The 72,089-nt window shown below is 36.0% G+C and overlaps 1 protein-coding gene across 1 annotated transcript; it reads left to right on the top strand.

Annotated features, from left to right (window-relative positions):
- The first annotated feature begins 15,394 nt into the window (after nucleotides 1-15,394).
- Nucleotides 15,395-55,251, top strand: LOC149535240 (uncharacterized). Its single transcript, XM_089807474.1, has 3 exons — nucleotides 15,395-15,558; nucleotides 26,996-27,353; nucleotides 54,746-55,251. The coding sequence occupies exons 1-3, from the start codon at nucleotides 15,401-15,403 to the stop codon at nucleotides 54,809-54,811; spliced, it is 582 nt and encodes a 193-aa protein (XP_089663600.1). The 5' UTR covers nucleotides 15,395-15,400; the 3' UTR covers nucleotides 54,812-55,251.
- The last annotated feature ends 16,838 nt before the right edge of the window (nucleotides 55,252-72,089 follow it).

Here is a 72,089-nt window from a genome sequence, read left to right as displayed (position 1 = left end):
ACTTCACATTGTGTTGTAACTCTGGCATAGGTGTTTGATCATCGATAACTTTCATTTCAACATTCAAGTTTTTAAGATTGGTCAACACCCTCTCTTGCAAACCTCTCATGTCAAGCACTTTTTGTACTTTTTCAACACCATGTTCTTGCTTCTGAGCTAAGAGTTCTTCAGGTGCATTTTCTTGTAAAGCATTAATTTTGTTGGACAATTGTAGACTCTTAGCAAGTGCATTATTGTTTTCATGTATGTATGTATGTATGTAAATATGTATGTGTGTGTGTGTGTGTGTATGTATGTATGTATGTATACAGAGAGATCTTGTGGATTGTGGATTATGGATTATAAACAAAAAAAGAAAGAAAATATGACATTAATCATTCCCCATTTGTTTTGATTGATTGTGGAGAGTTGCATGCGAAAGAGGGTGGAGAGCTCTGAACATTGGTGGAGATCAATGGTGATCTAGGATTTCATTGTCGTTCCCTTGTGATTGTTGCATTTCATTTTTGTGCCATGCCCTTGCTCTGTGATTTTCTTCAAGGGGAGAATAGGTACATATGTAAATGTTTTTTTCCCCCTTCTAAACATGTATCTCTTGTTCATATATAATAGCTTTGGTCAGATTCAAGGATAACTGATTATGATGATTGTATGCATATGTGCATGTATGTATGTATATCAATTCACTATATGAACTACTTTACATGCATACTTGTGCTAAATTAAATTAATCATTCATATCTTGAATTAACACAAGCAATTATCCTTGCATTCAATCAAAACTATTCATACCAAACTGAGTATGCAAAAATTTGTACTTACAGATTATATTATCTTTTGGTGATTCAGTAAAGATCTCGTGCATAATATCCTCTAGGTAATGATCAAATGCATTCACATTTAGTCATAATAGGATCAAATAGATGATCCATTTATGTTACTTCATACTTGTTTTATTGAACATTTTGTTTAACATAATCAATAATACTAGAATTATACAACTACAACTAGTACTCTTGTTTATTTTATTTAATCATATACATTTAAGACTATTATTTTTCTTAAAATTAGACTATATATTATTTTATTTAATCACGGTATGAGCTTTCTATATGAGTGTAATTTATTGTTTGGATAAATCTTTGGAACTATAATGCAATTTGATAAAATGATAATGATGGTAGAGTGTGGTAATTGAAAGGTCATATTTGGATTACCTGATTGCTCAATTTCTTGAGTTCATCTCTAACATAATTTTGATTATGTATAAGAGGAACATATGTTTCTTAATTGTTGCCAGTACCTACGTTCATTCTAAATATGTACTCTTGCTTGTTTTTAACACATTCTTTGACAATAATTTACCTTTAGACTGTTCTTAGGGCCTAAGATTCGGAATCAATGTAAGTTAATTTGCATGGTAGTATAATTTCTTGAATTTATCGACACAGTGCTAAGTGGAATAAAAAATAATTGCATTTCAATTCTCCATTGGGGATGTAATTGTATTTTATTCCTTAATTTTGGATGTAGTAATGAGGGTTTTAGCTTAGGCCATGGGAGAGCATTTGAGTTGTGAACATAAAATTGGGAACATTTGAGCTTGAAACAACATCTGATCTTTTGTAAGTCTCTCTCCTCTAAAGACCTAATACATGGAGCTACTATCATCATGAGTAGACTAACTTTCCTCAGAAAATTTCAATTGAAACTATTCATGCCAAACTAAGTATGCAAAAATATGTACTTATAGACTATATTATCTCTTGGTGATTGAGTAAAGATCAAATATAGTTTTCCAAGGCGATAAAATTGCATATGCAGATGTATGTATGTGTGTATATATGTATCTTTGCATCTCTACATTTCATTGCCATGCCCTTGTGATCTATGTGTGTGTGTGTGTGTGTGTGTGTGTGTGTGTGTGTATGTGTATATGTATATGTATATGTATATGTATATGTATATGTATATGTATATATATATATATATGTATATATATATATATATATATGTATATATATATATATATATATATATATATATATATATATATATATATATATATATATATATATACATACATATGTATATATATATATATATATATGTATGTATATGTATATGTATATGTGTGTGTGTGTGTGTGTGTGTGTACGTACACACATGTGTGTCTATGTATGTATGTATATAAACAGAGAGATCTATATATATATATATATATATATATATATATATATATATATATATATATATATATATATATATATATATATATATATATATATATATATATATATATATATATATATATATATATATATATATATACATACATAGACACACACACACATATGTGTGTATGTATATCTATACATACATATACATAAAGAGGATCTTCTCTAATCACCTGCTGGGGGAAATATAAAGAGATACAAGTTTAGAAGGAAAAGAAAAGAACATTTACATAGGTACGTCTTCTCCCCTTGAAGAAAATCATAGAGAAAGGGCACAAAGATCACAAGGGCATGACACGACAATAAAATAATAGAGCAAGGTTACGTAGATCACAAGGGCACGACAACAAAATACAGAGATCACAAAGGTGTGACAATGAAATGTAGTGATCATAAGGCCACAACAACGAAATCCTAGATCTCCATTGATCTCCACTAAGGGAACAACAATGAAATGCATAGATCATAAGAGAAAACCAACAAAATATGTTGATCACAAGGGAATGACAATGAAGTCTCTACTAGTGTTCAAAGTTCTCCACCAATGTTGGGAGCTCTCCACCCTCTTTCTCGCGCAACTTTCCACAATAAAAACAAATGGAGAATGATTTATATTGTGTTTTTCTTTTCTTTTCTTGTTTATATCTAAAATTAACTTCATATTATGTTGTGATTCTGGCATAGGTGTTTGATCCTCAATAGCTTTCATTTCAGCATTTCAGCATTCAAGTTTCCTCTTTATTTTATGTTTGGCTTATCAATGATTTCCTCCAGTTCGATTACAGTGCATCTCAACTAGCTGCTCCAATGATGCAATCACCCATGTATCTCCAAATTATGCAAGCACTTGTTATTTTACAAAATCCAGATATATACTAAGAGTTCCAAAACCATAAACCTAAAGACTATCATGTGTGCATCCCACTTTCTAGAAAAATTGGATCTCATGTTCTTGTGCATATATTTCAATCACTTCCTTCATACTCAACTAAGGTGCACCCATGAAATTATTTAGGTGAATTTCACTGCCCATGGAAGTTGAGGCTTGTTGTTGAGCATATGTTATTACTGCTTGTTTGTTGCCGAAGTGCCTCAAATTGGCACTACTCCATCACCCTAAGATAGCTTACATTCTCTCTAGCCCCAGGTTGTTCCACAGTCACACCCTCTACAACTTGTTTTATCATTTCAAGGGCTACATTTAGCTAACTTCTTATCCTCTCATTAGCAAGAAGCTTGAGGTGAAATAGTCCTTTCCACCCTAAAAACCACTCTGTTACTTCATTAAAATCAAGACTTGAACAAAGCCATACAAAACATGCTATCACTTTGGAAAAAATGTTGTCTCCAACATTGCAACCACATGATAAATGGGAATAGCACGCGCTTGAGCCATAACCTAGTTAAATTGGTCTAGTTGTTGATTAGCTAGGTTGATTATGATTCTTGTAGAACTATCATCAAATTAGGTACGATAAAATGAACAATCAATTGTTCCTAGCTAGCTTGATCAAATATAGTTTTCCAAGGTGATAAAATTTCATATACAGATGCATCACTTGCATGCCAAGCATGAAGCACATTCCCCAATTTATAAAGAATGGTTGGATATAAAGGCTCGATATGCTGGCCCAACAATGGAAGCCAATGATGTAACCATTCATGTATGGGCTGAGTCTACGTGTGAGGATCCCAAGTATCTATTGTTGCAATTAATTTGGGCATCACTATATTATCTAGAATGTTATGAAGTACTAAAGTTGGTATTAACTTCTCTCATGTCTCTAGAAACCATAGCATAGGCTTAGGGTCCCTTGGCTCCCAAGAATTTGTAGCATAGTTTTAGGGTAGTAACTCCTTACACTCAAATCTTCACTTAAGTTATTCTCACTGCCACAATGACATTACCTCTAAACCATGCAAAGGATGTTGATGTGGTTTCCAACCTTAAAACACTCTTATAAGCAATGACAAAGAAAATGTAGATGAAATACATATATTACTATTATTTTTATATATGCATGTATGTATATTATATATATACATACATACACACACATATGTGTGTGCCTATGTATATATACATACAAAGAGATCTTGGCACAACAACAAAAATTGATCCAACTACATACATATTCCAAAATCCAAATAATGAAACAATAAAACTCACTTAACCCGTGCTAAGTGACTTACCTCAAGATCTTGGACAAAAATAATGTATATTAGGAAAAATGGACAGAGTTCACTAGAAATTTTACAAAAACATGTCATAGTAGGAACAATCAGTTGTTCCTAGCTAGCATGATCAAATACAGTTTTCCAAGGTGATAAAATTGTATATGCAAATGTATGTATGTATGTATGTGTATATGTATGTATGTATGTATGTATGTATGCATGTATGTATGTATGTATATATTTGTGCATGTATGTATATGTATGTATATGTGTATGTGTTTGTATACATGCACACACATATGTGTGTGATTATGTATGTATATATGTATATATACAGAGAGATCATGTGGATTGTGGAAATTAGTGGAGATCTAGGATTTTGTTGTCGTGCCCTTGTGATCTCTATATATGTATGTATGTATATACAAATATATAAATATGTAAATGTATATATGTGTATATATACATACATATACACACACATGTGTGTGTCCATGTATATATGGATGTATATAAATAGAGAGATCTTGGCACAATAGAAAAACAATAAAACTCACTCAACACGTAGCATGGCCACATATGCGATGGCAATGCCTATTGGTAAGTAGATTCCTCTTTTTCTCTCTCATTTTTCATTTGTTTATTTCACTTGAACTATTATTTCTTAGGGGGCATTTTGTAATATTGGATTCATTTTATGCAGGACGTGACGAGGACATTCCTAGATGTACCCCTGTTAGATGTATGGGAATCACTAAAAAATTGTGATGAATTTCTCGTGAGTAATGAAGATGGACTTTTCCTAAGAGTAGCAAGAGACAATGAGGACATTCCAAGTACTTTAAAGATTGATCCTTTCTTAAATATTTTAGATGTTAATGGGGAATATAGATGTTGTTGGGGGGGGGGGGGGGGAGGTGGAGTAAATGAGCTTTCACTTTCACGTGGCTGGTCTTAATTAGTAGAGAATATTAAACTATTCTTGAAACCAAGTGAATCTTAACATTAACCTATGATTGCATGACAACTAGCTATGTGAATCTCTTGGCTTCAGGCAATGTAGAAGGACACCATAGTTCAATATGCAATCTCAATTAATATGCATACAACATCAGGTAGAGTTGAAAAAACTCACAAGTTTGCATTTTTGTTAGAGGTTTGTATAGACCTATTAAATAAATGTAAACGTGGTGGGTTTTTTTAGCTCCCTCTATTGTCTATGCATAAAGAATGTAGTTGCATGTGCATTCCCAATTTAAAGTGTCATTCACAAATTTATCAAATCAATGATATGATGTTTATGGGGAATTTATTAATGGAATGAATGAATGAATTTTAGATGTTAACAAGGAATTTAGATGTGGGGGGGAGGGGGGTGGGGCCAAATGAGCTTCCACCTTCACATGGTTGGCCCTGATTAGTACAGAATATTAAACTGTTCTCGAAACCAAGTGAAGCTCAACATTAATCTGTGTTTGCATGGCAACTAACTGTGTAAATCTATTGTCATTCCTTAGAATTGTATTGCTTCATGAATTATCAAAGTAAACACAAGAAATATTTTAGAGCTCATTATAACTGAAGAATATGGGTGCCCTATCCATGATTATTAAAGCCATAAAAAGAAGGCATTGACTTCACCTGTTTAGGAGGAATATCTCAAGACCAAAGGATGAACCATGTCATGACTAATAAATCTATACAAGAAGGCATTGACTTCACCCATTCTTTGTGATGTCCTCGTGGGGAATTTGGGAATACTTATTCGACGTCTTCTACCATTTTTTTAAATAATTCAACAAGCCATCATAATTGTGATGTATGTATGTATATATGTGTGTATGTACGTGTATATGTATGTATATATTAATTTACACACACACACACACACACACACACACACACACACACACACACACACACACACACACATACATGTATGTATGTATGTATGTATGTATGTATGTATGTATATGTGTATGTGTCTGTATACATACACACACATATGTGTGTGATTATGTATGTATATATGTATATATACAGAGAGATCACGTGGATTGTGGAGATTAGTGGAGATCTAGGATTTTGTTGTCGTGCCCTTGTGATCTTTGTACATGTATGTATGAATATACAAATATGTAAATGTATATATGTGTATATATACATACATACACACACATATGTGTGTGTCCATGTATGTATGTATATGTATGTATATGTGTGTGTCTGTATACATACACACACACACACACACATATGTGTGATTATGTATGTATACATGTATATATAGAGAGAGATCATGTGGATTGTGGAGATTAGTGGAGATCTAGGATTTCGTTGGTGTGCCCTTGTGATCTTTGTATATGTATGTATGAATATACAAATATATAAATATGTAAATGTATATATGTGTATATATACATACATATACACACATATGTGTGTGTCCATGTATATATGGATGTATATAAATAGAGAGATCTTGGCACAATAGAAAAACAATAAAACTCACTCAACACGTAGCATGGCCACATATGCGATGGCAATGCCTATTGGTAAGTAGATTCCTCTTTTTCTCTCTCATTTTTAATTTGTTTATTTCACTTGAACTATTATTTCTTAGGGTGCATTTTGTAATATTGGATTCATTCTATGCAAGACGTGATGAGGACATTCCTAGATGTACCCCTATTAGATGTATGGGAATCACTAAAAAATTGTGATGAATTTCTCGTGAGCAATGAAGATGGACTTTTTCTAAGAGTAGCAAGAGACAATGAGGACATTCCAAGTACTTTAAAGATTGATCCTTTCTTAAATATTTTAGATGTTAATGGGGAATATAGATGTTTTTTTTTGGGGGGGGAGAGGGGGCAAACGAGCTTTCACTTTCACGTGGTTGGTCTTAATTAGTAGAGAATATTAAATTATTCTTGAAACCAAGTGAATCTTAACATTAACCTATGATTGCATGACAACTAGCTATGTGAATCTCTTGGCTTTAGGCAATGCAGAAAGACACCATAGTTCAATATGCAATCTCAATTAATATGCATACAACATCAAGTAGAGATGAAAAAACCCACAAGTTTGCATTTTTGTTAGAGGTTTACATAGACCTATTAAATAAATGTAAACGTGGTGGGTTTTTTTAGCTCCCTCTATTGTCTATGCATAAAGAATGCAGTTGCATGTGCATTCTCAATTTAGAGTGGCATTCACAAGTTTATCAAATCAATGATATGATGTTTATGGGGAATTTATTAATGGAATGAATGAATGAATTTTAGATGTTAACAAGGAATTTAGATGTTGGGGGAGGGGGGTGGAGCCAAATGAGCTTCCACCTTCACATGGTTGGCCCTGATTAGTAGAGAATATTAAACTATTCTCGAAACCAAGTGAAGCTCAACATTAACCTGTGTTTGCATGGAAACTAACTGTGTAAATCTATTGTCATTCCTTAGACTTGTATTGCTTCATGAATTATCAAAGTAAACATAAGAAATATTTTAGAGCTCATTATAACTGAAGAATATGGGTGCCCTATCCATGATTATTAAAGCCATAAAAAGAAGGCATTGACTTCACCTATTTAGGAGGAATATCTCAAGACCAAAGGACGAACCATGCCATGACTAATAAATCTATACAAGAAGAAATTGACTTCACCCATTCTTTGTGATGTCCTCGTGGGGAATTTGGGAATACTTATTTGACGTTTTCTACCATTTAAAAAAATAATTCAACAAGCCATCATAATTGCGATGACCTGTTCTGTCAGATAACCGTCACTCCCACAACACTGTTGTCAAATACTTGTTGCTCTTCTGATGCCCTACTCTAATGGATAACCATCGTATTTGTGAAAATCTATTGTTGCAACTATGACAAAGTGAAGATGAACCCTTTCCCTTCTTGTCTTTCCAATGATGATAGCTTTTTTCATCATAATTGTGACAGACGCACTTGCCATCACAATTTGCAACAAAAAAAGTATGATGCCTATCTGATGAGAGCCAACTCATGGTACTGTCATTTGGGCGATCGATGGCTATTGCAATTGCGATGGCCTATTGTCGTAATTTGGGCTCAAATGTAGTAGTGGCAGCTCCATTTCATAGGCCTTTAGCTACTCAGGGATATTGCCCACCTAACTCTCCAGTTGAATTCTTTTTGCTCTCTCTTCATCCCGGTTACTTTGAAGCTCCCCCATCTTTTTCACGAGGAATCAACCTGAAGAGAAGCGTCAACTTTCAATTTAGCTTTGTGGAGGAAAGTCAACTTCCCACTATTTTCCAAAACTTCATTGGCCTCTTCTTCAACCCAATTCTCAAGATTGAAAGTTGCATCTTGGATATCATCTGACTTAAATATTTTTCCTTGTTCAAACCCCCCAGTCCAATTTTGTCCTCTTGGTTATCCTTATTCAATTTCTATTTATTAATCACAAGAGCATTTTTATCATCAACCTTTTCCTTTTCTGAGTCAATCAAGAGCCTCTCCTCTCAAGTCTCCACGTGGGTAGGCCCTTTCCCATGAGTCATGATACCTTTATCCATAGTAGGACTCAAAAGATCAAAATGAGTCTTAACCCCTATTTTCAGAGACCCATCATTTCTACTTTCCCCATCATCTTTAGCCGAAGAGGCTCCTCGACTACTAGAGTACCCATCAAAGTTGGAGCTAAGATCACTAGTCTCCATCTCACCCTCCTCTTCTTCTCTCCCAGACTCTGTAGCATCCTTGTTTACCTTCAGAATATATTTGACTTCAATGTTCTCTTTACCCTTCTCAATAGTTTTCTTTTTAACTTTCTTCTCAACCTCCTCCAAAATTAACATCGACTCAGTATCAATATTCTTAGTATGAAACTCCTCAATTTTCACATTATGGCCTTTTGTTTTTTTGGCACTCATTTTATCTAGAGACACTTTCTAAGAGGACTTCCTCTTCTTCCCTGACATAGGCGAGGGATTCACGACAATATTTCTGCAATATTCTTCAATTAACAAGATAGGACCTTCATGAAGTACATGCCTGCTATCTTTCTTTCTATGGACATTGAGGTTGTTAAGCAATAAATACTTCAAAGAAAATGGAAAAGATAACCTATCCTTATATCTAAAATGATTTAGAAAAACAAAGTGAAATTTATGAACCCTTTTCAACCTACCATCCAAAATAAAGTACTCATGGACACAAGATAAAACATCTTGCCAAATTTCCTTGATCTTATCTAGAACATAGAAACCCCTTTCCTTAACAAGTTTCTTTTCCTCCTCTTTAGTTTTGGGAAACTTCTTGATAATCGCATTAGATATACTGGTTTCCTTTTTGAACTTAATCCCCTCCATGGGAAGGCTAGTGATTTCAGTAATAAAATCCTCTATCAAGTTCATTGTGATCCCATGAAGAGACACCCTCTCCCTAGACCAATTTTTAAAAAAATATTATCTAGCAATATGTGATTTAAAACCATGCAACTTCTCGAGATACACAGTCACCTTACCCTTTTGAAGAATATCCCATACTACGTGCTTTGCTTCCATTCTTTACAGTTTGATGGCTCCTGCTTCCTTGGTTCACCACCCATAATGCACCTAGCTCTAATAACTCTGTAACAAATGGTAACAAGCACAATAGAGTAGTTTTCTTTTAACTCAAAGAAACTTTTCACCTATAAAATGTGCCATGTACTATTGGCAATAATGAGAAGGCACTCCCTTGTAAAATGATAATGCCCTTTATTAGTGCCACCCCTTGCCATATATTTAATCCTCAAAATCTCAAATAGTCTTTCCTTTGACTGCATTTGTCAAATCATAATTAATGATCGCCTTTAACTCCCCTTCCTTACTAAGGTTGTCAGCCCATGTCATCTTACTATTCACATTCATTGCTTTGTTGGCAATCCAACAACCACTTTTTTGCCCTCTCAGTAATTAGGAGATATGATAACATTATCAAACTTATTGAGAAGATTTTTAATTTCCAAAATACTCCCTTCAATATTCTATGTCATAGTGTTTCTACTATTCAACATATTAATAATATTTAAGGAGTCCCCTTCCAGCTATAATTTTTGATAACCAGTTTCCATTGCCATTCTAATAGTATAAAGAGCAGCAATGGCATCCGCTTTATGACTAGTAGAGAAACCAATAGGGATCGCCACAACATCCACAATCCTGCCATTATGATCCCTCAAGACTCCACCACATCTAGCTCTTCTAGGGTTTCCTTTAGTAGACCCATCAAAGTTTGCATTCAACCATCCCATAGGAGGGGATTTCCATATGACAACATCTCTACTTTCATTTTGTTTAATTTTGTAATTTTATTTAATTTTCAATGGGTCACATATTGTTAGATCATCAATATTATTATTCTGAGAGATGAAGTTCTCTTTTATAGCCTTGAGAATATTTTGACCCACTACCCAATCAGGTGTTTCTATGTTTCTAAAAATCCTATTGTTTCTTTCTTTCCAAAGACCCTATCAAAGGTGAGGAAGATAAATACTCCAAAGGAAACAAATATTAGGGCATTTCCAATTTTGGAAACACTCCACAAGATTCCTAGGCTAAACCCAAAAGATATTCTAGTACTGGAGGAGAATGCCCCAAACATTTTGGCTGAATATACAGTGAATAAAAAGGTGGTTTATATCTTCACCTTCCATCTTACATAAATTGCATCTATTCACAATGTAAATACCCCATTTTTGAAGATCATCCAAAGTAAATATTTTGTTTTGAAGTGAAATTTAGAAGAAAATATTAATTTTAGGAATAAGACCCCTTTTCCAAGATTTAGCCCAAGGGAGAGGATTACCAATTAAATCAGATCTAAACACAGAGGCCACCTTCAATTTAACACTTGTTTCTATAACTTGCACCATGGAATCCTCCATATTAGGAGTATGACTAAAGGAATTGAGAGATATTTGAATGCTTAAAATTGTGGCAAACCTCTTCAAGATTAACCAATCCATTATTTATCCAATAGTTGCATACAAAACCCCCAAAAAAAGTTTGCATTTGTCAATGGGAGTGACAACAGTGGATGATCCAATAACCACATATCTTCCCAAAACCTGATCTTTCTTCCATCCCCAACTTTCCACATACATCCTTTATTAAGAATGTATTTGGTACCCTGCACTGCACCCCATATAGCTGAAGAATTTGAGATATTTGGGTAAGACAGAAAATCAAACAAAGATGGAACATTATAAAGATACTTATACTTCCAAGTGGGTCATTTAATTAACTGGGTTTAATTAGTATATCAAATAGGCTTAGTATGGGTGAACATATTGGGCTAAGTCTAAAACAAGGGGTTGGGATTGGGTTAAGGGTTAGGCTAGGGTTGATGATTGATTAAAGGGGTATTATTTATTCAAAAAGGGACTTTGGGAATTAAGTTAAATATGTCTATGTAATTATTTAATTCAATAGAGGAAGGAGGATTTAACCAATAATTAGACTATTGGCTATCCTTTGATTTATTAATTGGACTATACTTAATTAATTAGATTAATTAACTAAAGTATGACATAAATTAATTAAATGTCAAATATTTAATTTACAATACCTTAGGAGAGAACTAAATAAGATTACTTAATTTGTGTGATCAAATTTAGGTGTCTATAGTTTCAAGAGGACCATATAGTGGAAGTGAAACAATAGTGTTGGGTTAAGTTCAACATTGGACCATACCATGATGAGATATTATGTGATGTGGTTAACATAAGTGCTTGGCATGCTTTGTTAAAAGGCCATTGGTAATATGATGTTAGAGTTATTCATGATTTCTAAAGAAATATTGTGTTAGTTGTGTAGGATAGCAGGAATTCACTTTCATTTCTTTTAAGGAGGACGAAATAAAAGCTATGACCCTGAGTGGGATGAGGACTTACACCTTAGAAATCAAACTACTTTAGGTCAAAAGGTAATGGATTTGTAATAGGTGGTTGAGAAGGTTTCTGAGGTTGTATAGCTACTAAAGGATTTGATAAATGGATATGAACTGGTATAGTTGAAGTCTAATAGCAAACAAATCATGTTGCAGTAGAAGGTTATCTAAGTGACAACATATAAGCAACATGATCGTGTGAGTAGATTAGAGGCAAAGAAGTTGATGAGAAGTAGCAATGATGGAATTTAGTAGTAGAAGAAGCAAACATTGATTTCTAATTGTAAAAGCAATAAAAGCATGAGTAATTGGTGTCGACTGTAGAATTAGATTAGAGGTTGTAGAAGTAGTAGTAGAGCAATACTTGATGGAGAATGGTATACTACTAGACTTGTTAATCTGGATAACTAACACAACCATTTGCAAAAACATGTACGTTACAAATGAGGACATATGGATTAAGAATGAGCATGGGATTTATGTCTTGAATCCTATTAGATGCTCACAAGTTCCTCTTATGGAACATGTTCTATTCACCTAGGGATTCTAATGCAAGAGCATCTAGGAGTAGTTGGAAATCTTGCATCACCCAAAAAGATTTCTTTTCTGTTTGCGAATTTTCTCTTCCAATTGGATAGTTTCTTGTGTTTTGGGGTAGTTAGTCTAGTTGGCTCGTTATCTTATGCAATTCTTATTGTGTAATCTAGGCATCTTGGAGATCCTATGTCTAGCTTCACATCTCAATTCAATGTTTACAAATGAAGCTATCTCATGTTTGGTTTGGTCTTATATTTGGTTTCTCGTTCCAACAATCATGTTATTAAGATTCAACTTGCGACAGAGATTCACATAATGTGAAGCCTAATGGTGCATTATTCTATGTTTTTATATACATGACATACCTCCTTGCATGTTCACACATCATAATGTATCAAAGAGGGAGTGTTCTTATGGATTTGGGTCATAACCTATATGTTTATATTACATTTCTTTGTCATGGGGACTATTGATTGATTAAACCAACTTGTGGATGAAAATCTTGGATATAAGTAGGGTAGTAGTCCTTGTTTAGCATCAACATTCAAATATGGAGTTTGGTAATGAAGAGAGCTAATACATCTGAATGTGAAGATTGAGAATAATGATTATGTCCTTAGTCACGAGGCATGTTTGTTGAATAATATATAACTTGCACTTGCAGGGCAACTTGATGATGATTGAAGATCATATTCACTTATTTGTTGGTGTTGTTCATTGTTTTGTTTTGTCATTTCCCCTGTGGTGTTTTTAGCTATAAGGTTGGATATCTTCTTCAGGGATTTCTCCTTCCTTGATTGTGTCAAAAATTGCCTCACACCCTGACACCTTAGATATGCTTGATTTTGAGATGACCACCCCTAATTCTAGTGATGCGAAAGGTAAAGGGCCCAAGTTGGAGACCTCCAAAAGGTTATGCACAACTCTGTAACTTCTTTATATATGCTGCAACAGAAGGTTCTTGGTGATGACCAAGGGAATTACAATGGTTTATTTAAATTTATCACAGATGATTGGAGCTAGGTGTTGTACTAGTCATCTCGAGGCATCAAATCCCCTTATAATGGTAAATCCTAGGGTAGTTGCGACTATAATTGCCATTGTTGTGGAGACTTGAAAGATTATTTTCTTGTTATTAAGGTCTTTTACTTGGACTATAGCTCCAACAAGAACATGATACTTATCTATAGGTATTATCGTGTTTCCTATATTAGGAAAAAGGTCTTTTTTTTGTTATTATCAAAACTTATTTGTATAATGTTGTTACTTCTAGGTCTTTATGCCATTTAATTGCCACATGTGGTTACTTTTTAGGTTGTGTTGCAACTTCATTACTTTTGATGTTTTGTCTCTTGCTAGTGCACAGCTAGTTTTCATCTTTCGACATTTTGTAAGCGTCAAAACCTTTGTTTTGCTATTGATTAAGATTAAGACAATTGAAAAACCATCTTAACGAAAATGATGCTTAAACAAATGATTTCAATCCCTTAAAGAACGTTGTGTATTTATGAACATAAGTTTTTTTAGTGTTCATAAACACCCAATTCACAAGTGAATCACCTAGGATAAAAATGCATTAGGCAAGCACACACCATTCTAGACACCATCAAGTACCTTATTATGAATTAAAACCCCAACTAGGGGAGAGGACCCAATACTTGAACGCGTTCCAATAGTTGTGAATGGAGTTGTTCACTTGATACCTACACTTGTTGACTTAGTGTCCAATTTTTTTGACAACATTGTACTAATACTTGTGACTTTAAAGTTGTTAATACAATGCTAACTACCTAAAATTGAATAAAATGTACCTTTAGTTATAAAAATTAACCAATGATGTGATGCCACATCAACTATTCAACTATGGGTACCCTTTATGCACGACCATTGGTCTCACTTTTTTTTTGGGCTATTTTGGACAACTTGGCAAAAAGCATGCTGATGTGGCATCATAACAGGTGATGTGGACTTGAAACCTTAGTTATAAGTAGGTGACTCACCAAGTAAGGTACTGTAAAAAATTGGGAGCGATTTGAAATTTTTACGTGAGGTTTTGATAAGCGCGAAGTTAGGGTGTTCAAGTACTGGATCGTCTCCCCTAGGTCAAAGCAAAACCATCCACATTGTTGAATTGTAAATGTTGGGCGACCATTGAAGGTGTGTATCCATACTTGCAAACCAAAGGAAAATGGGAAGTAAGTGCAAACCAAAATGACGCTTAAATGACAAGCAAATGACACCAATAATCGAATCAAGCTGTGACATGAGAATTGTCAATGAGCGTCATGCTATTGATGGCCATGGTATAGCTATTGGGTGGATAGACTCTCGGGATCAAAAAGGTTATCACCACCTCCTCGTACTTATTTTTCCATATTGGCTTTCAATTCTATGGACACAATTTTAATCTCCTCATTAACATCGTTATCTTTAATAATTAATAAAAATATGAAAGAAAAAAAACACGTCAGCTTAGGACGCTGGAGGCTGTACTTATATTAGGGCTTTGAGTACTGAGAGGGACGAAAATGGAGGGAAGCACAGAGTTGAAAGTGATAAAGGCAAAGGCGGTGAGCGCCACCCCTGAAAACTTTAAAGAATTCGGACAAGTGATCGGCCCTTCTCCTGATGGAACTCTCTTTTCCCCTGCTGATGCTCAGTTGTCCTTGCATGCCGGAATTCCCAGGTATCGTATGCCTTTATTCCCATGCGCCCTAAATATGAAGATATAACAAGCGAATGTGCAACAGAGAAGCAGATGGTCTTTGAACTTTTGTTGTTTGAAGCAAACATTACGTTGCCTTACCCAACTTCTTTTAATGCGGGGGAATAAACAGTCTTCATTCATAGGATTTGTAACTAGTTTTCATCCAATGTAACTTATCACTCTTTATCTATTGTTAAAAGTCTAAGCGGCAAGCTTTCTATCTTTAGGTTTGAAAGGTATTGTAGTACGTGATTCATAGACTTGAGAGCGTTTATCCCATGTCCATCATCTTGGATGAAGTCCAACTCTGGGTTTGGCTATTATTGATCTTTTTTCAGTGGCTCAAATCTCTCTACAACCAGAAGTTAATCTAAGACCCGTATAATTCCGCAAGTGTTCAAGTAAGCCTTTGTTTGCGTTTGGATTTGTGGAGTGGTATGGAATCACTTGTTATCATTGTCATTTGATGCTTTCTAACATAGTTCCCAGACTCGCAGGGTTGACTTGACTCATGACTCCGCTCAGACTCGCCAAACTTGCCAAGGACTTGACAAAGTGAATAAACTCTTGAAATTTGAGATTTTTAACAATTTAAAACTTGTTTCATTTACCCTTCATTGAATAAAAATTAAAGACACTATGACATCATCAAATCGAAGCTTTTTGTCATCACATACATAAACAAAGAATATAAAGGATAAATCCATCACATACGTAAAATGTAAATTCACTAGATTGTGGCTGAAGGAAATAGAAAACATAGAATCATATGACATAGATATATAGAATTATAAATGTTTTCAAATGTATATAAAATTAAAATCCATGAAATCCATGACATCAAATGTTCCATGAAACATGTATGTATAACTATAAAGTGTAAACAATATCATTGCAAACAAAAAACAAGTCTATTTGCTAGGTTGTAACTCGAGCCTCATCCTCATCCTCGGCCTTGGCCTTAGAGTATGTTGTCTGTCTTTTACAAAGGCATTTAAGGTAGGTCTTGGAGGACGGAGAAGCCATAGCCCCTACTTGTGTGGTGGACTCATGATCAACAACCGTGTGTGTACATGTGCCGAAATGTGTTTTATCCTCCTCCTCTGCCATAGCCACAACCTCAACCTCTATGTTTGCTTGGTCAACCTACTCATGGTCCTCCTTAGTGAAGATTGGATTGGTAGCCTCAGTGAGCCACTCAAACTTTGGATTGATCTCCTTTAGTGTGATCCAAGAGGAGTTAGTGTCCAAATCTGTCTTATCCTAAGATGGAGGTTGTAGCAAACAAAGACAAGATTATTCAATCTCTCCACAAACACCTATTTCACCTCTTTGAGTGGATGTGCTCGAACATGGACCAATTGCACTCACAACTAGAAGCGCTCCCTGGCTGACTCAAAATACACATGATAGTTTTTGAAGATTTGGGGTTGAGGGCCCAAGCATTTGCCACCATTTATCCGAAATAAGGAAAAGAAAAGAATAAACTCATTTACAAGTACTATAGTAACACTAATTACAAAATAAATGATTAAAATGTGTAACTTATAAGCCATAAGATTAAGAATATGTCTATACCAGGTTGTAATTCTGTTTGAGCATTTGTGCACATCTTGCTTGAGAAAATCACCCCTTCATTATTATATTATCCAACTCAATTGTTGTAGTTGAGGTTGTGCCCTTACTAAACATCTTGTGTACCACTATAAATAGGCCACTAAGAGCCTCCTCATCTGCCTTGAAGTCAAGATGGAATCAAAATGTAGGATTGCGGTAATAGCTTGCTGCATGGATGGGCTTGTGAAGTTGGTTTTGCCATTTATCTATGATCTCCCAAATGAGGTCATACTTATCCTCCAGTCTTGCATGCTTGGATCTAATGGCCTCCTTGGCCCTATCCATTCCCTCATATATATAGCCCATGGAGGGCTTCTCATCATCAACAATTCGTAGGATAACTACAAGGGGCTCAATGACCTACTTATAATGTAATACAAAAAATAGTCAAGTCACAAATTAAATAAAAATAATTAAAATTGCAGAGATGCAAAACAAATAAAATATGCATATAAATTAAAAGTAAAACTAAATAATTAAACAAGTAAACACTAAATGTTAAATTCTAATAATTTTACCTCCAAAATCTCTTGAGAAGGGGTCCAAAAACTTGCTTCATCATAAATGCAATTTGCCTCATCTATCCTTGTAGTGGCCATAGCATAAGATCCTTAACTCCACTCCATCCCAACAAACATGAGCCTCAAATCTCCCCTTGACTTCAGTAGGGGTTTTAGTTTGAGAAAATTTGAGACAAACCTAGTGATATTGGGACGAGTCAACTTCGTTAGCTTCGTGTATTGCCTCATTATGCTAAGGACCAATTCATGATTGTAGATAAACTTGCAAATATGGTTTGCCCTTTGAACATATGATTTGATCCATTGAAGCTTACCAATATCCTCCAACATGAGGCCAAGGCAATGGGCCACACATGGAGACTAAATGTTTTTGGGGTACCTCTCCATCAACAATTTACTTGCTTTAATTTTAAATTAATTAGAAATTTATATATCTTAAAAAAAATATTCAAAGAAATTTATAGAGGTCTTTCCATCAAATTTTCAAAACTTGAAAAGTTAAGACTTGAAGTTCAAATGCAACAACATAACTTGTTGCATTATTTGTCACCACCTGCACCACATTTCTTCCTCCACCTCTTGTATGACTTTCTCAATAGTCTCACATAAGCATGTGACGTTTTTAACATGTGAAGAAGCATTAATAGATTTTATGCTCATGGTGCATCTTACAAAATTTGAATAGAGTGCAATAAATAATTATTATGGACCAATTAACAAATCAAAATTTAAATTATTCAATGCAGTTGGGGAAGTAGAATGATCAATCACTGCCGTAGGAAATAAGAAAATTTAAGAGTGTTCTATTCCTCATATCCGTTCAACCATCTATGATGATGGTGTAACCCTTTTGGCTCCATGATTGTCGATGACCCTCTAGCTCAAGTTTCGTATTCTCAACCATTTCTAATAAGAGGGGGGCACTCAACTTAGTATCAGTAGGGGCTTTAAACCCCAGATCACAAATAGTTACGACATCTATCATGCCTTGCTTATAAGGAGACCTATCACAAATAGATTATGATAAGACAAACTAGACTTCAACTTCAAAGTTTTAAATTCAAACTATAAATTTAAATAAATTAATTTTAAACTTAAAGAAAACAAATAAAAAAGAATTACTTGTCTGCAATAAATGGAATGTTGCAAAAGTACCAAAATTTGCAAATTTTGTTTTTTGGTAGCATCATGAATCTCCTTATTCCAACCCATGCTTTCAAGTGAGGGTTGTGCTTCAAGAGTATTGTGCGGCACAAAATAACTATCCAATCTCAACTTTCGCAATCGAGGACGAAATGTAATTGTGCTACTATTAGGAGCAAAAGCACTAGCACTAGCACTAGCACTAGTATGAAAGGGAAGCCTAGTAGAACCCTTTCCAACACAGTCTGTGGATGTAGATGTAGATGCAGATGTGGGAGCATAGGAGCCAGTAGCACTCAACTCTTCCAATTGTTTCTTTCTATTTATCTTTTCTTGTTCATGTTTATAAGAGGACAAAACAATAACGTTTTGTCTCAACTGTTTGTTTTTCACACACAACAATATCATGCCCAGGAATGCCAATAACATGGTATTTGAATAAATTGATGCCACCATGATTTATTTATTTTACAAAAAAAATTCTGTTTGATTGTTTTTTTTGCCATGAAATTCCTTGGTATATTTCCAAGCCTCATCCTTTTTAGGTATTGTGAAAGATGAATGTTAAGGCTGGTGCAATAAGAAAATTCAAAGTTTTTCTAAGTTATAAAGTAATAAAAAAAAAACCAGCAAACCTACATTTTCTGGAGAAAAATTGCAAATATATGTTTGCACTTTTCACTTTGCTATTATTCTACTTCTCTTATGCAATATAATTAAAAGTATTCAAGGTTTGGAAATAAAAAGAATCAACAAACAATGAAAATGCATTAACATACAAAATAAAATCAATAAAATCTACAAAGTGTAATACTCACCTCTTGCAAATGACTAGAGAAATGTTGCTATTGACTCTTTAATGCTCCCAATGCAAGCTCATGGCCTCCCCAAATTAATTTGTGGTCTCCTTGATGCTCTTCTTCCTTGCTGGTTGTAAACCTATGGCTTACCTTTTTTCTTCTTTTCTCTCACTTTTCCTCACTTCTTCCGATGCCAAGCAATTAGAAGACCTTTTAGGTTTAGAAGAAAAAGAATGTAGAAAAAAAAATTGAAAAAAGTGATAATTTTTTATTGGTTTATAAGCGGCAAACATATTGTTGTCGTTGACTAAGTTTTGAGGCATGCGACTTGGCGAGATGGGCAAGTTTGGCAAGTCATGGGAAAAACCCAACTAGTTGAGTAGTTGAGTTGTCAAGACTCGGCATAGTTGATTTTGCTCGCCAACTCACCGGATTCATCTGACTTGTAGCTAGTTTGGAAATACTGGTACAAATAGAGTGTACCTCCCAAAAGTAGACAAGAGAACCCATAGGTCAAAGCTTTATACCAATTGAGGTACATGATAGTTTTCTTTGAAGTGAGTGTCTTGAAATCCTTGCAGGATAGTTTGCATGTGTGCCTCCACAAAAAAGAGAGTTGAAGCAATGCAAAATGTTCCATGATGAATGTTGTGGGAAGTCCCTCTACAACAATTGGTGTGTTTTTCTCTTTGATGATGACTTCTATTTAGTTGTTGTTTAATAGTTATTCACCTTGGATATGTTTTAGCTAAAGTCGATTTGTTCTATTGAATATGTTCGATGAGTTTACTTAGGTAATTTAAATTTTAGTTAGGTAGGATATAATAGTATAATGAGATGTACATTCTTCTCCTTTTATGGGAATCAACTTTTTTCCATATCCTCATAGATCTAGAAATTTGGACAAGCAATCTTATGCTTCTTGGTTTCATGTCTCTTCCTCATCATCATTAGATTGGGAGTTTCAGGGCGATATATCATAACTTCTTTCTTTACTTAACATATTGAATGAAGCTATTGTGAGCTTTCTCACCTTCTCTCTTATGAAGCTAACTCTGTTATGATATTTTTGATTTCATTATCATATGTAATTAACAATTTTTAAAATTCTATCTATTGCATGAGTTTTTGGGTTTAATATCTATTTTTCAAATTTTGACACATCCATCTGATATGATTGACATCCCTATCTCAGATCATAAATCTATATGCGCTTGAATCTTTTACATCTTCCTTATTATTTTTACTTCACTATTTCTTGTCAATACAATGCGCCAATTGAAAGCCAATGCACTTGCATAAATACATATTTGTTTGTGTTGATTAACAATCTGTAGGGATTATTTTGAGATGCTACTTCCAATGGTCCCTTTGGTCTCTTGCGTGTAAGAGGATTGTTCTTGAGACATGGCCCAAAATGAGTGGCTCTCTACCAAAACTTAAAGATTTGACGGTGGCAGAGGGCTTCATTCATCAAGATCCTTTCTTTGGCCAATGATGATTTGCTTTGTGGCTTGCTACTTTTTCTGCTTTCTCTTACCATCGTTTGCTTTAATGGCATAGGTGTTCCATACTTTTGAGAACAAGATTTTATGTTTTGACAAGGAGTTCCATCAAAATGGGCTTTCAACCAATTGTATTATGAGCTTGAATACTTGACACCACAACTATGGTATCCAAATATACCTTCCACCACTTGGAACTGTCTGTATCATATTGACTTACTCCCAAAGAAGAAAATTTGGTTTTTTTTGATGGGGGATCAATGCGTAGAACTATAACTAGCTGCTTTTGTAATTTGAGTGGCAAGTTGGCAACAAGTTTGATAAACAACATATCTGAAATGAATGAAATGCATTTTTATTGTTCTAACTTTTAAGCATGTATTCATAGAGGAATGAAAACAAAACAAGAAGTTAAAAACAAAGTAACAAAAAAAGAGAGTTTATTTGTAAAACAAATTGAAATATTTTCCTTTATGATCTTCTTGGTAGCAAATGGGCTTTTGCACACATGTATGAATAGCCCTCCAAACATTTTGGTACCTTCACTAATTGATCTTGAGCTGTATTGATATGATGGCAAGTGAGAGTGAATTTGTTTGTGTTTTGAATTCAGAATGAGGAAAAACTAGTTCATTTTAGTTTTAATTTGCTTTAGAGCTGATTTTTAGGGTTAGAGATTCATTTTGGTCTATCCCAGACAGTGTCAAATCCCAAAAGTGAACTAACAAAGCAAAAAAAAGTAGAAAAAATTGTAGGTTTTTTGTTGGTTCATCTACATCCTCCGAAGTTTGCTTTGTGTTCACTTGGGTTTGTTTGTGACAAACTTACTGTGTCGTTCATGCTTCTTTGCATTCCCTTGCAAAAATGCACCTGATATCAAACTAGATATGACTTGGATTTGGTCCCCATGTCTAAATTGGATGAATTGCCCTGATATGTATAACTTTGTTGACCAGCTTGGGGGACATCTATGCATTGAATCACATGGGATGGCTTCTATAAGCAAGATTATGAGGCAAGGTGTGTTCCAAACTTGGCCAAAATATTCAAATATGGATTTTTCTTCTTTTTTGTAGACTCCTTGAAACCATTGTGATGATAGTGGATATGTTTCATGGTATACTTTGGATATCTACACCCATTGAGATTGTACATTTATTCAAGGTGCTTTTTTGGTCCATAGTCTTGTACTCATGTATCAAACTAACACTTAGTGATTCCTGTAGTGATGTTTCTATAAATATTTTTTCATGGATTAGGATCAAGTACAAGCAATAGATATCATATTGTCTTTGTGATTGGTCAGATTAATGCGATAAGTAATACTATTTTCCTGTAGAACAGTGAAAGAACTTCTCATAGTAGAGAATTCATTTTATATTATGTGTGTCCCATTATTTTCTTTACATTGCATTGCTATTTTTCTAAAATGATTCTTATGCATTGGTTTGGTAATATTTCTCTTCAGATGAGATCTGTCTCAATGGGCTTACAACTTAAGTTTCCCAAATATCATCCATAAAGAAGAATGGGGGATACTAAAGTCTAGTAGAGACTTATCTTGGTCTGAAATTTGAGCTGAAAAATTCACTTGAGTTGATTGTGGGAGTATTTTCTTTGCTGGAAACCATCAGTGAAATGAAGCTAAAGGATCTGTCTCAATGTCTCATGCCTGCAAGGAAGAGTACGATCAGTTGTAAACATCCTCTTTAGGTGTTGTTGGTGAGCACGATCAGTTGTGGGATTGCTTTCTTTGTTAGAATGCACCATGAAAGTGTTTTTGTGAATGATATCTATCTCAATGGCCTTACAGAATGTGTCTCCGTGGTACAGGCCTTATACCTAACATCTTTAATGAATATGAGAACATTGTTGTCCATAAGAGATCAATCTTGGTTTGAATGCCTTATTACTGAAAGAGTTTATGATGGAGTTGTTAAATTTCATGCCAGAATGTGGATTGCTTTCTTTGCCAAAGTACTTCTTGAAGTGTAAGCAATCTTTAATCTGAGTGCCCTCCCCCCCCGCAACCCCCCCCCCCCCCCCCCCCCCCCCCACCCAACTTTCTTTGTCAGAAGATTCTCTGAAGCTTCTATGTATCCTTCATTAAGCAAAAGGTTTACAATGATCACATTGGCCTCAATATTGAGTGCCTTTCCCTTTTGAATTGTCCCGTAGAACTTGTGCTTATTTTGTGTATGGTCCCCAAGCCTCACATCCATTGATGAAAGTGGAGTATGCTTAAGTCTGAAAGAGACTAAGGTGGAGCTGAAAATGGTCTTTTTAAAATTGTCAATGCAATATACCAATTGTTGACACATTAGCAGAATTGGAAGTCCTTAAGAGTCAGCTAGATTGGCTGAGCTCTTTTTGTGATGCACATCAATTACATGGCAACCTTTGGAAGGAGAAGATTATGACATTCACTATTTCAAAGAGGAAAATACCCAAGGTTACTTTATCATGCCAAAAACATATTTGGCACTTGGCAGCGCTCCCATGCTCATTTCAAATTGTCAATGCAATATACACGCTCATTCCCCAAAAACATATTTGAAACTTGACGCTAAGGTGATGGTCTTTTAAAAATTGTAAATGCAATATACCAATTATTGACACATTAACAGAAATGGAAGTTCTTAGATCATTTAGATTGGCTTAGCCCTTTTTATGATGCACATAAGTTACATGGCAACCTTTGGAAGGATAAGGTTATGTCATTCACTATTTCTAAGAGGAAAGTGCCCAAGGTTCCTTTATCATGCCAAAAACAGATTTGATACTTGACAGCTCTCCCACACTCATTTCATTTTTCTATTGGTCCTCTCAAATTCTCTTGAAAAAGGAATTGACAAACATCTAAGTTGAGATTCATGAGGAATATTCAAAGCGGATGTGGACGGACTCTTAGGAATACTTATCCCAGAGATCTTTAATCCCTCCTAGAACTATATGCATATTAAATATTATCTGATAAGCATTCTGATGTATATCAAACATGTTACTTCGCTGTGTGAGAGTTAGTTTAGCATGTTTTCAAGTTTTCCCATGAGTTTGATGTTGCCATGCCCATTCTCATGGGCTACAGTAATACTGATTCCTGTTTTATGGTCTGCAATATTATAGTACACTTCTGAGGTTTGTGGTCACCGAGATCATCATTCTATCTCTATCAGATGCAGCACACACTCTTCTATCAGCACAGAAAAATCTTGGCAGATTATATATGGCACCATCCAAGTCTGCTTTAGAGCTTACAGTGATATACTATATTCACGTTGTAATCATCAGTGTTTCAGGGATCTATAGACCAAATCATGCAGATCCATTCTTAACACATTGCACCATCGCGTGTCAAGCATGATTCAAGGGGTTCCCATAGGCTGGGGTCCCATTGATGCTAGCTTCCAAAAATATAGAGCTGCACCCCTTGAGATTTTTTAGGAAAATTGTAAGCTGAGCGGTCCTATGAATTTTATAATTTGTTTCGCTTTAGAAGTTTCAGCTCCTAAGTTTTAAGGAAAAAATTTCTAAAATTTATTTTATGATAAATATTTTTTAAGGTTGAAAGTGTCAGTTTTTGACAAATGTCTGAATTTTTCCCTAAGCTGGTGGGGCTATTTCCAGCCCTACCCCATTTTCATCTGCTTCCTAAAAAAGTGGGGCTCCTATTATGAAGGAAAAGATTCTAATTAATCCTGTAGGCCCCCAAAAAATTTCTTATGGGACCTCCTATACCTAAAAAATAGACCTGTAGCACCCCCCCCACCCCCCTCATGGGACCCCTGCATTACTGAGTTCAAGGCCGTGGCCCTTGGGCTTGATTTGACTGTTACATTTCAACATTGTTCAGTTCAACTGTTGAAAGGGCTCACACCATAAACTCTTTTAGTTTCAACTTCGACAACAATTCTTCAGCCTCCACAGGTTTCTAGAATTTTGAATATATCTGTATCATCAGATTTCATAAGAAAAAAGCTATAGTCAAAGTTTAGACATAGTTGAAATAAACACGCATACATTTCCCTTAGCAGAATGCTGTGTACAGATCACACAGACTAATAGAGTTTTCTGTTTAACTTACTAAATCATTTATGTGATTATCTTCAATTATTGCATTAGTGCAGCGCAGTTTGCAATGGGCTAAATTTGACTGTTACATTTCAATATTGTTCAGTTCAACTTTCAAAAGGTGAGAAGTCACAACAAAGAAATTCTTTCAGTTTCAACTTCTATGATATTTCTTCAGCCTCAACAAATTTGTAGCATTACAAATACATCTGTATCATCAGATTTCATAAGACCTCTTTAGTCAAAACTTAGACAGTTGAAAACAAACGTCCATACATTTCCCTCGACGGTATGTTGCGTACAGATCACACAGACTAATAAACTTTTCTGTTCAACTTACTGTATCTTGTATGTGATTTCCTCCAATTATTTACTATCAATATTGCTGCTTTGTAGATAATACATCTAGAGTCTTCCAATTCAGAGTGATGTCCAATAAATACTTCCTGGTATTTGGGCCAGAATTAGAGCAGCACCTTGCCTGAGGGAAATGTTCTTGACCTGAGTCTGAAGACTGCTTCATTTTTAAATGTCTGCACTACCATGAAAGTCATAGACCAATTATTGCCTTTCTCTGATTTATTATCATTGTTGTTGATGTGCAGATAATACAGATATATTCTTCCAATTCAGACTAATGTCCTCCAAATATCTTCTGGGATTTGGGTCAGAATCAGAGCAGTACCTTGCCTGAGGGAAATGTACTTGACCTGAGCCTCAAGACAATTTTGTTCTTAGATGTCCACACTATTCTGAAATTCATAGATGATGTTGGATTCTCATGTTCCTTGGAAAGTACTTTCTCAAAATGAAGAACAAAGATGTTCAGCATTATATCTTTAAAAATATTTTATCAGAGACAAAAATCCCTCTTTTCCAACTTTACATATGTAAAACTCTTCCATGTCACCTTCTATTTCAGACCATAGAGAAACCAAGTTGTGAGAGGCCTTGGTCCAAAAGTATCTCTTCTACCGGAACAGTAAATCTGTGCAAGATTTGAAGGCTTTAACCAGGCTCTGCAAACAATCTTATCAGAGAATTTCTCATTTTGAATTCTAGTGTAAAACAGTCACTAGACTCACTACTAAAACTGAGAAATTTGTATTCTATCAATTTTTTTCCTTTAGAGAAGCATTCCCCTTTTAATGCTTGGGTACTGTTATTCATCAGTTTAGGACATGCACATGGATATGAAATAAAATTAACTAAAGTCTGTTACTGTTTTGGCACTCTTTAGCATGAGTGAGCTTTTCTGGCAGCAGGTTTCATGGATGCTAATTATTAGGTGAAAAGAGTTGACAATGGCTGGCCTTGGATTACTGTCCCATGCATTTCAATTGTGCTGTATATTCTGTACATGCAATTATTTCTGAGTGTTGCATGTCTGTGAATTGCTTCAGTGGTTGATCAAAACTGCCAATCTGATCCGGCCTTTAAGAGGTCTTGTCAGTCCTTGCTCTGCAATGTTTCAAACCTTTTGATGCTTAAGGTCTCACCACTTGTTTGGCATACTTCCTAAAATAGTTTCTAGCTATTATCTAACTTAAAATCTCGCACATGATTAAACTAAAGGTTTGTTATGATTACATGTTCTGTTGTGGTTTAACAAACTGTTACCCCTTATGTTTTCTTTTTGTTGTTGTACCTTATTACAAAATTTGATGGACCTTTTTATTTTGGGGATAAAGTTTTTCAATTTCTTATTAACTTTTGTATAACCAACAGCTGAATTTTTGCTTTATACTGTTTTATGCAGGTTTTACATAATGGAGTTGAAGGGTAGGTCTTTAAACTTTAGTACCATTACACATCATGCAAGTGTTACACAGTGCCTTGGCAGCATTGGTGGCCATACATGGTATATTGGTGTTGCAAGACCTTCAATTGTGAAAGGGAATGCGCCAGGAATCAACAAAGCAGAGAATTCCTGTGGGAAGAGCATTATTAAGTCAAAAGTTGGACACTACTATGTTCCACCTGCACCTGAGGATGTGCATGTCTTTCGAGTTGAGGGTCCTCAGTTTGTCAAACTGAATGTTGGAACTTGGCATGCTGGTCCTCTTTTCACAGATCCATCAATGAACTTCTACAATCTTGAATTGAGTGACACAAATGTCTCTGGAATTCCTTCTTATTCCTTGGCATAGTTTGTTGTTAGTTTCTTTTATGTGCATTGCAAAATAAAGTTCAAAATGGGAAACTACATATGCAATATAAATTATATAATATCCCCAAAATGTAGAAGTTCAATAACAGAAACACACATGGCACAGAAAGGAAGAGAATCTTATAATCATAAATAGAGAGAAAACACTGCACAAACACAAACGTAGGAAAAAAGTCTTGAATTCAATAATATAATAGCCATGCTGATCATTTGATGCCCTTTTTTCTTCTTATTTGGTGTCATATTGATCTCTGGCTTGTAGAAACCTGTAAAACTTGATTTTTTTTTGTCATTGATCTCTGGCTTGTAGAAACCTGTAAAACTTCCACGTGTGATTCATTGATCAGATTCATGTCTAATACAATTTGAATGCAGCCCAAATTCACATGCATAACCTTCGGTAGTCTTGTTTCTTTTACTTTTGCATTTTGTGCATCAACTTTTTTTATTCTATTTACTTCAATTAGTTGTTTCGAATCAGTAGGTATGCGGATGATTTTTTTCTTCCCATGTTTGAATATTTTGATGAACATATTTATTGTGCTCCAACTGTTTTATGAAGCCTGATGATTACAAAAAAGAACGGAGATATGATGATGCCTTATGTTGAAGCTTGGCTGTAGCAGGGCTCCATGAAGCATCAATGATAACTTATATGCTCCTGAATGAAGGCATTTCTCAATGTAATTAGGATGTTTGTTTCAGTGGATAATATGCTTGACTTCTGTCATTGTCTTCTGGATTTGTGCTTATATAAAGTTGTGAGGTGTATTTAAGTTGCATTAGCTGATGTTTGGCATGAATTGTCTGCTCTTTACGCCCATAGAGAGTAGCTGCTAATTGAGTCATGAGTGATTCATATGATTGGAGAAATTTGGTAGCATGCCATAGGCAGCCGATCAGAGAGATTTGATCCAACAAGCGAAAATTGATAAAGAATGTTCCCATACCATGGTTCATGCAGATAGAGAATGAATTATGTATGACTATATATTCTGTAAGATTAATTTTGATATGGGAAGATTCTTGTTATCATACTCAGCAGTGAAAATGTTAAATTGTCTATGAGAAGGAATGATGCAGAAAGAAAAAATGGAACATAACTTAGTCCATTAAGACAATTATTATCAATGATGAACTCAACCTCCTCTAATCAAAGCTGATGGAAGCAATATGAAAAGGGTTTATGTGAAGATCAAATCATTTATCAAATAATGGATTATTGAAAGTTAGTTGCTCCTACTTACTTTTGCGGCAACATACTCTCATTTGTGATAAGGTGAATAATTAAGTATATATCATTGATGGAAGGGAGTCGTCTACAATGGAATCATGAAATCAGTCCCCACAATTGGATTGGGGACATTATAGAAGAAGCCTTAATGGACAATCTAGTTCTTCCATGGTATTGACTAGAGTTCCTCATACGATGAATATTCAGTAGTAGTTTGATAAAGAGCTTTGGGTCATGAATACTAGTAGAAGCTGTAGGTCTCAAAAGCATAATGAAAGTTATGATAGTAACTCAAGGTCTTAAGGCACAAAGAAGCTACTACATGCACAAATGATAAGCAATAGCCCACTTGCCTACTTATCGGGATTAGGTTTTGTGTATAAGGCTATTGTTGGTTCATTGTCACACAACATGCAACCACAAATGATGATTCTTTATCAATGGTTTTGTTAGATAATATATAAGTTCTTGCCTTAGAAAATAAATAGAGGAGGAAGTCACATTGGGAGATGATGCTTGTAAGAAAGAGTGATCAAGGAAGACTCTTCGTTCTCAAATCCTTATGAGGACTACACCAAGTCAAATTGAAAGATTTGTTGCTAAAGCGGATCAAGTATTGTCTGAAAGACATTATAAGAGATAAGTATTTTTTGATTATTATATCTTGAGAACTACCTTTATTTACTTTTGTAGTCAATCCTCTATTTGTATCCATGTATGTATTATAAGAGTAATTTGGCTTGAAATGCTTTTATTCTTTGCCTTCACACCATGGGGATTATCTTGCAGGAAAAGAAGAATGGTGCATTAGGAATGATGCTTAGGCACTTGTACAGGTGATGGTACATTTGTGATGATGAAATAATGTTGAGTCAAAGGGGGCTCTTCCATCGAAGGGGAATTGACTGCAAGGAGATTTTGTTCAAACCTCAAGATGGCTATGACAATAGATCCAAGGTAGTATTGGATCTAGCACTTTTAGCCACATATGAATCTTGTCAGATAATGTGACTCTTAAAGCAAATATCTTTGATGATTGAGATTATGAAGAATCCTTCTATATCAAGAGAGAGTTTTAGAGTTCATTAGAGGAAACCCTGGACAAAGAGAGGGAGTAGATAGAAGATATGTTTTAGTCAAACCTTTGATGATCTTGGTTGTATTGATTCAGAGGGACTAGACTATGTTGAGATGGATTCTCCAATGATCAAAAACTATAGTAGTTAAAGAACTATGATTCATGGGATAAAGTTTCATGTACGTAGGTTGGAAGGCCTTATGCTATCAAGATACTTGTTGAACTAGGGAAGCATGACACAACTTGCTGCCAGGAGGTTAGAAGGATGATAACAGATTCAAAGGGAGTCTGACACTTCATTAGAGACTACCCTGTACTAAGAGGTCAAGAAAGTTGATATCTGACTTGGAGGGAGTTTTGACAATTTATTAGTAACCTTAACAAGGAGGTCAAAAGGTTAGCATTTCTTCATGAAGAAGTTCCAAGTGCAATCCCTTGTAATACATTCTTGTCTATGAGATATAAGTTTGAAGTGAAAACCTTATTCTTTGATATGTTTCATGGTGAATGTCATGATAGCTATAAGATAGTATCAGTGATTGTTTATCGTACAGGGTAAGAAACTTAACACATGTATAACACGATTCAACACAGAACAGATACTCTATTCATATATGCACTTACTGATTACAATCCAATACAATGGCTACAATGATCACAATGATGATTCCAAAGTCCATCTCGGACGTGTACATATACCTTTTCGAAGGGGTGACTCAAGTGTCACGCACCCATTTGGATACTACTCTACCCGTCGGCTACACTGTACATTTTACCGACAACATCTTCTCCCAACTCCTCTGCGGCCATCTTCTCTTTTTCTGCTGCCAACTGTTCTTTTTTTGCTAACAGGGTTGTTCTCTCAGATTACTAGGCTGCCCTCTCAGATTTCTATGCTACTCTCTTTGAAGCTAACCTGGCAGCTGACTCCTCCCGAGCTCTCTCAGTTGCTCTCTGATCCGCCTGACTCCTTCGAAGATTGTAGTACGCCTCCTTGTATAACTTTGCTATCTCATGAATCAGAGTCTCTCCCAGCTCTCCATCTCAGGGTTTCTCGTTGTGGACCAATCCTACCGCATCTCTGTGGTCTCCACATTCGGCCACCCCCTCTCCTCAAAACAAACTTTAAAGGTAGTTGGACATCCCAACCTCATGAAGGATACGACTCTCTCCAGTGCCTTCACCATTGACTCCAACGCCTAAGTCTTTGTCGAATCTAACACCTAGCGAGCCTGAGTCTCTAGGGCTGCTACATCTACCAAAAATGTCTCTCTCATCCCTCTCTCCCTCGTTATTGGGTGTTCCTGTTGTGCACCCATAGCCCTCTCCATTGCCTCCGCCATACGCTCAACAATGCTATGCGGTACTCCCTCACTTTGTGTCTGCCGAACCTCCTGTAATGGGTTCTTCGGAACTACTTCCTGTGTGGGTGTCAGTAGGTATGTCACTCAAGGTGCTAGGGTTTGGTGGAACTTTGTACTCAGGAAAGCACTCACCTTCTGGGTTCGGTTCTCTCTGTCCTGCTTAGGTGATGCCAACAGTGCTATATCTACTGTGACCACTGCATCAAAACCTACTACATGTAGTCGGACACCTGATGCCCCCAACTCCTCGCCTGTCGGTACCTCCATTACCCTTGCCTCTATGTCCATATCCATATCGGGTACCAAAGTCTCTCCTATAGCTGGTAGAGTCTCATGAGTCGACTCCATCGGTACCTTCAGAGCTGCTATCTCCGTCGGTGACAGATGTGACTTTGCTACAACTTGTGTCTCTACGATGGGTTGTGTCGTAGCTAAAACTAGTGTCGTCACCACTCGCTGCTTGAACTGTCCAAACCCTGCAATACCATGTATGCCTACAGACACCAAGTGTGTCGTAGCCGAAAGCACAGGTCGCGGAAATCTCAAAGGTGTAGCCATGATCACTTCTACCTCCTTGTCCTCCTCTTCCCCCTCAGACCCACTCTCCTTTGAAGATGTCTCCTCTGGGCCACTATCTGTGTTTCCACCATCCGGCCTTGGTCGCTTATGTCCTACGGTTTTGGTGCCGAGAGTATCCAAATGCCTCCAATGCATAATAGGTGGTTCGCCAGGCGCGAGTGGTCCCGATTTTGCCTCCAATGCATCATTCGAGATCATCCGCATCGTTGCCTCCAGGAATATACCAATAGCATAATGCGGCATATAGAACGTTTTGTGCTGCAATGTCATAAACTCCAACATCTGTTCGACCAATAATGCTGCCCAATTATATACCCTGCTGTACAAGATTCCGTTCATCATGGCTACATGGGGGAAAGAGATATCCCAAGCACGGCTCGAACTTGTGAGGCGGCTTTTCACCATGTCCATCAAACAACGACAATGACTCTCCTGAATTTTAGATTTCTTTAACCCTTTGTCCTTGGACGTGTCTGAAAGAGCCTCCCGTTCCGCCTGCGACAAGTCTCCATACACAAGCTGTAAGCCTGTATCAACTTCAACTTCACTTCACGGCTCATCTTTTTTGGCTTGCTTTCTATTTTTCTCCCAACCTGAGCATGACCAGGTATGCCAAACACTCGTGTAAAATCAGCCAGTTTGAATGATACTACTAAATTACGATCAAGATATTCAAACGTATTGGTTCGAGAGAACTTGTCATACGTTTCAATCATAATGTGCAAAAAACCTTCGTAGTCTCTGATGCAAAATACTGGCATTTGCACTACCCATTCTACTTGAGCTTTCTAGATACTAGCCTTCATCGGGTGGTTTTCTGGAGTCTCCTACCACCACTTCCGGCACTTTGCACCATTTAACCCTTCAAATGTGATACTTTGTATTGTAGGAATGTCTTCCGGCTGCTTTGCTTTTTTCTTACTTGCACCTGCACTAGTCCTTGAATAGGTCCCTCCTACTACACAAATTTCAGAAGGTAGTGTCTTTGTGTTCTTGTTCATGGCAGTGTCTTCGTCTAGTTTCCTCTTCCAAGCACTCTTTCCAGCTGACTGCATAACTATCACACTTTTGTCGTTTTGTGAATAAATCACAAACTGTTAGGGCAGTTACTTTCCGTCAAACTTGTTTCACAATCCCCTCTCTTGGCCTGGCTTCCATACAGAATTCAGTTATCTCCACTACGCATTGTGTTGTTTTTGAATGCACCGTACGTGACTTGCTATAGTGGCCGTACAACCCTTATCTCCTGTGAGTCCTTTCTGCAACATGTATGGGTTGTCTTTTTATGCACTTTCAGTCGTATAGTCTATGCTTGCATCCTAACCTTCTCACCATACGGTTCTTATTATCTCCTCCTTGCTTCACTGTATGGTGTTCTGTATTTAGGTTCTGATTTGAAACTATTCTTTCAACCCTCTCCTTGCTGTACGCCGTACGGTCTTCCTTCTTCCTCTTTAATGCATCCAAGTTACCCAATCTTCGTACAGTGGCTTATTTAAAATGGTTCTCAGCCGTACACTTGTCTCTCCTTTTGGCTGTACGGCAACTTATTCAGCATGCTTCCTTGCTGTCCGTACGGTCTTCTATGGTCCTAGTACTTTGCATTGTTTTCCTAAACACGCTTTATACTAGCCGTACGGTATCACTGTACGGTTGCTAGTTTCTTCTACATGTTTTGTACGATCTTTGTCTTTGATACTCGCTGTTCTATATCTGCCGTACAGTCTTTCTCCATGTATTAGTACTTGTTGTATGGGCTTCACTTTATCTCCCTTGTGTTCTTTCTCTAGCCTGGCCGTACAGTATGCTTCTTCCAGCGCTCAAGTTTTCGTTCCACATTCTTTTGCTGTACGGTCTCAATTGCTGTCTTCAAGCTGTGACAATTCCTTTTATCAGCCGTACAGCTTTTATTTTCACCACATAAGGCGTCTTTGAGGCTGTACAGTCATCTAGGAAGGCCATATGGTCATCTAAACTTCTTCCAAGTATGATATTTTTTAATTGTCTTTTATTTATTGCTTATATAATATATCCCTTCAGGGTTGTACGACACTTTTTCAGCAAATTAGAAAGCAACTTGAAGTCGTACGGTCATCTCTCTTCCTTCTTGGATGGCCGTATGGTCTTTTCAGCTGTTCTCTTATACTCCTTTCTTGGTACGGCTGCCTTTTATACTCTTGTTTTCCTGTACGGTCTATTAATTAACCTCTTCTTTCAATACTTATTTTGAATGTTGTTTACATATTATGACAGCAGGCTGTACAACATCTCTTACTACTTTATTACTTTTAAAATTACAGATTATTACTTGGCACTTTAAAAAAAATTATATTCAACTTCAAAAAATTATTATTTATTACACATACATTATTTACAGAGGTTTCTTTTCTTTCCTCAGCTGTTTGTCGGCAGGGGATTATTTCTTTCATGGTATATCTTTAACTTCGATCCATTTATTGCATCTGGTATTTCTTTTCCGTCTAGTGTCCATAGCTTAATTGCGCCATTATATCCAACTTCCCGTATCTTGTATGGTCCGACCCATTTAACTTTGAATTTTCCAGGCCTGATTTCATTTCGTCCATTATACTTTAGTACTAACTGACTGGGTTGAAAGTTGTTTAATTTTAAGTGCTTGTCGTGCCATGCCTTCCTCTTGTTTTGTGTTACTTCGATGGCCCACTGTGCTTGTAGCCGTTGCTCATCGAGCTTGTTCAAATTGTACAGTCTCTCCCGTAAGCTCTCCATGTCACCTAATTTGTTTTCGATTGCTATCCTTAAACTCGGTACCATGAATTCTGTCGACACCACTGCCTCTTGTCCGTACAACAGCTGGAATGGGGTATGTCCTGTAGTTACTTTATATGAAGTACGGTACGCCCATAGAGGGGAAGGTAGCTTTTCTTCCTAGTCTTCTCCCTCAACTGCACAGGATTTATAAATTACTCCAACCAGGATTTTGTTCGTTGCTTCGGCCTGTCCGTTAGCCCTTGGATAGTACGGGCTTGACAATGAATGGTAAATCTTGAATTCAGTAGTGAGCACTCTGATAACATGGTTAACAAAGTGTTCTCCCCGATCACTTGTCAATTGAAGTGGGATCCCGTACTTTGTAATAATTTGCTCATATAAAAATCTTGTTGTGCTTACTGCCGAATTGTCTAGTAATGCATGTGCCTCCACCCATTTAGTCAAGTACTTCGTCGCTACCACGATGTTTCGGTACTTGCTTGCTTTACTCACCTTCAGTGGTCCAATAAAATCCAATCCCCATCTTTCAAAAAGTTCCTGTGCATGCAAGGGATTCAGAGGCATAAAGTCTCTCTTCAATGGCTTCCCGGCCCGCTGGCATGTATCGCATGCAACGACCCTGTCCCTGGCATCCTTGTATATGGTCGGCCACCATAATCCTGCCAGAAGTATCTTCCGCACAGTTGTATCCGGCCCCATGTGTCCTCCTGCCAGTCCTTCGTGTGCCTCCTTTAGTACTTTCGGAATCTCCTCTAGGACGCACCGCCTTAGAATCTGATCCGGTCCCATTTTATACAATAGCCCATTGATTAATTGGAACGTTTAGCTCCTTAGTACTAGTTTCCGTCTTTCATTTGGTGGCATGTCACTTGGAAACTGCCCCATCGATAGGTATTCTCTGATCTGTGTGTACCAAGCTGGCAATACTGTAACATGAAATAGTTGCACATCTGGAAAATCATCGTTAACTCCCTCAGGTGGCTCCCCTGATTTTATTCTTGATAGGTGATCTGCACTCACATGACTTTTTCTTGGACGTATCACAATCTTAAATGTGAATTCTTGTAATAATAACAACCATCGACTTATTCTTCCTTGAATAATCGACTTATTCACCAAGTATGGCAGCGCCTGATGATCTACTTAGAATATAAATGGAGTGGCCAACAAGTAATGTCTAAACTTCTGTATTGCATATACCATCCCCAACGACTCTTGCTCCGTGGTACTATAATTTTTCTCTGCCTTTGACAACAATCTACTTACAAAGTACACTAGATGGTCCAACCCGTGGTCACCAGTCTGTGCCAGTGTTGCTCCGATGGCATAATTTGATGCATCTAGATGGACATGAAATTCTTTATCCCAATTTGGATAGGCCAAAATTGGAGCCGTAGCCAACCTTGTCTTCAGTCCCTCAAAGGCTTCATTCTGTTCAGCCTCCCATCTGTAAGGTTCACCCTTGCAGGTGACTTTGTCTAGTGGATAAGCAAATTTTGCATAGTTTTTAATAAATCTCCGGTAATAACGGATGTGCCCTAAAAATGACTTCACTTCCGACACATCCGTCAAGGGTAGCATCTCTAAGATTAGGCGGACCTTGTCTGGATCCGTCTTCAGTCCTTCTTTACAAACTGTGTCCGAGAAGCTTTCCGTGTGGCACAATGAACCTACACTTCTTTGGGTTCAACACCAATCTTGCTTGTCTGCGCCTCTCCATACATTTTCCTAACGCTGTTATGTGTTTGTTCTTTGTGCTAAAAATTGACCAATCATCTAGAAACGCCCTAAAACTTCCAACATACATTTTATCAAATATGTATAAGATAATCCTTTGGAATGTCGTCGAGGCATTGCACAATCCGAACGACATCCTGTTGTATGCATATATCCCATCCTCCACAATGAATGTCGTCTTTAATTTATCCTCCTCAATGATGGATATTTGATTATACCCTGAGAATTCGTCCATGAATGAATAAATTTCATGCCCTGCTACTTCCTCCAAAATGCTATCTGTAAATGGTATTGGGAACGAGTCTTTAATTGTTACGGCATTTAGACATCAGAAATCCACACATATTCTTATCTGTATTGTGTCCTTTTTCAGGGATATCATGATCAGTGATACCCACTCACTTGTCTACACTTTAAAAATGATTCTTGCTTCCAGCATCTTGTCAATTTCTTCCGTGACCTGCGTTGCATAGTTCTTATTCATTCGGTACGGATGCTTCCGCATAGGTACCGCACCTTTGATTAATGGTATCCGATGGACACATAGCTCTGGTGGTACTCCTTTTAAGTCCTTATACGTCTAGGCAAAAACATCTTTGTACTCCATGAATATTTTGAATGCTGTTGCCTTCAACACAGGGTTCTACTCATCTCTTACAAGAATGTTCTTCAGATTTTCCTCATCATCCGAGTTCATTGTTTTCACCGTCGGCTCTTCATACTTCATTGGTTTATCTTTATTGAACGTATGGGCTTGTGTTTCATCCACCTGCGCTTCTCCCTCCTTCAGTTCACTGTACTCCTTCAGGAACCCATTGCTTGCTTTTTGTTCCTCGACGCTCAAAACGTTGCAGCTTGGAAAAACCTCGTAATCTTCCATTTGCCAGTGTAGCAATTCATATACCGAATCTAGGTCATCATCAGTTGACTCCTAATCTCAATACCCCTTCTTCATTTGGTTCCATCCTCTTTTTACCTTCGTCGTCACTCTCGCCTTCGCCTTCTGAGTCCGACGACGCTGCTTCTCCTACCATTTGTGTATGCAAATCAATTATGAATCTCCTGCCTCCTTTCTCCATGGATAGGGTGTTCCTTTTCCAATCATGCTTTACCTTAGCTTGCACCAGCCACCCTTGTCCCAGGATGGCGTCGTACCCTCTTCTCTTCAGTGGGATGACCACAAAATCCAGTAAAAAGGGTTGTGTCCCAATTGTTATCGGCTATGACATCAAAGTTTCCAACGGTTTTATCTCATGTTGATCTGTTGTAAGTAACTGGAAGGTAGGCGGCCATAGTGTTGGTTGTCCTAGCTTTTTCCAAATATCTTTTGGCAGTACGTTCACCCTCGATCCTCCATCTACTATTGTATCCGTCTGCACAATACCCAAAATGCCCATCTCCACCACTGTCGGGTGTCTACCTGTCGTAAGTGCCAACAACATTGGGTCTGTTGCTGCTGCCATTGTTTCCTTACTATCTTTTGCTTCCTCTGTCACTCTCGACGATGGTGTCATATTTATAATAGACGAATGCAACTATGGCATCGTGAGCAGAAGGTCATTTAGTTTAATTGGCACTTCCGTTTGCATTATCTGTTTCACCATGTTTTGTTCCGCCAAGTTTCTTTTTGATGTTTCGGCAGTGTCCTTTACTTGTGACTTCTTTGCTTTCATTTGCTTTTCTACCTCTATTTGGGCTTTTTGTAACCTCTCCTCTTCTTCCGCATTTAGATATTTTGCTTTCCTCGCTTGTTCTCGTGTGATCGCCAGTACCTTCTCATCACACGTTTCAATACTTAATAGATTTACGCCTTGCTTTGGACATTTTGAATCTTCATGGTCCCTTGGACCACACCATTTGCACAGTAGCTATGGCGTCTCTTTCGTAGTATAGTCCCTTGTGAAGTGACCCCAAAGATTGCATGCCCGGCATTGTATTATCGACCGTCTGCTCGCATCGTATTGTATTCTACTCCGGCCTCCGTTGTTGTTATTGTTTCCACCCCTTCCGCGTCTATTATTATTACAATATCCACCCGAAGTTGCATCATTGCTCGTGTTATTGCTGTTGTTGGACGCTTCTTGCATTAGTAACACCTGCTGGTGTGCTTTTGCTTTCATGTTAAACGGGCACTCCTTTAGTGAATGTCCCGCTACCTGACATATGTCACAAAATTACTTTTTCGGGCATGAACCCTTCGTATGGCCATCCTTCTTGCAATCTGTGCACCATAGTTCCCCCTTCATTGTGTTCGGATTCTTTTTCAAATTCTTGAATTCTTTCATCATCCAAAGCATGTCTTTTTGCAATGCTTTCACCTTCTTGTTTGATTTCTCATCACTACTGCTACTTTTTGAAGATGAATCATTTGAATCAGAGGATTTATGCTTTTTTCTTCTTACCCGTCTTTTGTTCACTTTCTAAATCCATTGCACGAGTATATGTGTCGGTGTACGACGACGGTGGTACAATCTTCATCTTCTTTTTTAGATTCCGCTGTAGCCCCTCCATAAACCACCATTTTTTCAAACCATCCGCTGGTTGACTTTCCATCTTTCCAACCAGTTCTTTCAGTGGCTTGGCATAGGCCCGAATTGTTTCATTCTTTCCTTGTTTAGTACTATATATCTCTGCCACTATTGCAGTCTCATCTCGAAGCAATCTGAATTCTACTATAAATTCTTTTTTAACATTCTTCCATGTATTGAGTTTCTGAGGACTAGTGTCGGAAAACCAATCTATTGCCACACCCCGCAGGGTCGCTGGGAACTATCTAACCCAATCGTCTTCATCCATCACGCCATTTGCCATCCATATGGTTTCACACGTTTTACAATGTCGGATAGGGTCTACTATACCATCACCAGGAAACTTGGGTAATTTTTCTTTAGGACCTGCCATCGTAAGTTTCCTTTGATTCTGAGGTACTTGTGTACCCACGTTGTTCTGAGCTCCCGCGCTGTTCTGAACTCCTGCACTGTTCTGTATAACAGTCTTGTTTCCAACAACCGTGTTGTTTGGTGAAAGGTTTTTAAGTGATGTTGTTCTATTCTCCGATTGTATCTGTTCGTCTAGTGTATCAGGAACGAAGAGATCACTCTACATTCATGCTCCCTTGACACTCTGAGCCATGCGAGTTGCTTCCCTTCCGTTTGGACACTCTCCCCTCGGCGTATACAGGTTAAGGAACTCTTCCCTTGTTTCCTCCACCAAATTTAAACGTTGTTGAGTTTCTTCCAGCAATTCCTCGGCACTCAGCCTACTAGGTGAGTGCACTCCCTCCGTCGGTGCCTCTTCACCCCTTTGGTGCCCTTCGGCAATTTGCTGAAGTCTTTGCTTGTGCTCTGCGTACTATGCTAAAATTAAAATTTCTTGTGTTGTACGTAGGTCATCCTTATCTTTGACCTTGTTCCTATCTTTGTTGAGCAAATTCAGCATTAATCTTCATATCATTCCTTCGTTCCAGGTCCGTCTGGCAACGACGCCAAATGTTTAGCATACAGGGTAAGAAACTTAACACATGTATAACACGATTCAACGCAGAACAGATACTCTATTCATATATGCACTTACTGAGTACAACCCAATACAATGGCTATAATGATCACAATGATGATTCCAAAGTCCATCTCGGATGTGTACATATACCTTTCCGAAGGGGTGACTCAAGCGCCACGCATCCATTCGGATACTACTCTACTCGTCGGCTACACTATATATTTTACCAACAACAGTGGTGACTTCATGTTAACTTTTGATGTCATGTGTGTATGGGCTTGTCCCTTGTGTACATCTTAAGAAAGTGATGACTTTCAAATGATCATCGCTTGTACTTGCAGAAGTTATTGGAAGGTGACGACCTTACAATAACTTAAATCATGATATACATTTTATGTAAACGTTGAAATAGATCATGAAAGACCATATCTTGTAAACCATTAACTAAGTGTTAGATGTCATTTAGTTGACTTTCTATGAGTTGTTTGTATAGATATATGATAGGTAATTGGTGAATATCCTTGATATTTTGATAGGCCATTACCTTATTGAGTACTTGGTGGATATCATTTATTGATGTTCTGATAGGCCATTACTCAAAGTAATTGGCGATTGAGCTTGGATTCAATTGATCATGCTTATCTTTGTTAAGAAGGAGAACATATATAGATTGTATTTGCCTATAGAAGAACAAATGAGTTCTAGAGGGAGCTTGTGTGATAGAGGGAGATGTATAATTCTTTGCAAGCTTATGTGATAATTGGAATCAACTATCTTATTGTGGTGATCAAAGTTGTCCCTGTTGAGAGGGAGTCTGTTGAAAGAGAATCTCATCCGTTCTTATACATCTTGTTAATAAGTTCTTCTCTGCGCAAGAAGTTTGAGGTCCAATTCCTTGTTAATGAGTTCATTGTGAGAGAAGTTCGAAGTGTAATCCCTTATTAACGAGTTCTTTGCGAGAGAAATTCGAGTTGAAATCTCTTATTCCACCCTTTGTGATTAAGCATGGTGGAAATGCATTCTTCTTAGGGAGAAGTTTGAGGTGAAAGCCCTCGTTCCACCCTCTGTGAGTAGATATGGTGGATCCACCCTCTACGATGAGGCATGGTGGAAATGCATTCTTCTCGGGGAGAAATTTGAGGTCCTTGTTCCACTCTCTGTAATGAGCCATGGGGGAAGTCATGTGTGTGGCCCCATGATGTTAATTTTATGTTATTATGGTGAATCATGTTATGCTGAGATAACATGTTTGTTTTATAAGAATTGAAGTGATGAGAATTTATCATGGATGTCTTTTGTTGCAGCTATGTGTGCCTACCATACTAAAGATCTCTCTCTTGCTTAGAGGGAGTGTTGAAGATTGTAGCTGTGATAGAGATCTTTATCTTTGATTTTGCCATTAGATAATATTGTGTCAACAACTAGAGAATATATTTATGATAATATTTGAGATAATATTATTTGGAGAGACATTAGTAATACAAAATGTCATGCATTTGGAAACATGAAGAGTCTTGTAATTGGAAATTGAAGAGACCTACAAGTGCACTATGAAGAGTCTCTCATTTCAATTTATATATGTGACTACTTAGTTTAATGACATATGGCATCAAGTGGAAAGCATTGTATTTGAACATTTTTATTAATAAAAGCGATAGTTTCTAGTGTGGCTGGGTTTTTTTTTTAGTTGAAGGGTTTTCCCAAGATAAATCTCTTATCTCTTTTCTACCTATTTCTGTTCTTTATTTTGGTTTTCATTATTTGTAGGCAAAACATTAATAGGAAAAACTAAAGGGGAATGGAGAAGTGTGAAAAGTTTGGGATATCAGGATGGTGATTAGGTAAATGACATATAGGGGATAGGATTTGGGGTAGGGGGAATAGACTTAGGAAGAGAAATAAGAGTAACCATTGTTTCTAGATTAGATTGTGTATAAAATTTTATTGCTTCTATGCTTCAAACCACTTTGTGTTCCATCATCAAAATGCTAGTAGGCAACAAGCAATCATCTTGACTTGATGTCTACGATCATTCTGATGATGGAGCTCAAAGTGTGGTCTGAAGCTTAGGTGCAAATTTTTTCTTTCTAACACAATCTAATCCAAAAAAAACTATTGTTCCCTATTATATGCATTGTGGAAACTTAATGACCGTAAGAGAAATAAGTCTAAGGTAGAGGTAGATGTGGGTAAAGAGGTGCAATCCTTTTATAATTATTATTTTTAAATAAAAATATTGAGCGATATAGCTATAACTTGATATTTTTTGTGTTGGTTCCATGAGGCTTGCACCTAGTAGCCTTTATGGGGGTATTTGTTGCTTTTGTTTTCTTGACAAGTTTCTATGGTGCATATGCTCAAGTGTCACCTAATTCGTTCTGATTGAGGATCCTCATAATAATTTTGTTGGCCAATTACCTTTGATATTATGATAGTCGGTTCAACTTTTATGCGAACTTGTAAGATGGCTAGTTTTTTTGGATTAAGAGAGGACCTAATGTAATGCTTGGCCTTTGCTATATTGTTGATTTTAAATTGATTTTTTTGGCAATAATCAATGAATTTTCTCTAGTCTTGTATTATACCTTTAATCACTCCTTTGCCCCATTAAATTTCCATGCTCCACGAAGTTTCGGTGATAGGGGTGTGTTTATGGTATGGGTACGTTTCAGGTCCAATATTTAGGGGATGCTAAGGAATGATTTTAAATAAATAGGGAAATATATGTATGTGTGTGTGAGAGAGAGAGAGAGAGAGAGAGAGAGAGAGAGAGAGAGAGAGAGATTTCAAATATGCATTTCATAACATTGATAAAACATTCAACAATGACATTTTAGAAGCTCAATATATAGAAAATTAACAAAATTCAAATACTTTTATTGTAAAAATATGACATACATATAGAAAAATGGCTAAAGGCTCAAAGTTCCATGCATGGAATGATTTAAATATTGAAATTTAAATAGTAGATACACTATTATAAGTCTACAACTAAAATACTAAATAGTAAACAATGACATTGAAGTTCAACTTCGTAACCAGCTGCCCATGATAAGTAAAATCAATAATGTATCTACAAATATATGGCCATCCATAAACAACACATGGTAAGTCTAGAAATCTAAATCCAAAAAATCATCTAAGGTAGCCTCTAAGTCATTGGTAGGATGAGGGTCTTCCCCATGTAGTGGAACCCAATGCAATCTTGGAGGTGTGTCATCCTCCACTTGCATAGCATTCTTGGAATCAACATCCCAATGTAAGGTTGGGTTTTGACGATACTCAATACTTTGCCATTCCTGTAGCCGTAATGCACCGTTAACGACTACTAACTTCTTCGATCGTTTGAAGGTAAGATTGTTCCTCTTGATGTATTAGATGAAGTTGTACGTGGACTAATTCCTCTGCAATAGAGGAATTGACAACCGGTAAAAGAAGATGAATGACAAGTATTCTCAACTCAAGTGCATACCTAGCATGCCACCTCCACCATCCCATAGGGTTAGTTTGGGCTAATATAGCTCTATTTGTCCTCACCTTTGGTCTACCAAGGGTTGGACCAAGGGATTGGGGAATGCAAACCATTGACCCCAAAGTTTAATAGCATCATCTCTATTTTACATTTTAGCAAGGGCCTTAAGGAGTGCTCCTTCACTCGAGTTGAACAGACAAAAAAAAAAAACATAACAAATAATGTTGAATCAAAATGAAGAGATAATCATAGATGTACTCTGCCGTTTGAAATTTAAATTGAAAACTTGAGATCTTAAAGTTTGAGACTCACCTCCTCATCAGAAGATAGAGCCACTCTCACAAGTCTTGGTGCGTATTATTTTATATTGAGAGCATATGCTGCCATGTGAAGTAGTGTGTTCATAATGTTCCATTATCACATCATAGTGGGCCTTCGGTTCTCCTTATAAATTGCGAAAGTAGGGTCCTTGGTATGAACAGTTTGCTTGATTTGCCTAAGCATGCTATCAAAAGTTTTATAAATCTTTCCAAGGTTAGGAGAGAGTATCAACATGTGTAATACTAATGACCCACACAGTAGGCTCAATGAAGGAGCAAATATATCTATAAATACAAGCAATGCACGATCTATAAACATCTTAACGTTTAAATTTCTTAATTCTTAAATAAGCAAATTAGCAAATTGCTAAAATTGGAAATAATTTTATTTACTACCTCATTCCGGACCACTGGTCATCATCAAGGACTTTGTTCACACTTCTTCCCTCTAGTGTGCTGCACTCATGCCTTCTACTCCACTTTGCATTGACCACCATGGATTGTAGGCTCTCTAGAACTTCAAGCATCCTCTTCAACAAAATAAATTAGCTAGCATATCTAGTCTCCACAGGCTTGAGGAATATCCAATTTTCCCAATGTCCTTCAAGGTGGTGTTCAATCAGTAAGACACCAATTCAGGTGTAATCCGGGACAGTTGGACGAGTTTTAGGTGCGGGAAAAAAATGCCTCAATCTCAGAGCGGGGGGGGGGGGGGGGGGGGGGGTACGGGGAGGGGGCTGCATATTGTACACGTATAATTTGAAATGCTAATAGTGAAAAGATGTTTCAATATAACATACCAAATACAATATACTTGTACATAGCAAAGTTGCAACATGGGCAAGAACCATTGAACATTCAACACAGTAACATTTAAACATATTAGGTTACTAACATAACAATACATAGTAACATATGAATCATGTTCTAAATTTCTATCAAAGATTCAAAATTCAATGTTCAAATACGAAAATGTGATATATCATAAAGATGATCATGATTACAGTGAATAGAGTAGCATGATATGATGTAAATTTATAATGAATCATGATCAATATCAAACTGTTTTCAAACCTTTCTTTCAGCTGTTGCTAAAATATGAATGCTAAATGAAGTATATGGGCCTTATGAAGGCTTAGAGGGCCCTATGTGGGCCCACATCCTTTTAGAGTTTCTTAGGAACAAATTAAAAAAACACAAAAAAACTTGAATTTTTTTACCTTTTCCAAATTGTCGGCTGACTACAACCCATCGTGTCTTGGATTTCACTATGTTTAATGCATGTACACAACAAGGGGGTCCAAAAATGTGCTTATAAGCACCCTCCACCATCAATCCAACAAACTTACGGACCCGGGCTGAATTAGTGACTTCTTGTACAACATTAGTAGGTCCAATCTCTTGTATGGTATCTCTCAAAATTTGAAATCGAAAGGCTGCATCCTTCCTTTTCTCTGAACAAACTATACATCTAAGAAAATAAGAGCCTATTGTGCTAGTGACAATAAGAGTGATGAGTGGCTGATGTTTGATATCCGTCCACCCATCCATGATGATGGAGCATCCATCCCTCAATCATGTCTGTCTCATATCCTCCATCAACTGCTCATTTTTGAGTATTCTTTATGAAGAATGGTGGTGCATAGTTTTATTTCTGCACGTTAGTACAAATGAGGGATCAACACCATACATATCTTTGCACTTTTATTTAAAATATGAGGTACCTAACACATAAAATGTTATAGTAGAAAAAAAAAGTAAATTTGCGAATAGATGATTTAGCCACCTCTTTGTTTGCAAATTAAACAAATCAGCAACATTTGTTTCTCTTTCAGTCTTCTTTCCCTTTCCTTCACTACAAGTGGGAGGGGGTGTGCTTCTTCCTTGTAAAAAGGATGAGTCAACGGCATACTAGCTTGTAGCAAGAACACAAGATTTATGCAGAAACCCTTTTGGGAGAAAACCATGGCAAAATATTACATTTATTAATTTTCTTTTTACAAATTTTGTGGGCATCAACCTACTACAGGAACCCTGGAACCACCAACTCCTACTTTTGAATTTGTAGGCACAAACTCCTTATTCAAATTTTCACAAGACCTAACACTCTTCTTCAAACTGTCATAATCTCCTTTTCAAGTCTACTATAACCTGATCACAAATCTGCCATGAATATGAACTCAAACTCCTCATATAAATCTGCCGTAAAAATCCTTAGATTCTCTTCATTAAACCTGAAGTAATCTTCTCATATATTTCTCCCCCTCAATCTGCTGTATATGCTTGATATTATTGGTTCTCTCACACCACAGCCACACTCCCAATCTTTCAATCCACCTAGTCTTTATACCTTTTCTTATCCCCATCCATGAAAAGATGCAACTCTTCAATGTAGATACAACCATTTGAAGGGTTGTGCTCATTAAACCTGAAGTAATCTTCTCATATATTCCTCCCCCTCAATCTGCTGTATATGCTTGATATTATTGCTTTTCTTAGTCCACACCCACACTTCCAATCTTTCAAACCACCTAGACTTTATACCTTTTCTTATGCCCATCCATGAAAAGATGCAACTCTTCAATGTATCTAGATACAACCATTTGAAGGGTTGTGTCTTTTGCTAACAAATCTGAATATTAAGGGCCTGTTTGGTAGCAGTTGGGCAGGGGAATAAGAAAATCTGAATACCTGCATTCGTAAATTAGATGTTTGTTTGTGACATGTAAAAGTGGAATTAGAATTCATGTCTTCTAATTTTAGCCCAAAATGGGCATAACTCTTCCTAAAAAACCAAGTTACCATATTTGCTTATCAATCGTGGAATTCAAAAGTTCATTCGGTCAACATTCGAATGCGGTGCGTATTCAGCCCAAAATTGTTTTCTATTCGAGTGATTCATTGCCAAGTCGCAATGCAAGACCCTGGTCAAATGTCAATCAAATTTGTGTTTATTTTGTGTTAAGAATATAACCTAGATAAACCTACAGGTCTGATGGTACAGACCGTACCTGCTCTTCTATACATATATTCTTAATGAATGGCATTCAAATTAATATATATTGTCTCTAACTCAGTTACCAGATTCTGCTATTTAGCACCGGGTCCTGGTACTGGTACAGTTTTGGTACTAGTTCCTTTGGGGTACTTCATGGGTTTTTGTGGGTCCTTCTGTGAAGGACACACAATGAACAGGGGCACCTAGGAAGTACCCCAGGGTGACTGGTCAGTCTATTTATGTATTTCTGATTTTTTTATCAACGTGCTCTTTGTATAAGCTTTAGACATTGTCTTGCAACAGCTTGGTAATATTATTCAAGTCAAAATTGGTCCATTTAATGCACTTAGTTTATGACAGAAGTTAAACAGCAGTCTACTTTAATTTATTTGAAGATCAGAGACAGATTTTTTTATTTGTAGATCTGAGTACATTACTGTTGATAGATTTGTAAAAGCCACGCCATAGCTATGTTTGTTAATCATAATTGGATTGATGCCAATTTGTAATTCATGTAATTTGAAACAATATCAGTAATGCAATTAATTTATTTATAATTTTATTGGCCATTATGGATTTATGAGTATCACTCCTTTTTTTATATTTTTGAAGTCAATTTTTTAACATACATACATACATATGCAAACGAACCCGAACCTGCAATGGGGGAAAAATTGTCGTACCCACGAATCCTAACCCCATATCCGTACCTGAACCAGAACCCAAATCGGCAACTTAGGTCTCTAAAGGTGCCGGTGATTTCTAGACAAATACCTTGTTTTGTTATTGGTTAGCTTAGTCATAACTAATTTATTTACTAAAGATCATCGGCTTAGGGATAACAATTTGTTTGTTAATGCCAAGGGTTATGTACCTTTAGGGACATACCCCCTAGATAAGATATATGTACGGGTTGTGAATGCAGTTTGGAAGACACACATATACAACAATCTGATCTTCCAAGCATTCAACTTCCTCCGAATTACATAGCAGAGATATTATTAATTATCCAAGATCAAATACAAAGGACTGGACCTGTAGTAAACATTAGTAATATCTGCCTCAATCAAATCTGAATATACATTTGCAGAAGATCCATGAGATTAACATGGTATCAGAGCCAGGTTGAGATTGCAAATGTAAGTAGATAGAGAGAAAATGGTAATGCAAAGAGAAGGGAATTGAGAGGTCACTTGAGTTGTGAAGTACCTCTGGTTGGACGACATAGATAAAGGCAACTACTTCAAATATTGTGCCTACAAAGATACCATTGCAAGTCAAGTGAAGCTGGGCATGAAATAATCTGGCGGCCACAATGAAAGATATTGTATTGGGTCTAGGGCAAAGAAGAAAACTGGCATGAAGAAGAACCCAATGAGATGAATCTTAGACCGCCAAATTCGATCCACTAGGAATATGGCGGACAAGTACCTAGAAATCATTGGAATCAATGCGATGAGCTTGTGCTCTTGCTATATCATAAACTTCTTCCATGAGTTACCCATAATACATCATCCAACAAACTCACCAGATTATGCATGTCTCTCTGAAAGAGAATGATATAGTAGATTCCATATTCATGATGAACCAAGTGACTGCGGTGCCTAGCAAATGCATATCGTGCAGCCTGAGAAAAGTCAGGAAAATTGGACATTGCATAAGGAAGACGAAAGAGTAGAGTGCGTTCAGAAATAAAATGAAAAGTTTATTTTTGAAATTAGATTGAAAACACATAATGGTCGGTGAAGAAATCGTCATGTCGATTAACCTTTTTTAAAATAAGGTAAGAACTAGACTGATAAGAAGACATAATGGACCTTCAAAAGGGAACCAAAAGTGCATTGAAAACATTATTGAGGGTAACCGGCAAGGAGGGTGACGTGGATAGAGGTTAAACATTAAGTCACTGCCACATGCCATATATAACAGGCAGGTCTTGTACACGCACAGTATTAAAAGAAAGGAGGGCTATATTGGCAGAAAAGACCAAATCTATATATCATGATTGATCAAGTAAGAGGTCAAGATGTGCACAAGCATCGACGTTAATGGGGTGTTATTACTGTGCATCAAAATAAAAGGAAATTCATTAAGCATGGGTCCCATTGGTATGTTGTAAGGAAAGTTTTGAACTAAGAAATGAGCATTTAAAATAGCTACATCTGCAATCAATCCTAGGAAACCAACATGAATGACTTTATCATTCTGTAAGGGATACGAATGTATTGAGAAAGTGTCTTGGCTTTCACATTACATGTTGAAAGAAAGCAAGTTGAAGGAAAAGATCATTCAGTGAATCGCCATTCATGACACACTTGAGAATTTTCTTTGAATAAGTTCCATATTTGGAGATGACTAGATAACTAGGCAGCTATATTTGAGAAATCATTAGTCAAGCCAAATATTGCTTGTGGTTGATAAGGAACAATTTCTGGTTTCCCTATCCTGATCCAATGTGGATTCAAATTAACCTCGAAGTTGAATTCATTTGGATGGAAGGATTACTTTGGCTTATGCAATATTAGAGACTCTTGAAGTAGCTAACGTGAAACCCTTTGACCCATATGTTTTGATTGTTACATTTGTAAATTCACAAACAATCTGAGAATAGCAGCAGTTTGCAAGTTTTGAGTGTCAACAGGCAGCAGGGGTCACAAATGAGGGGTACCTTTGATATTCTTGGAAGTCTCAGTACTCTGACTAGCAACACTTTACATTTTAATGGAAACATAATGAACTGAGATGGGTCTGCACTTGAAATTACTTCAAGATCAATACGAGTAAAGGATTTCAAAATATACTATGGACTTGAGCATGTGATCTAGTCTGACTTCTATGTTGCTGAATGCTTATATCTGTTGACTGCGGACGGACCAAGAAGTACAAAGAGACAAGTATTCTTTATGGTTGAATAATGCTCTTCAATCCTTCATGTTGTTATTAATTCATGCTATATTATTTGGATAATGAATCATGAATGATTCAAGCATTGATATTTCTCTTGGACTGTTATTAATCTCTGTGAAAAGCTTTCAGGATGGCACCAAGGTTAGAGTACCAGATGTATTTAAGTATTCTTCTACCAAGGAGCAATTACTTTTAATAAGAAGAATGCAATGGGAAGATGAGAGATATGTAGATTGCTTCATTCATACATTTAGTTGTATCTCCCACCCTCTGTGGGCAATGCTAGGTAGATCCATCCTTTGCGAGTATGCAAGATGGTATCATAGAAAGCCCATGATGTTCAATATCACCCTCTGAGAATGCCATAACTTGATTATGTGAATATTTTGAATGTTTTGAATCCTCCCTAGCTAAGAGGGAGTATTGAAATTAGCTAAATTAGATTCTAGCATATTTAATTCTATGGTATTGGCCAGAAATGAAGTTTGTGATCTCTAGATGGGAGATACATTTGGTAAGACTTTGTCAGGTCGAGAATATTAAAGGAGGTTACATCAGGCTGTTGGAGACTATAGTCAAGCACAAAATTCATTGTAATATTTGATGACTATCTACCATTCTGGAAGATCATTACTCAAAGAGTATTTGGTGAATATCGTTGATATTCTAGGAGGCCAATACTCATGATATCATATGCGATATCAAAATATTTTACTCAAGGCATTTATGATCTTTCCTCAAGTCCAAGGGGGAGTGTTAATGATTGTGGACTTAGAAAAGATGCATTCTATATAACCTTATGACTATTTAGATTATTAGTACTGGTTCTTTTAGAAAGGAGGGAATAAAGTGACATCATCCTTTGACACTAAGATCATTAGCATGGTATGCCTTCCTGACAAAAGGAGAAGCTAAATGATCTGCAATGGTGAATCTTGACTCAGAGGAAGTAAGACCATGCTTTATTGATTCTTGAGTAATAAAGAATTTGTAGCAGAGAATCATAAGTATCATCTTATAAGAAGGTTATATGTTAGAGAGAGTACTTAGAAGTTCGAGTTGACTCCCCAAGATCTAGGTTATACAAACTCAAACTGAGTGTACCATGTCAAGATGGTATACACTCATAAAGTACAGAAGCTTTCATCAAGGTTATGATGGAAAGATAAGTATCTATTGTATTTGAGCTCTTCTTTTACCTTATGTCTATAATATCTTTCATTCATATTTTTTTATTATAAGAAGAGTATATGCCTTGATTTTGTTTTTTGAAAAATGTTCTTGTAGGAAAGAATTTTGGATTCAGAGGGAGTCTAACATCTCATCAAAACAAACTTGAATAAGGAGCTTGGAAGATTTGATATTTAGTAAGAGTCTTGAAAATCTAAAGTGAGCAACCATTTGATGGGCCTACCTTTATAAACATCATGGTGTGGAAGCATTTTTCAGCGAACAGTTTTGCAGTAATAGAAAAGAATCTTCCAGCACGAATTTGATGTGATAGCAAATGATCTTATGGTGTTTTTAAATCAGTAGAGGACTACTGGCAAATCTTGAATAGATTCAAGATTGTGTTGTGAAAGAGACATTTTGATGTCTATGAATCACAACTTGGATAAAGAGAGAATTTAATTATTCTCTAGACTTCATTCTTAAGTACTAGAAATTAGAAAGCAAATATTCTTATTAAACTTCTCTGAGAGTGATCATCTCAGGAAAGATCCAGGTATGATTGAATTATTTTGTATTCTTATGATAATTTCATTTTTGTCAGGCTATTGACTGTTGTGGGCTCCACCATGTGTAATCATTATTTAAAGAGGTGACGATCTCTGAAATAATGAATACTTGTGTAAAAGGCATTATGAGAGATGACAATCTCTTAGATAATGTACTAAACAATAGATTTTTACTGTAAGATTCAGATGAGTTTTAGATCGTATTGTGACATTGACATTGCTGTGTCATGGGTCACAAATTGGATAAAGGAAGAATCTTAGAATTCTCCAGGTTTATCCTATATTCTGGTAGATCTTAAACTCAGGATCTCGTTGTGATATAGAAATACCAGTTTCTATGAGTCACATGTGTCTTATCACTAGTAGCAGTGATTTGTCATATCACAGATTTAGTAATATGACTTTGTATTATGTGTTCTATGATATCACATACTAAGAAGAGACAGACAGATATAGAGTATTAATTTTTGCTTAAACATCTGTATTGATGTTGCTAGATAGGATATCTCTTGGTAGGATTATCAGGTTAAGAGGGAGTGTTAAGAATATAACCTAGATAAACCTACAGGTCTGATGGTACAGACTGTACCTGCTCTTCTATACATATATTCTTAATGAATGGCATTCAAATTAATATATATTGTCTCTAAAGGTGCCGGCGATTTCTAGACAAATACCTTATTTTGTTATTGGTTAGCTTAGTCATAACTAATTTATTTACTAAAGATCGTCGGCTTAGGGATAACAATTTGTTTGTTAATGCCAAGGGTTATGTCCCTTGAGGGACATACCCCCTAGATAGGATATATGTACGGGTTGTGAATGCAGTTTGGAAGACACACATATACAGCAATCTGATCTTCCAAGCATTCTACTTCCTCCGAATTACATAGCAGAGATATTATTAATTATCCAAGATCAAATACAGAGGACTGGACCTTTAGTAAACATTAGTAATATCTGCCTCAATCAAATCTGAATATACATTTGCAGAAGATCCATGAGATTAACATTTTGGAGAATTTGGGCCATTCTTCATGTCGTTTTTGTCTTCATTACAGTTTTTTAATAAAGTTTTTTGTCTTTAATGAAAAACGACACACGACACTTATATTCTGATTTCTGAATGATACACGGCACTTGCTCTCAACGATACACAGTTTTGCATTAAAGTCACGATAGACGGTATTCACATGTCTGAAAAACGTGGGCATCGAAGGTAAAGTGTGGTATTCACATGTCTGAAATTTTTTTATCACAAGTAAGTTTCATAAACAAATTCTTTTATCTTTTAAAATTTATATATATTATAATTTATCTCAATTTAAAATTCCATAGCTTTTCCTTACTTTGTTTGAATAGGTTGCTAGTTCATCTGCACCCAAGAGGGACTGGAGCACATTCTCCTTCATCCTCTTAGTAAAGTGCAATTGAGAACATTAAAAAAGGCAAAGGACTTGGTGTATGTGCATTCAAATTGCGCCTCCTTACACTCAAATGAAGTGGTTACAAAGAAGGGGACACCAGGAAGTAGGATACTGAGGTTAGCATATTGACTTGGATGCTTCTAGTTCAGACTTTACTGCAAGTGATGTTGATGATGACTATTAGCCAACTAGTGAGCATGGAAGTGCTAGTGCTAGTGTCAGTTTCAGTGTTAGTGCCATTGGCATTATTTATGGTTCTTATAGCAACGCCATTTAATATGGATAATGATGATGATATTTTTGAAGATTTGTGGGAGTTTTGATCAATGATAGCTGATTGTAGACGCTTGACATTATTATTTTTAACTTTAATATATATCATGTCATTTGAGTTTGTCTAATACTTGACAATTATTATGGTGGTCATAGTATTATATAAGATGCCGTGTGATGTATTTTGAGCTTAATTGCTGCTTCAAATAAGTATATTTTTCTGATTTTTATTTGTTTTTGTATGGATGAACCCAAAACAAACCCAACCCCAAAATGTTTTTGAACCTGTGATCTGAATCCGAATTAGTACCAGTACTGGTTACTAATATATTATTTTGTAGAGGATGTTGAATAAGCCTATGTTCCACTAGTGATCCATGGAGATTGTGTTAGTCTTCTCTGGGGTGGGAATTGTTATTGATTGCATTCCATTTGTTTGAGCATATTGCTGTTTCTGCAGGACTCCTTGACCATTACTAGGAATTCAGTCTTTATATAAGTTGCCAGGAATTTGGTGGAAAGTGGCTGGGATGTCATCAGGTTCCCTATACCCCTTATAAGGTTTTTATTGCTGTTTGGATTGGGAAAATCTTTGCTACTTGTCCATGTCGATAAAAGAGGCTACATTTGAAGGGGATAGTCTTGTAGTCTATTGGCTGTTCTCATTTTATATGTCTTGTCCACATTTGCATTCATGCTGATTATTGTATGCTCAGAACTATTTAGGGTTTATGATGAATTTATGGTTCTTTGCTGTATTTTCTGGGTAGATTGTGTTCTAATTTTGCATCATTGTTTCAGATTACACTTTGTGTTCTAACATATTTTTCCCTTAGCTCTCTCATCCTGGTGATGGATCATAGAGTGTGATCTGGAACATTGATGCAAAAATTAGAACACAATCTATCCAGAAAATACAGCAAAGAATTTTAATGGATTGTGGAAAACTACTATCGAGAATTTATGGTTGCCGACATGTTCTCAAAATAGATTTCCAATTCTTATGAGGGAGTTCTGGCCACCGTTTGCTTGGTAGAGGAGATGGATGAACCCTGATTGGGAAAACACTTGGTAGATTCTTTACGGGTTTGAAGCTGAGAGATCAATGAAGAGGTTAGAATTTTGCATGAACCAGAGTTTCCTCAGAATTTATGGTCATTTCTTGCTTTAGAGAATGCCGTATCATTTGGCCTTCTTTTAGGTTTATTGACTCTTCAGTAAGGGTGCCAGTTTACTTTGATCCTTCATTTGAGGGTTTTGGATCTTCAAGAAAAAAGAACTTATAAATATGCAGATTGGGGTCTTTTCCTTGAGAAGTAATACTCTGCTTTCCCTTTTCTCCAATTCTAAAGAGACCCTTTAAAGCTGCTCATTATGAGACAACCATTTTTATTTGTTTCCTTTGAATGGGGCTTGAAGACTGTTTTCCCTTTGGATCTCAGATGTGTTTTTTGAAACACCCTGGATGAAGATTGGTTGATCCGGGCAATTGAGGATAACCTCCCCATTTATGTGCTGGCAGTGGCTGATGTGATAAGATTGGAGATGGAGTAATAGCATTGAGGTTGGAGTAGTATGACTTTTAAAAGTTGCTGTTAAATATACTAACTTTTTCCTATTTGGTTTTGTATATGATTTTGTTTTTTCTAATGCTTCCACATAAATTACACGTGGTTTCCGCTTTTTGAAAAAATCATGATGAGATATGACTTGTATTATCATTTAAGTTTGATTCTTTGAGCTCTGGATTACATCTCTCCTGTTACATTTGGTTATTGATTGTAATACTAATAATACCCTGGTATCTCCTTTTAATTTCATTATGATTTTTTCCATCGTCTGGCTGATGTTCTAAGACATGCTAATATATGTTTCTCTTTTCACTGTCTTTTTGGTGTTTAGTCTCTCTTAAATAATCACACATCCAACATTTGATTGCTTAGTATGATATTATGTTTGCAGGAGGTGGATCATACTACACATAATTTCCGCACAAGCAACAGTGCGCGGTTTGTGATAGAAGACTAGTGTAACCTTCAATGTGGTATCGGCACCATCAAGAATGAAATCAACATCTGGGTGGTTTGTGTTTTTCATCTGGAGAGCATATTGCATGGGTCTTCCAGAACCATCATAAATTATATTGCTTGTCCGTAAAAGGTTGGCATTATGGATCACTCCTTAAACTGGGGAACTTGTACAACTTTTTTCCAGTAGTCTCCATTGATGATAAAGAAGAATGTCTGAACAATCAACTTTTACAGGAGAAGGCTTACTGGAACATCATTGTTTTCAGCTATATTGTATAAATAGCTTTAGTATTATAGTGTCTGATCATTCATCTTCAAATAGTTATGGTATTAATAGGTATGGTATCGAACTTTTTTGTAATATTGCAAGATCTGTAATGCCTTTCTAATTCTAGTATGCTAGAAATTAAATACAATTTAGTTATTTTTATTGTGTCATTTCTGTCCATAAGGTTATTAGCCATGCATTTCTTGAGCTGCTTGACTCTGAAAATTGAGCTCTAATGCATTGTTAATTCTTTTAGCTATGGTGTGCCGGATTGCTTTCAAATTACCTTGTGAGAATCCTCTATGAAGGTCTCTTAGCACTTTGTTTGGATCATTTCCTTTTCATTCACCTTTCAAAGAGTTTTTTTCAATATTGAATCTCTCAATGTAAAAATATTTGTTTGTATACAGTTAGATCAAGTCAGCAATGATGACTTTATAGGAGACAGAAAAAAGGGAAAAAAAAGAGAGGAAAACAGGAAAACAAAAAGTTAGATCAAGCAGCAGTAAGGAACAGGAACTATAACTATAATTATGATATCTAACTATTATTAATTTGATAGGGAAAGTAATGGTGGAGTCTTTGTCTACAAATAACAGAGGTAGCCAGGTTTTAGCAGAAGCTTAGAGAAATGACCTACCCTCATTTCAACTGGAAAAAGGCCACTAGAACTATCCTAGAACTTACAGTAAGAGCCTTAATAGTCATAGGCTAAGCCTAGGAGAACCAAAAATAGGACTACACCAATGTCATAAGAAACCAAACAGCATCTGTAACAGAAACATCAAGATGTCACGAGGAAAGAGCAAAATATTTCTGCCCTTGCATGGGAAGAGAGCTTCCATGGCCAATTGGAAGCCATTCCAAATTGCTGAATAGTCTCTTTATGTCTCTTTATGAAGTCTTTTTGCACCAGATTTCCTCTTCCGTGGCAGTATTTGAGTCTGCAATACTACCTTGGCTTTGACAGATCTATTATGGGTTAATACTATACAATAACAGTTCTTACTTTACAGATTGTAGGTACTCATTCTCCATAGTAGCATGTGGGATCTCCCGTTTTGATCACCGACTAACAATCTTCATATCCAGCTGGATAGCAGTCATTTAGGAAGATCATGCTATTCCTCTCTGCTACTGGTAATGCCCAGATTACAGTTCGGATTGGAAGATGCCTGGTCAAACAGGAAAATGCTAGAACCAAGCTGATATAATAATAGCAAGCCGGCCGAAAGGGACCAAAAAATGGAACTCAACAAACACCACAAGAAATGGATCGGAATCTCAAAGGAAAACCCTAGAGGGATGACCCTTTACCCTTTACAAGAAGTCGTTATGAAGGGAGACAAAGCTATCCGCCTCTCGAGCAAGAAGAAAGCTTCAATGGTCATGTGGGAACCATTTCCTATAGCCTCCACAGCCTTTTTGAAGTTTTGTGGTCTCAGATTCCTCCTTGTCTTAATTGTATTCAAGGTGTCAACATTTAGGAGCAATACCACCTTGACTTTGCCAGTCCACTTTTTTACTAGGTTCACACAGCAATAATTTTCCCCATGCAATTTCTCGACATACATTCTTCTCCTGAGGAGTTCGGGGAGCTCATGTCTTGATGATAGGTTCAGACTGAGGGGTCTTCCAGACTACTGGGATGGCAAACAGTCTAGGAAGAGCAAATCACAATGATGGTTGAAGTTTCCTGTTTAAACAAGTTTAGCTGACTTATTCAAAATAATTCTTAGCTGGGTTTATTATTCTCTTGCTTCCACATCTGATTTGATAATCGATTCTGCAGAGGACTTGAAGGGCAGGGCCTGAATTTGTGACTAATTTTCCTGCTTCTAAAGCAACTTAATGGCATATCCTCACAGTCAATGTCTTTAAGAAGAGCCCATAGAGGAACTTACACAAAAAGAGTGAATGAGAGGCTTTAGGGTGTTAACTATGCACATGCATTTTTAAATTTTCTGATCCCCATCAATTTAGAAATCTTCTTTTAACGAATTCTCTAATCAAGCTAGTATTTGACTTGACATTTTTGCATCCTCCATTTCCACAGGCAACACATTTGACCAAACTTGCAGGAATTGCTGTAACCTTCCCCATTTGAGGAACAAGGGTGATGCTCATGGTCTTGCAAAATTCATGTAGCCAAAAACCCTGGACTCTGATTAAGAACAAGTCCCATCATTTTTTTTTAATTGGAACAAAGCTTGGAAGAAATCATTGGCCAATTGAGCAGGAATTTGATTCAGCCAAGTGGTTGACATCCATTGATTCGATTCTTCCGCTCTAGGCTTCTTCCCAAAGGATCTGCACTCACAATCATTTCCCAAAATCATTTGGGATTCCTTCAAGGGTCAAGTCAGACCCAATCAGTTCTGGAATTTCCTGGTCGATTTTGACAGGAATAGCTACTAAAAACAATCAGAAGGCCCACATTCATCCTCAATTTGACCAAGTTCCAAGACTATTTACAAGAGAGTTCAACTTGTTCATTGGAAATTTTTGAGGGGACTGTGCTCCAGTCTTCCTTAAGTACCAATAATTCCTTTGGAAATGCGACGTAAAATCTCAAAGAGTAGTTAAGATATAATGGCAGAAATCATCATGTTTGTGATGGGGCTTCACAGATTCAACAGATCATATGGTTTCCAGAATATATCATGTCGAGAAGATTGCAAGGAGTCCTAGTCGTGCTTTGAATTTTGATACTTTGTAGCTTATTTGATGATTGATCTCCCTCTGAATCGGCTTCTGCATGCAGACCCTGGCTCCTTTTGCATTGACCTTGGTACAAAAATCTTGAAGTATGTGTGGGCTTGTGCCACATTGCATCCTTCCCATGCCCTTCTGTTTGGTGCAAACTTTGAAGGAGATTAGCACATTGCCAACTCCCTCATGGTAATCACTAGCAAGCATTCAAACCAACAAATGCCTCTGCCGCTTCTAGGCCGAGCGTCTAGTACTGATAACACAGCTCCATTTTCCAGTCTTTTAAATGATTGTTGATTGTATGCCTAATATAAAATGACTATTTTTCTCCAACTACTATTTTTCTCCAACTACCCTTGCCATTTTATTATTATTTTGCAATAGTTAGTCAATTGGGATGCTTGGTCATATAAAATATAAAAAAATAACTCGGGCCCCTTGGACATATACAATGGTAAAAATTTACACCAATAAAAGTAGTTGAAGCTAACTAGATAAATTTATCCAAGGGGTACAAGTATCTTAGCTATAAAAACAAACTGTCGGGTACACTAAGATCGATAAACACAAAAGGTAAAGAAAATACTAAAAACTCTGGAAAACAAAATCTAGAGATTGAAATAACCCACGACTCCAAAATGCTTCAAGCTAATGTCAACTTCAACCATGAGTCTTTCCTTTGGATCTGAGTTGGCTGACTACCAATAGTGAACCCACAAGCGTTCACAACCTGCAGTAAATTACAATAACTGTTGTTGATGTAGAACTCTCAACTCCATTTATTTTCTTCTTGACAAACTTCGCTAACACTTTTGCTAGCACATTCTTATGAGTGGGTTGAATTATGACCTTGTTTCAACCATGGGCCATTTCAAGGCATCTCAAAGACCTCTATAGTGAACACGAGCAATGTGACATTGTTGGTGATCCTCAATCTCACATCCCAATGCACTACTCTCAATCTGCCATATATTTTAAGACATCTTTATTGATATTATTTGAGCACAATAATCTTGTTCTATAGTTTGGTCACCTTCCCATTCAAGAGTTGAGATCTTAAGAGGACCAGTCTCTGTGTTCAATGTTAGTGTTATCTATCGAGTCTTTAATGTTAAAATCCAGCTTCAGTAGTAGTGATATATATATATATATATATATATATATATATATATATATATATATATATTTTGGGGTGGAGTCATGTCTACATAGAGACATGACTCAACATGTCTTATAGCCACGTAGGGTTATGTCCCTACGTGGACACAACTCCACACAATTGTACCCTTTCTATGTACATCGATACACGACCAATATATAATTGCAAATCAGAAATTGATGCCCATAATTATTAAGAAAAGGACTCGATTTGATATATATATATATATATATATATATATATATATATATATATATATATATATATATATATATATATATATATATATATATATATATATATATTTAGAGCAACATGTATAATATCTGCTACATATTTGTTAGAAGGAATATTAATTTGCTACATAACAGTTACAAGACTTATGCAATCTATAGTCTGATATATATGTATTGAGCTATTCACTATAATATAATAAATATTCAAAGCATTAGATCTTCAATAAGATAATATCTGAATCTTCTGTATATCTCTATCATGGATCCTATAAACATTTACATGGTATTAGAGCCTAATTGATCAAGCAAAACAATCAGTTCACTTTCAGATCCATTAAAATCTACAACTATGACGAACCATGTAAGGTCGAAAGATAGACTTGAAGGTGTTTCCAACTTTGCATCACGAAAAATATGAATAATGATTATCCTTAGAGAGACGGGGTTAGAAAGATACATAGAAGAAAATAAGTCTATGCCGAGAAAGTGATCCTTACAAAATAATTTGGAAAAGACATAATAATAAAGCTATGAGGGTCGTTATAGATTCTATCAAAGATCATATACTTCCATCAATATCAAGTCTCAAAACAACATATGAGATGTTCACCACTATTAAAAAAAATTCGAAATTAATAATACTAGTAGTTTGCTAACATTGAAGCAACAACTACTTTACATCAAAATGAACAATGAAGAGTCTATTACATCCTTTTTTGTAAGAATTGCAGAATCAAAAGATCAACTTGCTACCATAAAAAATCAAGTAGATAATAAAGAGCTATGTCTAATTGCTCTAAAAGGTTTACCTTTATCTTGGGACTCCTTCATCCATGGATTGAGCTCTTCACCCAAACTACCAAATTTTGAGCAACTCAAGAATGACTGCACTCAAGAGGAGTCAATACTAATGCCAAGAGGAATCTGTCCAAATCAAGAGGGAGAAATTCAAGCTCTGTAGACTAATGCAAAAAAATAAGGGAAAGAAGGGTCAATTCAAATGGAAAAAAGGAAAAGGAAACCAATCATACAAGAAAAGAGATTGGTCTATAGTATGATGTTACAAATGTGATAAATTTGGTCACACTTAGAAAGTCTACCCAAAACGAAAGAAAACTCAAGTTGCTCTAGTAGAAGTCAAGGATGAAAATTTAACATTTTATTTGGCCCTCTCAAGTGAACTAAACTCCAAAAAAAAATACATGGATGATAGACAATGGATCATCTAGTCATATAACATGAATGTTAGATAATTTTGAAACATTTGAAAATTACTCCTCTAAAGAAGTAACTATTGGGGATAATTCTACATATCCAATAAAAGGAATTAGACCTTATTGAATAAAACTAAAAACATGAATCACTATTAAGCTAAAGAACATATTATTTGTACTTGGCATGAAAAGAAATTGGGTTTCAATATCTGGCCTTGCAGATCAAGGGTATCGTATCACATTCCACGAAGATAAAGTTCTATCCTGGCTTAAGAACTCCAATATAAAAAAAGCTATCACCATTGGTCTCAAATATGGAAGCCTGTGTAAATTTTGTAACCATCAAAATCCAATTTTGAATCATAAAATTTCAAAATCTAATGAAATTTGATATAGAAGACTGGACCATCTTCATTTTCAAGCCTTACTATCTATATAAAAGATTGTAACAAGCTTACCTAGTCTTAATGCTGATAATACTAGAACATGTAAAGGACGTGCCTTTGGAAGAAAATACCAAAGGATGTTTTCCCAGAAGTGAACATAAATCCAAAACCATACTTGAACTTATTCATATTGACCAGTTTGGTCCTATGTCAGTCCCTTCCCTAAGCAGGTGTCTTTACTATGTAATTTTTATAGGTAATTTCTCTAGAAAAACTTGGATTTACTTCTTAAAACTTAAGAAATCGAGTGAAGTATTATCCAAATTCAAAAAGTTCAAGGCTCTAGTTGAAAATCAAACTGGGAAGAAAATCAAATCTCTAAGATTTGACAATGGGGGTTAATACATTTATGAAAACTTCAAAGAATTCTGCACCTCTATTGGGATTAAAAGGGAGTTTTTTGTGCCATATAATCGTCAACAAAATGAAGTTGCGGAAAGGAAAAACATGTCTATTATATAATTCGCCAAAGCCATGATGCATGGCCAAACAACCCACATATCATTCTGGCCTGAAGCATCCAATGCCGCAGTTTACATTCAAAATAAGCGTCCTCACTCAATCTTAGAGAACATAACTCCTAAAGAAGTATTTATAAGAAATAAACCAAACTTAAGTCATCTAAGAATCTGTTGGATGTCCTGAATATATTCATATTCCCAAATAAAAAAGAACTAAACTTGAACCATCCGGAAAGAAAATATATTTGTAGGATACCGTGAATCATCCAAAGGTTATAGGGTCTATATTCATGGATAGAGAACCACTGAAATGAACAGAGATGTAAAATTTGAAGAAGACATTGCTTTTAACCTCTCTAGGAACATTGGCGAATCAAACACAAAATCAAGTAATGAATTAGATGAGTATCCCATAATTGAGAATCATAGGGAGAATAGTTCCCTCTAAAAGAAATGAACCACCTTGTCTTATTACAGGAAATACTGGAAACCCTAACAATAAAAAGAGGCCGGGCAAGAAAGATGATTGAAGAAAATCAAGTAGAACCTGATGAAGTTTTCAGAGAAAGCAAAAAAATGAGAAGCCATTCATTATATGTTGCTCAAGTATCCGAACTCATTAAATTAGAACCTTCAAGTGTTGAAGAAGCATTATTATGTCAATCTTGGAAAGATGTAATGATTGGAGAATACCAATCCATAATAAACAAGTGCTCTGGAGGAGCAGGAGTTCCTTCCTTTTGCTTGAGTAAAATGAATGTAGAGGATTTGGAGTTTGTGCTAAGCTATAAACATAATGTGATTAATGAACTAATTTAGTTGGCTGAAACCAATGTAAAGGTGTTGAAATATGTGCAACAAGACAAAACAAATGGTGGGAGATATATTCATGGAGTTTTGTAAAAGTAGAGGCTGAGGAGGTCTATATAGGGAAGACATTTTTGTATTTAGCTAAAATATCAAATACTGCAATTGTTAACTTTGACATACAACCCATAGGGAGTTCTTCAGGGATATATAAGCTCCAAAAACTTGCATTAAGACTTTGCTATGTTAAAAAGAGTTACTTGAATTTAATCATGTTTATAATTTTCAATAACTGATACGTTATGAATTTAGAGAAGTATTGTTGTTGCATCACAATTATATGTCTCTCTCTCTCTCTATATAGTTCCTAACGCAGAACAAAAACAATTGGCATCCTCTAGGCTTGTCCCTTTGTTGAAATGGTGGGGCTTCTTGCCTGTAGGGCCTACAACCAAGGTTCAAGTCCCCACAGGGCCATTCTCTACTGTGGATCTTAATTGAGAATGTTTTTCCATTGACCCTTGGTGAAATAGTGGGGCTTCTTGCCTGTAGTGCTTATAACCAAGGGTTAATAATTTAAAACTAAATTTGAAGCTAAATGGAGGGCTGGTTAGATTCTAGGATTCCTCTTTCAGAATTTGAATTGGCTGGGTCGCTGGTAGGCGGGAATCTGGTCGGAGAGAATCTAGCAGGAGGAACTGACCCTCCAGACGCTGGATGGGGTTCTGAGACGAATGTTGGGACTGAATCCTTGGCCAACATGGAAAATGGAAAGATCTTGTGTGCATCTGATTCTTTTTGTGCTCAATCAAAATTTGAAATATCTGGTTCACAGGCAGGCGGGAAACTGGTCAGAGAGAATCTGGAAGGATATTCTGTCCTTGGAGGATCTGTTGGGGGTTCTAAGAAGAATTTCGGGTTAGATTTTCTGGCCGAAGTGAATATTGGAAAGAAGTTGCACAAATCTGGTCCTTTTTGTGGGGTAGGAGGGAATCTGGTTGGAGAGTATCTGGCAGGAGGAATCGACTCTCCAGGCATTGGAAGGGGTTTTGAGAAGAATGCTGGGACAAAATCCTTGGCCGTTGTGGATAATGGAAAGATCTTGTGTGATTCTGATCCTTCTTGTGCTCAATCAAAATTTAAAATTTCTGGTTCACAGGTAGGCGAGAAACTGGTCAGAGAGAATTTGGTAGGATGTTCTGTTCTTGGAGGATCTGTTGGGGGTTCTGAGAAGAATTTTGGGTCAAACTCTCTGGTCGACGTGGATATTGGAAAGATGCTATGCGAATTTGGTCCTTTTTGTGGGGTTCGTGTCCCCCCATTGGATTCTATTCACGGGTCAGGACAGGATCTTGGGAAGGAGAAAGATGTTGCTGACTCTAACAAGGAAATGTCTTCAGAAGGATTGAAACCCTGGTCTTCTCTTTTTGGAAAGAAACCTATAGGAAAACCTCTTTTCCTGCCGGTGATTGCTTAAGTCTTGCTGGGAGAAAGGTGAGTTTCAAGTTTTTATTCCAGATCCTTTAGTTGATTTTTCTGTGTCCTCCCTGGATTTCACCCTAGTGGGTAAATTTTTAGGAGCAAGACCAGTTCTTGAATCTCTTGGAAAAATGGTTAAAAGGAAATGGATTATTCGAGGAGAAGTTGATATTGCCCCAATGTTGAATGTTTTCTTCTCTTTTGTTTTCAATTGCATTGAAGATATGAATATGGTTCTTTGTGGGGGACCATGGTCTTTTGGTAAATGTTCTCTCACAATTAAAAAATGGGTGCCTAACATGGATCTTTCAAATTCTTTTTTCTTAACCACCCCCATTTGGGCTAGACTTCCTGGTCTCCCTTTAGAATTTTGGCATGAGGACATTTTCAAAGGTATTGCTAATTCTTTTGGTGAATTAGTGGCACTGGATAATGCTATGGTTTCCATAACCAAACTTCAAAGTGCCAGACTTTATGTTCAAGTGGATGACTTGAATCATCTCCCAGACAAGGTGGAACTAATTTCCAAACTTGGTAAAAAGACTCAAGAAATTATTTTTGAAGATCTGCCTAACTCTTGCTATGCTTGCAAGAAACATGGGCATCTGGTCAAACACTGTCCTTCCAAAAGTAGAAAGCATCCAAACAGTGTTTCGGATTGGAAAAAGACCAAGATCCAGCAAAAGAAAGTATGGAAACCCAAAGAAGATTCTAAATCATCACATGCAAAGGTGGATAAAGAGCCTTCATTTGAGAAAGAAATCTTTGAGGAAGAAGGACATGGTTTTCAATCTAATACCATAATGCCTAAGCAAAGAATAGATGATCTGGTTTATTTATCAAAACAAATTGTTATTTATCAAATGATAGAAGATCAAAGGAGAGAGTTAGATGATAAATCCATGCTAGAGGAAGGTGAATTCTTGGTTGAAGATGGAAATTAATCAAAGATGGGTGATCTTTTTGTTTCTCAGTCCAGGGAGTTCCAGATTTTATCTCAAACTGATTATGACCTTCCTTTGGATGAACCTCCCCCCTTAGATGCTGCGATTGAAAAAGGAGACAACTCAAAGCATAAACCAAACCAAAGAAAAAGAGCTGATATTAAGAACATTACTAAAGGGGTAGAGACTAGAAGCAGCAAAATGGTCCAGCAAACCAAGATAAATTCTCTTGCTTCTACTCTGGATAAATCTGGAAAAAGAGCAAAACAACAGTCCAAGGTGAAATCAGATGTTGGTCGTCCAAAAAAATCTAGAAGAAGAACCACTAAGAAAACCAGAGAGTTAGAAAGTATGCAGAATATTGCTGATGGCAGATAGGCTACTATTCTAGATTTTACCCCTAAAAAATAGATATGAAAATCATTACTTGGTATATTAGGGGGTTGAACAGTATTCATAATCTGGATATTGTTAGGATTTTGTTAGATAACAAAAGTCTGAGTTTCTCTTGCTTCAAGATAAGTGCTGGAGAAAGAACATTTCTAAGGAATTTGTAACTAGAAGAACAAATTTGATCAGCAATCCTTGGTGATTTTCCTGGTCTGGGAGGCTTCTCAGGTCGCCTCGCTTTCTAGTCCATTTTTCCAGGTTCCAGTGTCCTTGCTGGTTTCTCTTTCTGATCACTTCTGTTGGTTTTAGGTCCTTGCTTGACCTGGTTTAATTGTATTTCTGGTTTCAGGTCCGCTTAAAACCTGGTAGAGCTTCATGGTATATCTTTCTTTTTGATGTAAAGGGTTTCGGGGCCCCTTCAAAACTTGTTTTTACCTTAATCTAAAACAATTGGCATCCTCTATATAGGATAAAGGAAAGGAAAAATAGTTAGCCTCTATATATGCCAAAGGAAAGGAAAATATACCTATTTTTGTTGTTTTCCATTAATGTAGTGTCCCTCTATGGTTGGCTACTTGGGCTACAAAAAGTAACTTAATTCATTGAAACTGTGAGAACTAAAATATTCAAATACTTGACTTGTTCATAGTTCACTTGAAGCAGATAGAATATGAACAATTCATAGCAATCAAGCGATCAAGTTGAGGTCTTAGAGTGTACTTATCATCCTTGATTAACAGAAAGTCATATATCACTCCAATCTTTGTTTTTAATTCTCTGAATCTATTCTATGGAAACTCATCATATCGAATCCCTTCGTTTATTTGAAATGCTTTATGCAACAAAAGTTGTAGATATAGTCCACATTTGATTGTCCCAATCATGGATCGATGTTCAATAATTTAGAAGGCTTATATATGGTTTGCAACATTATGGTGAAATGATGACTATAGGTATTTATATAGGTATTCTTCCATAGAAAACTACTTCCATGGTGGTATTTATATAGGTATTTACATAAGCAGCCGCTAAATCATAGTTTGCAAGTGTCGGAAGGGACTGGTGCAGTAATGAAGTAAGCCGCTATGGGTTACTATTATGACCATAATAAGATACAAGTAAAAATATCAGACATGGGATTGGGCCCATAGAAAAAAAGCAGGACAAGAATCCACATCTTTGAAGAAAATGAAACTGCCATGGCATTTTTCACCAAATTTGACATCATCAAAACAAGAAAAAGACAATTTACAACAGAAGTATTGATTCAATGATGTACCCAAGTCATTTCCTATGTTAGCTGGATTTCATATACACAAGTATGAACACAAAAAGTAACTCAACTCTAATATTTGACTACATATCAAATTCACATTAAATTCTTGCTATGTGCATTTAACTCGTTCCTATCTTGTAACTGTTCGCCTACCAAATGCATTAAATTCATGGGCACCTACAACTGCCTTCCATCATTTTTTTTCATTTATAAATGGCTAAACCCCAGAGAAATTCCCATCAACCAATCAACAAAAGGGAAAATTAATAAGAAAAATGGTTATTAAATAATTGCAGCCAAAACCTTAGCATTTGACAATAAAATCGATGCCCAAAATTAATTGAAGTGGAATCCAGGAACATTAGTTCCCTGCCTTATAAATAAGGTAGAGACTAAAATGATGTATGAGATGTTGTACTCATACCTAAAGATAAATTCATATTAAAAAATGATTGGAGAATATTAATCCATATTATAAAAATGAACCACCTTGTCTTATTACATGAAATATTGAAAACCCTAACAATAAAAAGAAGCCACTTTGGGCAAGAAAGATGATTGAAGAAATCAAGTAGAACTTGATGAAGTTTTCAGAGAAAGCAAAAGAATGAGAAGTCACTCATGCTATGTTGCTCTAGTATTTGAACTCATTAAATCAGAACCTTCAAGTGTCGAAGAAGCATTATTATGTCAACCTTGGAAATATGCAATGATTGGAGAATATCAATCCATATTAAAAAATGATGTATGAGATGTTGTAAGTAGACCTAAAGATAAATCTGTTGTCTCCTCCAAGTGGTTATTTAAAATCAAGCATGTACTAGATGGTAGTATTGAAAAATACAAAGCCAGATTTGTAGCCCACATATTTTCTCAAAAGATAAGAATAGATTATGAAGAAACATTTGCTCCAATTGCTCAATACACATCTTTCAAAACCATCATAGTCATTGCAACATCCAAAGGGTGGAAAATACACCAAATGGACGTTAAAATTGCATTTCTAAATGGTGTAATCGAAGAAGAAGTGTACATAGAACAGCTAGAAGGATTTTTCACCGATGACAAATATTCCTATCTGTGTAAACTAAAGAAAGCACTTCATGGTCTTAAACAAGCCCCTAAGGCATAGTACGAAAGAATAGACAGTTACCTTTCAAAATTAGTATACTCAAAAAATCAAGTTGATCCTAATATTAATTTCAACATAGCTGACGGTGATATGATTATTCTTGTATTATATGTTGTTGACTTGCTAATAATAGGTGAAGAACATTTTATAGTAAAATGCAAACAACATCTGACAGCTCAATTCGTCATGAAAGATTTAAGACTCCTTCACTACTTCCTAGGCCTAGAAGTATGACCAAAGAGGAACTACATTTTTCTAAACCAACAAAAATGCATTGTTGACATTTTGACCAAATTTGGGATGATGGATTGCAAACCTTTGACCAAACCTATGGTAGAAAAAAATTACAAACTTAAGAATGTTAGATTTGAATCAAAACCTGCCAATCCCACATACTATAGGCAAATAATTGGATCTCTAATGTACTTGGTGAATACTTGTCCTGATATCTGTTACGCAACCAATACCTTAAGTCAATTCATGTGTGAACCTAGGAAGATCCATCTCTTGGAAGCCAAACACATCTTACTATGCTTGCATGATACAATTGGACTTGGTCTTAAATATGATCAAGTTGAGATTCAACTTCATGGATCTTTTGATTCTGATTGGGCCGGTAACTCCATTGATCGTAAAAGTACTACAGGATGTTGTTTTAGTCTTGGTTCAAAAATGATATATTGGTTTAGTAGAAAATAATCATCAATCGCCTTAAGTTCCACTAAAGTAGAATACATAATTGCCTCCATGAGAGCCAGAGAAGTAGTATGGTTAAGGAAATTGCTAGTTGGATTATTCTGGAAGCCTTTAAAGCCAACAATTATGCACTGTGACAATCAAAGCTACATCAAGTTGTATATATATATTAGTCATACCTACGCAGAGGCATGATCCTACATGAACGTAGGGTCATGTCTCTATGAAGACGTGATTGTTTGTTTTAATATATAAATGAAAAAGAGGTCGCTAAGTTAAATATCAATACAAGGTATACAAGTCCCAGTAATCTACTCCTCTCTGCAATATATTCAACTAACATTGAAGATACTCCATTGCTGATCAATTTTGAAGATTATTGGACAACAACCAAATCGAAAGATTGCAATATTTGATATACAAAGTCATAGGTTTGCTTTATCCCTTCTAAGGTATAAGATATCAAGTAAAGTTGCAATTGTTCTATTCTGATATAATAGTTTACATTCTATCAGAGATCCTAAAATTAACACAGTATTAGCCATTGAAAAGCTATTGAACACAGTAAAGATTTTAGGAATTAATATAGCGATTCCTCCCATTTCATCAAGAAAAAGAGTACGTATCCTATCATAACTTGTTCCTACTAAGAAAAAAAGTGCAGCATCAATTAATCCATCAGAAATCATTTGCAAAATAATGAAAAAAGCTATTCAACTAGTTGAAAAGGCAGATGTAGAAGGTGTTAAAATAAAAATTAAAGGGTGTCTTAACAAAATTGAGAGAGCCTAGAAAGAATTGGCTAATTATACATAATTAAATCTAAAATCTCATATTTATAAAACTTAAATTATATCCTCAAAATGGTTAATCACGCAAGGTTAGAGAATAGACTTGAGGGAGCTTCAAACTTTCATCATGGAAAATTTGAGTCATGATAATATTAAGAGAAATGGAATTAGAAGAATACATAGAATCAAAAAAATCCATGCTTGAAAATGATCCAGATAAAACGACATGGAAAAGACACAACAACAAAGCTATGAAGATTATTATAGACTCTACGAAAGATCACATTCTTCCTTCTATATCCAGTCTTAAGACTGCATTTGAGATGTTCTCTACTATTGAAGACACATTTGAAATCAACAATACTAGTATACTGTTTAATCTAAAACAAGATCTACTATACATAAAGATAAATAATGGGGAATCAATTGCTTCCTATTTCTAAGAATTTCTAAATTAAAAGATCAACTTGCAACAATTGAAAATCAAGTTGATGACAAAGAACTTAGCATGATAGCATTAAGATGACTTCTTCTATCTTGGGAAACATTTATTCGAGATCTAAGCTCCCGACCCGAGCTTCCTAAATTTGAATTATTAAAAAATGAATGCACACAGGAAGAATCAAGATTAGTCTCAAGAGAACTAAGTATAAATCAAGAGGGAGACATTCAAGCTCTTCATGCAAATTTTAACAAGAAAAGAAAATTCAAACATAATTAGAAGGAATTTGACAAACCATATAAGAAACAAGATTGGTCTAAAGTAAAATGTTTCAAATGTGACAAAATTGGTCACTCATGCAACGTTTGCCCTGAACGAAAGAAAATTCAAGCAGCCCTAGCAGAAATCAAAGAAGAGAAAGTAGAGAAAGAAGAAAAAGAGAACTATGCATTTTATTTAACTCTTTCAAGTGAATTAAACTCAAACAAAAACACTTGGATTATAAACAAAGGAGCATCTTGACATATAACAGGTTTTAGAAACAAATTTGATAGTTTTTCAAAATACTCCTCAGAAGAAGTCGCCATTGGAGATAATTTTACTCATTTGATCAAAGGTTTGGCTCTTGCTCAATTCACCTAAATATAGGAATTACTCTCCAACTAAATTTTTTTTTATATGTACCTGCTATAAAAAAGAAATTTGGTCTCTATTTTTGGTCTAGCTGATCAAGGATTCCAAGTCACCTTTCAAGGGGACAAAGTTCTATCTTGGCCAAAGAACTCTAATATCAAGAAAGCTATTTCTATTGGATTTAGAGATGGAAGTCTATATAAACTTTGTAATAATCAAAATTTAGCCCTAAGTCATGAAACTTCAAATTCTATCAAAATTTGGCATAGGAGGCTAGGTCATCTTCACTATTGTGCATTATCATCTATAGGAAAATTTGTAAAAGGATTACCTAGTCTAATCACTTAAGTATCTATAATGGATGTGCCCTAGGAAAAAATATTAAGCACTCATTTCCTAAATGTGTTCACAAATAAAAATCTATTCTTGAACTTATCCATATTGACCTTTGTGGTCTAATGTTTGTACCTTCTTTAAATGGGTGTCTCTTCTATGTAACTTTTATTGATGTATTCTAGAAGAACTTGGATCTACTTCCTAAACAGAAGGAATCGGTTCTAGTATTACCAAAATTCAAGGAATTCAAAGCTCTAGTTGAAAACTAGACAGGAAAGATAATAAAAATATTAAGATCAGACAATGGAGGTGAATACATATATGAAATTTTTAAAGACTTTTGCATTACTATTGGGATTAAGAGGGAGTTTTCTGTACCATATAATCCTCAATAGAATGGAGTTGTAGAATGTACAAATAGATCAATTATTGAATCATCCAAAGCAATGATGCATGATCAAAACCTTCATACTTCTTTTTGGGCTAAAGCATCTAACACTGAAGTTTACATTCAAAACAAATGTCCACACCGAGTACTAGAGAACACCACTCTTGAAGAAGTATTTACAGGTATTAAACTAGATCTAAGTCACCTAAGAATATTTGGGTGTCCTATTTATATTCACATTCCTAAAGAGAAAAGAACAAAACTAGAACCATTAGAAATAACGAGATACTCATTGGATACAAATACTCATTGGATACAATGAAACAACCAAATGCTACATGGTTTATATTCTGGGTCAAAGAATAATTGAAATTAGTAGAGATGTGAAATTTGAAGAAGATATCACATTTAATCTTTCTAAAAATAGTGACAAATCACCTACAGAACCTGTCTCTAAGATAGATGAAAATTGCATAGCAGAAATTGAGAGGGAGAGTGATATTGAACCCTCATCTACCACTACATTAAATCTTGAGGATTCTAAAAATGTTAATAATAAAAAGAAACCACTTTGGGCCAGGAAAATGATCGAAGAGAATAATGTTGAACCTAATTAAGTGATTCAAGAAAGTAAAAGAACAAGAAACCAGTCATGTTATGTTGCATTATTAACTGAACTTATAAAAACATAATCTTCAAATGTCGAAGAAACCTTATCAAGCCAACATTGAAAAGAAGCAATAATTGAAGAATATAATTCTATATTAAAAAATGATGTTTGGGATGTTGTATCCATACCTAAAAACAAATTAGTTGTTTCTTCTAAGTTGCTGTTCAAAATCAAGCATGCACCTAACAATAACATTGAAAAGTACAAAGCTAGATTTGTAGCACGAGGTTTCTCTCAAAAAGAAGGTATTCATTATGAACAAACATTTGCTCCATTTGCTAGATACACTTTAGTTAGAACTATCTTGGCTATCACAAATGGTAAAATTGAAGAAGTTTATATTGAGCAACCATAAGGGTTCTACACTCATGATAGAAAATCAAATGTATGTAAGTTAAAGAAGACATCGTATGGTCTCAAATAGGCTCCTAGAGCATGGTATGAAATAATAGACAACTATCTAACAAAGTTAGGATACTCTAAAAATGAAGCTGATCCTAACTTATACTTCAAGATAGATGGTGATAATATGATTATTCTTGTATTATATGTTGATGATTTGTTGATAAAAGGTGAAGAACATCTCATAAATAAATGCAAAAAATAACTAACAATAGAGTTTGATATGAAAGATCTAGGTCCTCTTCACTACTTTCTAGGACTGGAAGTTTGGCAAAAGAGTAACTACAGTTTTCTAAACCATGGAAAATATACTATTGATATTTTGACAAAATTTGGAATGATGGAATGTAAACCAACTACTACTCCTATGGAAGTTAATCTACACAAGCTAAAG

Source organism: Cupressus sempervirens, chromosome 10 (assembly GCF_028749045.1).
Source record: "Cupressus sempervirens isolate cs-2001-9-10 chromosome 10, ASM2874904v1, whole genome shotgun sequence".
NCBI lineage: Eukaryota > Viridiplantae > Streptophyta > Pinopsida > Cupressales > Cupressaceae > Cupressus > Cupressus sempervirens.
This window is presented reverse-complemented; position numbering and strand designations above follow the sequence as displayed.

What these genes read in the sequence shown, in the direction of transcription:
- LOC149535240 (XM_089807474.1), top strand. Translation starts at nt 15,401, where the DNA reads ATGGAGGGAAGCACAGAGTTGAAAGTGATAAAGGCAAAGGCGGTGAGC. An exon ending in TTGCATGCCGGAATTCCCAG is followed by an intron (nt 15,559 to 26,995) that starts GTATCGTATGCC and finishes TGTTTTATGCAG; the next exon opens with GTTTTACATAATGGAGTTGA. An exon ending in TTGAATTGAGTGACACAAAT is followed by an intron (nt 27,354 to 54,745) that starts GTCTCTGGAATT and finishes TTATGTTTGCAG; the next exon opens with GAGGTGGATCATACTACACA.